Source organism: Paroedura picta, chromosome 3, assembly GCF_049243985.1.
Source record: "Paroedura picta isolate Pp20150507F chromosome 3, Ppicta_v3.0, whole genome shotgun sequence".
Taxonomy (NCBI): domain Eukaryota; kingdom Metazoa; phylum Chordata; class Lepidosauria; order Squamata; family Gekkonidae; genus Paroedura; species Paroedura picta.
The window spans coordinates 13,380,429-13,449,773 of record NC_135371.1 but is presented as its reverse complement, the minus strand read 5'-3'; the positions used below and the strand labels follow the sequence as shown (position 1 = coordinate 13,449,773).

Genomic DNA, 69,345 nt, shown 5'->3' with positions numbered 1-69,345 from the left:
TAATGATTTTTCTAGCGAGTTTGATCACATGACGTTTACAAAGTAAGTGAGCTTTAGCTGCAATATCTTGCTTTCTTAATGACATAGTTGGTTTGCTCCTCTCTAAAACTATCTTATTGGTAATTTTGGCTGCCCATGGTATTCGCTGGATTAGTCTCCAACATCATAATTCGAAAGCATCTATTCTCCTCCTGCCTTCCTTCTTCAGGGTCCAGCTTTCACATCCATAGGTTGTTATGGGGAAGACAATGGCGTTGACTAGCTGGCACTTTGAACTGAGGGGCATAAGACAGGCTTTAGGATGCCTAGGGCTGATCCTGCGTTGAGCAGGGGGTTGGACTAGATGGCCTGAAGGGCCCCTTCCAACTCTATGATTCTATGATTCTATGAAACCCTGTTTGACCTCCACACACAACCGTGACTGAAACAGAGTCCTGTCCTGTAACTGTGACAGCCAGAATGAGGTGTAGTAGTAGCGGACCTGGGTTCAAATCCCCACTCTGCCCTGGAAACTCACCTTGGGCCAATAATCTTCTCTCGGCCTCACCTATTCACAGCCTGCCTGTGTTGAGGAGAAAATGGAGGAAAGGAAGACACTGTTGTAACCCGCTTTGGTTCGCTGTTGGGGAGAAAAGCAGGGGTACAAAAAGCTAAACAAAGAACATACTTGATCTTGTTTATATCTCTCTGTTTATCTATACGCCTGGAGATCTATGAATCAGGATTCCTCGGTTTTGAAATCCCCAGGGCTGGGACGGCAATAAGACTAGATCAACAAGATGAGCTATGCCATTCAGTTTGCCCTTCCTTACTAGAACCCAGATTTACAGGCCACGAATGGGACACATTTCCTCCGCCCAGTCTGCCAATGTGGTCTCAACCGAACAGGTCCTATATTTGGAACCGGCCCTTCCCCACCAATCCTTCCGGGTCCAGCCCTCCAATTCCGATCCCAAACTCATCCGGCCAAGACCACGTGACCACCCCACTGCTCAGTCACTCAGTCGTAGCCTTCAGAACCACAATGGCCTTTTGTTACAAAAGTTGTTATGGCTGTCACAAGCTCTTACGTAATCGCTACAGCTTAATTCAAGGCCCTTCTGGTAGAACCAGAGTCGCTATGTTCTTGGGACACCCTTACATAATCACTGCTCCCTCGGAGAGGGCAAAACGGCTCCCTCCCTTCGCGGCCTACCTGAACCTGTTTGATCACACTGATACGGTGAGGCAACTGCGGCCCGTGCCTTGGGAACTGCACACCTGTGGTATGAAGGAACAATTAGCATGCTAATTAATAATGCTAATTCCCTGGGCAGCTTTGGCAGCCACTGCCTTCCCTTCTCCCTGCCTCCCAGAGATTTGCTGAGGCTCATTAAGAATCAATTGAGATCTGCCAGTGACAGTCCTGTGAGAGGCACATTTCTCTGGTGGAAGGAGCCCTAGGTTGTGTGGCCAGGTATTTTGGCTAGGTAAAGGTAAAGGTATCCCCTGTGCAAGCACCGGGTCATGTCTGACCCTTGGGGTGACGCCCTCTAGCGTTTTCATGGCAGACTCAATACGGGGTGGTTTGCCAGTGCCTTCCCCAGTCATTACCGTTTTACCCCCCAGCAAGCTGGGTACTCATTTTACCCACTTCGGGAGGATGGAAGGCTGAGTCAGCCTTGAGCCGGCTGCTGGGATTGAACTCCCAGCCTCATGGGCAGACAGCTTCAGACAGCATGTCACTGCCTTACCACTCTGCACCACAAGAGGCTCTGGTATTTTGGCTAAGGAGGCCAAATAACAAACCTCTCCTTTGTTTTTCTATGTAGGCTTTTTTCCCTCTCCCCCCCACCCCCGCATTTCCTTTGCTTTTGATGGTTGTGTTAAAGGCAGTAAGTAAACAATTGAAGTTTCCTGCAGCACAGCCAATTTACACGAGGAAGCATTTGTTGCATTTCAGCCCCACAAAGTATAATCCTATGCAGGGTTGCCAACCTCCAGGTGGGGCCTAGAGACCCCCCTGCAATTACAACCGACCTCCAAATTACTGTTCCCGTGGACAAAATGGCTGCTCCCTCATTTTCAGAAACCCTTCTCTCTCCTGACTGTAGAGCCAGTGCAGTGCAGGGATTAAGAGCAGCTGATTCTAATCCGGAGACCCCAGTTTGATTCCCCGCTCCTTTCTCTTCATGCAGCCAGCTGAGTGACCTTGGGCCAGCCGCAGTTCTCTCAGAACTCTCCCAGCCCCACCTTCCTCACTTGAGGTGCCAGTTGTGGGGAGAGGAAGGGAAGGGGACGATAAGTCATTTTGAGACTCCTTAAGGTAGAGAACAGCGGGATATAAAATCCTGCTCTTTGTCTTCTTCTAAATCTCCAGAAATGCCCCAGTCTAGAGTGGGTGACCCTTGCAGTTGCTGCAACCTAAACTCACTGAAACTAAGCTCATTGAAATCTAAGCTCATTAAAGGCACACCCCAAAGTGGTCTGGCTCATCCCAACATTATTGGCCTTGCAGTCTAGTGATGATCCTGAAGGGTTTTAATGACCAGTGCCCTCTGAAGGGTTTGATTCGACAAGGTAGAACAAAGGAGAAGGCCAGGTTCTTTTGTTTTCAACGCTCCAGTTTCCAGGGCAGAGTGGGGATTTGAATTCAGGTCTGCTACTACTACACTTCGTTCTGGCTGTCACAGTTACAGGGCAGGACCCTGATTCCGCTCACAGTTGTGTGGGGAGGCCAGACAGGGTTTCAGCCTCCCTTATGCACCTTAAATAAGCTTGGAGGCTCAATATCCCTGGCCTCAACCAGAGTCAGTGCTTTCTGAGCCCTGGTGCTGGCCTGGTGGGACGTGCTCTCAAGTGAGATCAGGGCCCTGCGGGACTTAAAACAGTTCTGCAGGTTCTCTAAGTCAGTGGTCCCCAACCTTTTTATCACCGGGGACCACTCAACACCGGGGACCACTCAACGCCTTTTACTGAGGCCTGGTGTGTGTGGGGGGGTAGTTTACTCCTCTACTCTCAACCACTGCCCTAACGCTCTCTGATCGCTATGGTAATGTTTAAACATCCCTTCAAAATAAGATACAGACACGCCACAACAATGAACATAAGGAACATTTTAGTTTCATGGACATTTTAACTCATGACAATGACAAATCAGTGGGAACCCTGAGCTTGTTTCTCTGCAACGAGATAGTCCCATCTGGGAGTGATGGGAGACAATGACACCCGAAGTGTGTTGTAAAGGGCAGGGGGGGGGATGAAGGGCTGGGGGGGGGGGAAGGCATCCTTCGGGGCCCACCTCCAATTAGTCGAAGGACCACATGTGCTCCGCGGCCCACAGGTTGGGGATCGCTACTCTAAGTCAGAGCAGTTCTATCAAGTCTATGTATAAAGGCCCTACCCACAACTACCCTCCCTCATTCATTCCAGATTGTTCCCCACTAAAACCAGATTCCAGCAGGGTCTTCTCTGTTCCCAAATACCTCGCCCAGTTAGCATCCTTTTCTTGTGCTGGAATCTTTTTCTTGCACTTTTCCCACTCCACAGACTTCCCTTCCAGTTCACCCCATCCTGCATACCAAGAGGGAATGAGAAATCAAGGGGGTTGCCATTTTACACAGAACTCACCAACCTCTGGCCATTTTATTTTCCCTTGTCAATCTGTATGAAGAATGTCTGAGGAAAAAAATGCTCGAAGGGAAATGTTCATCTCGAGGTGAGCTTTACAGAAACACGTGAATAACTCTGATTCAGCAGCTCAAGGACACGAATTGGAACCACCCAAAGTGGAAATCCGACACGGCTCTATTCTGGATCCTCAGCTTCCTCTGACGAGATGTCATGCAGGCCCAAACACTTTTTGGAAGCTTTTCTTTATCATGTTGCGGGCTTTCAGAAGTGCTTTCCAAAAGCAAACAAGAAATCCTGAGGCTACCAAACTGCAAACCTGCATGCTGTGAATTCACAAGGGAATGAAATGATCTCTCATCAGATAACCTGTGATACCGTATCATGGATCATGGCTTATTGTCAACAACTTGGAAGAAAGGGGACAAGGTCATTGCAGGTCACTCACTGGACAAAGGACACCTTAGTTACATGGGGGTGGGTGGGAAGAAAGACCATGAACTATCCGCAGAACTCTGGCCAATATTTGATGAAACACATGGAGCCTGCTGGTTGCCAGGATATTAGAAACGCAGACATAGATGGGACAGTACTAGAAAGGACCTGTGCAGGGCATGCAATGTGAACTCTTCTCAAAAATCCAAGGACAGGTCTTTTGCGTTGCTTTCTTTAACCTTCCAGTGTGTGCCGACACATTAGAGGACAAGCCTATTTCGAATAGGTCTTCTTCAGTACAGTTTCATTTGACATACAAGAGTCATTTTTTAAAAAAAAACAGCTCCCCTGTCTTCTTGGACTTCTCATGGCACCAGCTCTGAAAAAGCAGTTTCCTCAAAGGCATCCAATGGGGCCAGAAGTCCTAGGTCCGAGGAAAACACTCCCTCTGCTGGTCAATGGTAGCTAAACAGCATGGATACACTAAGTCAATATTTTGATTTGGTTGAGAGACGAAAAGCACTATCCATTTTGCTGGCAGTGGCATACCCAGTCTATTTGGCACCTGGGGCAGATGGGTTGGGCGGGTGAGGGGGGGGGGTGTGAAGAGGGTGCTGGTGAATGGCAACCAAATCCCTCTGACCCACTTCAACCATTTATGGGGTGCTTCATCAAGAACTTCAGGAACTCAGAATGATCCCCATACATCTGAGAGCCTAGGATGACCTCCCGGGCCTCTGGAGAAGTTGTGGCCAGGGTAGGTGGTGATCCCTGGAGGGTAGGTAACGGATGGAAGTGCCACTGTAAATCTCTTCTTTTTCTTCTCAGAACTTCTCAGTACAGACTAATGCTATTTTGGTGGCCCCTATGTAAGATATCAGCTGCAGTGCCTGGGTCTTAGGGTGAGTTAGAAATAAAAGAGACCGCCATGGAGGTGACAAAGATATAATCAACCCTTTGCAATTCCATAGGAAAGTCTTTGTCATCAGCCCCTGTCTCTGACTGCTTCTTTTAGTTGGTTCATGGTCATCCCTGTGTCGGCTTTGATCGTGTCGAGCCAGCAGATCCTTTGGCGACCACATTTCCTTTGGCCACTGACCATGCTGAGCATTAATGATTTTTCTAGCATGCTTGATCGCATGATGTGTCCAAAGTAAGTGAGCTTTAGCCGTAATATCTTCCCTTCTAATGACATAGCTGGTTTGCTCCTCTCTAAAACTGTCTTGTTGGTAACTTTGGCTGTCCATGGGAATCGCAGCAGGATCTCTACCACCAAGCTATTGAGCATAAAAGAACCAGGTGGAAGGGGCTGGTGCATGGTGCTGCATCATGTATTCAAGCCACCAGCAATCTTATTGTAGCTGTAAGACAAGAAAAGATAGACAGGTCCCTTCTGATGCCTGCACCGACTTCAAATAATGAGGGGCTTAGAATTCTTCACTAATGGAGGCCCGGTTCTGCCAAAATGTTTTTGAAATGTTGTAGGAACCTGCAAGCAACACATTTTTACCAACCCAGCCTGTTTGTGTGCATCCACTTTCATGTATTGTTGCTTTGGGAAAACTTTTGCTATAGATTTGCTTTCTCTGTATGCTACGCTTGCCCGTGCTGCTAGACAAGCTCCTGACTCAAACAATCAGCGATAAAAATGGGAAAGGAAGCCAGAAGATAAAAACAGAAGAGCGCCGTGCAATAAAAGCACAGCATCACCCACAGAGACACGAAGCAATAAAAATGAATATTTCAACACCGATGGCCAAGGAAATAAACAGGTTTTCTTCTAGGCTTGAAACTCAGCAAGCTTCACGCCAGGGGGAAAGAATTCTACAGCTGTGGTTGCACAAAAGCAGCCCTTTTCTCTGGTCACCTCTTGACCGTTTAGGTGTCTAATTACATAATCATCGGGATAAAGAGTCCACTGGTCTTTGCCCATAGCAGTGGGCTGCGTTCACATGACGGTTGACAAGGAGTGCTGCACGCTTTGCTGTGCAACAGATGGCAGGTGTTGTGTAGACAGGGGCACACACCACAAGCAGGTAGAATTAGGGTTGCCAGGTCCCGTCTGGCCACTGGTGGTGGATAGGGGAGTATGGCTGCCAGATCCATAATGGGAAACTTCTGGAGATTTGGGGTGACGCCTTGAGAGGACAGGGAGGGACCTCTGAAGCGGCCATTTTTCTCTCGATGAGATGACCTCTGTAATCTGGAGTCTGGCATCCCTAACGTTTAGGGTTCATGCTCAAACAGAAGGAGGCGGGGCATTTCTGTCAACGTTGTGGGATCTGTCAGTTTTTTGTAGCTGTCACTCTCCAGAGGAGCTGTTTGCCAGTAATGACCTAAGATCCCCCCAGGGCAGGGATTGCCCTTCTGTTTATTAACGGCTCTGTTTTAGAACTGAGGGCACCTGCACACATAAAACCACAAGATCTGACTCATAAGTAACTGCCCTCTTGGGAGGCCCAACTGTTGTGCGTTGGTAAACCATTTAGGGTCATAGGACGTTTAAGTGTGTGTGTGGGGGGGGGGGGCAGAAGATGAAAAGAGTTGGTTCTTATATGCCACTTTTCCCTACCCGAAGGAGACTCAAAGCGGCTTACAGTTGCCTTCCCTTTCCTCTCCCCACAACAGACCCCCTGTGAGGGAGGTGAGGCTGAGAGAGCCCTGATATTACTGAAAAAGAGTTGGTTCTTATATGCCGCTTTTCTCTACCTGAAGGAGTTTCAAAGCGGCTTACAGTTGCCTTCCCATTCCACTCCCCACAACAGAAACCCTGTGAGGTGGGTGAGGCTGAGAGAACCCTGATATTTCTGAAAAAGAGTTGGTTCTTATATGCCGCTTTTCTCTACCTGAAGGAGTCTCAAAGTGGCTTACAGTCGCCTTCCCTTTCCTCTCCCCACAACAGACACCCTGTGAGGTGGGTGAGGCTGAGAGAGCCCTGATATCCCTGCTCGGTCAGAACAGTTTTATCAGCGCTGTGACAAGCCCAAGGTCACCCAGCTGGTTGCATGTGGGGGAGAATCGAACCTGGCATGCCAGATTAGAAGTCCACACTCCTAACCACTACACCAAACTGGCTCTAATACAATTGATCCCCACACCGCAGAGATCAGTTTCCCTGCGGAGGGGGTGAAAATGGTTGTTTTGGAGAGCGAACTCTCTGGCATTATACCCACCTGAAGTCCCCCTCTTCCCAAATCCCAACCTCCCCTGTCCCTTTAAATCTCCAGGAATCTTGTAACCCAGAGTTGGCAACCCTGCATACGATGCACCCCTCCAGATGCACACAGGTTCTCCAACTCTGAAGCATTCTCCCCCGGAAACCAGCATTAAGGATTGAGGCTCTGAATCCAACACAACCCACCAGTGGACATTGTTGATGCTGTGAATCTCCCCTGCTTGACGCTTCCCACAGAAGTATGTCTATCTGATCCTGGGAAAGTCAGTGCCTTGGGAATGGAGACTCGTGGGGAGCAGTAGCTATGTGGATCGGGGACCACAGTGAGGAGGGAGAAGAGGAGAAAATCCAACCTCCCTATTTCTTTGACCAGTAGAGTTCCGCTTAGGAAAGAGGAAGGAAGGAACGGAATTGCCCCCTTCTCCCTCCCCTGTGCCAGGCAGCCTTTTGATCCCAGGCCAGCCCAGGTCCTGTTTGTTTCAGTTCTTGTTTTGTGGCATTATCATACTTTGGTGGAATGTTTTTTTTTTGGCAAGGTGCTTTGGGGAGAAAAGGGACACGTAAATGCATTAAATTAAACATTTTCTCAAAGAAGTATGGAACTGCCATTCAATGATCAAAGACTGTAACCCAGTGGTTCTCAACCTTCCTAATGCCGCGACCCTTTAATGCAGTTCCTCATGTTGTGGTGACCCCCAACCATAAAATTATGCAATGTTCTTTCACAGAAATTAAACTGAAACTGACCCATGGCGTGAAGATCCATGGTTCATGGTGGTATATAAATTGTTTTTTTTTTCTGGGATTTCTCAGTTCAGTTCTACCTCTTGTCCCACCATGCCGATCTCGCTCTTTTCCGCTGCTCCACAGACAAACGCTCTATCTCAATCTACCCTGCAAGGCTGTTGTGTAGATCAGGGGTCGTCAACCTGTGGTCCTCCAGATGTTCATGGACTACAATTCCCATGAGCCCCTGCCAGCAAATGCTGGCAGGGGTTCATGGGTATTGTAGTCCATGAACATCTGAAGGACCACAGGTTGACTACCCCTGGTGTAGATGGTGCCCCCCCTGGCCAAGCTGCTTGCCCTGCTGCGACCCCTGTGAAAGGGTTGTTCGACCCCCAGGTTGAGAACCACTGGTCTAATCCCTTCACACTCCCAAACTGGCAATGATGTGGCTTCCTAGATCCTCCTCATGTCTTCGCAGATGTGCCTCCTTTGGCCTCCTCAAACTCTCAAATATGTCTTGTGCATGAATGTAACCAGCAGCTTGCAAAAGAACTGGGTGCGATATGTACAAGCGATTGTGCCTGTTGGGTGCCTGTTTAATGGGAGGGAGGTTTGGGCAACTTTAGCTTCTTTGGCCCACCCAGTTGTATAATTGGCATTTAATAATCCACCCTGGAGGCAGAAAATAGTTGGCTCAACTCATGGGGGTGCGGGTAGAATAGAATAACCATAGTGTTCTAAGAAGTAGGGCTGAAAGAAATCATTTCAACAGGAAATGGAGTTCAATTGCAATTTTCTAAGCACACCTGGGTCTCCAGTCGAGCCAGCCTGCCCTGAAGGATGAAGGTCCCACATCCTGAGGTTAGAGCGACCCAGCCTGCACACCTGCCCACCTGCATTCAGAAACACAACAGCAGAGACAGTTTGTTTTCTCCAACAGGGTCAAAGCTGCTCATTGGGCGTCCTTACTTGCCTCTTTCCCAGCCGCAAGGCCAGCAGTTCAGCTCCCCACAATCACAATTTTTCTCAGTTCCTCAGCTTTGCCCAAGCTGTTCTTTGGGGTCTCCAGCAGACTGTTGTATTTTGGGTCTTCGATGCATCTCTCCAGGTGGTCTTGTGTAGCTAACACAAGACCGAGGCCCAGAAGCACTGAAAAGACGCAAAGCTGTCAACAACCTGTTCGAGGTGCTAATGGGGGCACAACCACACTGTGAAAATCTTAATGGCCCTTGTACCAGTTGAAGGTTCTTCATCCGAAGGCAAGCAGGGCAGAAGCGTGCTGAAAGAAGCAGGAAGTCTCCTATTGAGCCAATCAAGACACGGAAGGCAATTATTTGAAAAATACCAGGATGTAAATGCACATCTCTTCCAATTCCACTGTAGAGTTTTCTCCATATGTTGCTGAATCGTGCGCACTGCAGATCTTGCATATTTCAACAATAGGAATGTCCTTGCAGTAACAGATAGTATGAATTATACACAGGGGATCTGGGGGGGGGTAGTCCTAACCCAAATTAAGACCCCCCAAAGGCTTCATTTTTTAACACGACGACCACAACAACCACTCTTAGAACTCCATTTATGGATCTTGCTGGTTCACAAGTAGATGAGCCCTGAAATTAGCACAGAACAGCTTTGGCTGCATATGGGAGCATGGCCTGTTTGGTTGGATGAATGTCTTGGAGGCAAAAATATCCTTCGAGCCGGAGTCGAACCAGCGACCTAAGGATGACTCGGTAGCTTCCTACAGTCCTCCGCTCTACCAGCTGAGCTATCGAAGGGATGAAGCTGGGATGTTGTGTTGCTCTTTTTAAATGTGGGCTGTAATCCCTACAGGGCGTGGCCTTGGCTTCAAAAACAACCCATCCTCTTTGATATTCTTCCCACACCTCCTTGTTTCCTAGCCAGAAAATCTAGTGGTTCAGAGCGTCACCTTAACAAGGATGTAGATAAGGAAGATCTGGTTTAGGAGGACAATTAAAAACATATGTGCTACTGTTATAGTCGGTCGCCTCAGTTACTTTGGCCTGAGGTAACTGGGTAAAGGTAAGCACCAAGTCATGTCTGACCCTTGGGGTGACGCCCTCCAGCGTTTTTATGGCAAACCCAATACGGGGTGGTTTGCCATTCCCTTCCCCAGTCATTACCGTTTACCCCCCCCCCCAGCAAGCTGGGTCCTCATTTTACCGACCTTGGAAGGATGGAAGGCTGAGTCAACCTTGAGTCGGCTGCTGGGATTGAACTCCCAGCCTCATGGGCAGAGCTTCAGACAGCATGTCAACTGCCTTACCACCCTGCACCCCAAGAGGCTCTTAGGGGGTTAGACAAACTAGGCAACAAAACTTTTAACTATGGCTGAATTCTTTTCATCCCTTCTACTAATGTTGGTGGCATGCATGCGTGGGGAGAAAACAGGTAGTTCTGAGTGGATGTGTACCAGATTCCTGAATCAATCTGATACCCTGCAAGAGGGAGGACTCAACAGCTACAGTTCAACCTTCCCAGCAATGCATCTATGATTCCTCTCTCTTGTTCTTACCCGGTTTTCATTCATGTGAGGCATTGCATGGCGCGTGTGACGGAATGCAGCAAAGTGGTGCCAAGCTCTATTATAGCTGCTTATTGATCACAGAATTGCGAGAAACTATTTGGGGGATGACTGGACATATCTACATGAACAGCCTCCAGTGTGTTTTCCATAAAGTAGTCCCTGAGGGTAACTGGAAAGCATCTTGACAAACATGGTAACTGCTGGATGCCAGAGATGGAAAGAACTGTCAGCAACTCTCAGTTTGGCTGCTAAAGACCTGGGAAGTTGCAAAGGTGATGAGAGAGTTGACATTTTAGGAATGTGGAAAACAAAGACGGATTAGCTGAGGTGGGGGGAGTCATTAAAAGAAAATGTTCAGAATTTCGGTGTTATAACTGCCTGGTAAATCAATCAAGAGGTTGCGTTTGAAATAACTATGTTTAAAAAAAAAAACTATAAACCTAAATATTACATGCAACCCCAAAGAAAATTCGTTTGTATGACAAATGCATTTCTCACTTGCAGGCTAGAGGGGCCCACGGTTTGATTCCCTGCTCCCTTCTCTTCATGCAGCCAGCTGAGTGACCTCGGGCCAGCCACAGTTCTCTCAGAACTCTCCCAGCCCCACCTTCCTCACATGAGGTGCCTGTTGTGGGGAGAGGAAGGGGAGGGGGTTGTAAGTCACTTTGAGTCTCCTTAAGGTAGAGGGATATAAAAAGCCACCCAGGCCTTTGGGCAAAGGCTCTTCTTCAGAGCAGTACGCAGTTATGGGGAACTACATATTCTTTTTGGCAACAGTTTTGTCTGCTAGGGGCAAACAAAGACTCCAAACCAGAGACTTTTAGAGTCTCCTGGGCTTCTATAGCTTTTGTTTCCAAGAATAGCTGGGAGGAAGCTTATTTCTTCAGCCTTGTCATGTTGCAAGAAAGCCAAGTTGTCTCTTAAAACCTGTGTGGTTTCCCCCATTCCAATCAACCCCTGCATGACAATAACCACAACTTTACCTATCTATCTATCTATCTATCTATCTATCTATCTATCTATCTATCTATCTATCTATCTATCTATCTATCTATCTATCTATCTATCTATCTATCTTTAAATAGCCTCGCAGCGCGGCGCACCACGGACTGAATAAAAGAGTAAGGGCTGTGTGGGAGGAGTTAAGGCGGGCCCTATCCAGGATAAAAACTCGGAGGGGCCAATCAGGAGCCGCAAAGCGCAGCTCCCCATTGGCTGCTTTGCCCGGCCAGGAAATCACCGCATAGACTGGACTGCCAGCAGATGCGGTGAGTTCTCTGGGGGGCCGCGCCGCCTTCTCCCGACTGCTGGAGCAGACACTCCAGCGGCCAGGAGAAGGCTCACGAGAGACGCCGGTGGGGAGGGAGCTGCGCCGCCTTCTTCTGTCTTCGGGGAGGGTGGGGGGGGGGCAGCAGCAGGCCTTTTCTCGGCCACGGGTAGAGAAAAGCGGCATATAAGAACCAACTCTTCTTCTTCTTCTTCTTCTTCTTCTTCTTCTTCTTCTTCTTCTTCAGTGATATCAGGGCCCTCTCAGCCTCCCCTCCCTCACAGGGTGTCTGTTGTGGGAAGAGGAAAGGGAAGGCGAATGTAAGCCACTTTGAGCCTCCTTCGGGTAGAGAAAAGCAACATATAAGAACCAACTCTTCTTCTTCGTAGTCCTTTCAAAACCACAAGTAAGAATGTCTTCCTACAGCTAAAAGTCTTCAATCTGGAGATGTAAGTGGCTTAGATTTTTCTGTGGACAACAAAGCAGGTGTCCTCTCTAGATCTGCCTGCCCCTCAGTGTCCATCACCCTCTGCCTAGAAGCCTATTTCACCTGCTCATCCCCCATGTCCAGGAGCGGGTGAGGGGGAAAGCACAGCTTGGTCCTAACTGCCTTCAGCCACATAGATTGGTAGCTGTCTCAAAGGATGAAAGGAGTTAGACCTTGAAGACTGAAGTCGACCTTAAGCCGGATTTTAAAGGAGGCAAGACACACCCTGGCCTCAATTTTAACCGTACCTGTCTCCGAAAGCATATTTGCATGTAAAACACAGTAAGGTAATGGGAAGTCTGCTCTCAGACATTTCAACTGAACCTGTTCCAGTGATGCAAAGCAAGAGACAGTGGTTCAGTCATGGTCCCATCTAGGAATTGGGCCTGTGTTTTAGCCTGAGATAATTTCAGAGCAGCTGGAATACACTGACCACCCTCAGTGGGTAGAGATTTCAATAGGTTCGTTTAAATCCTTTTAAAAACTGTGTGCCTGTGTACTTTTTAAAATAAGATGGATGAATATTTCACCTCACAGTACTGCATGGGGTGCCTGAAAAAGGAATAAGAAGATGAACTGCCTACCTGGGGCACGGGAAAGCAGAGAATTTAGGATTGGATTCTGTCTGTAGATTTTGTTCCCTCCCTCTCTCTCTGCCATCCAAAATGCCCCTGAAATGCCAGACAGTTTTTCACTTGGGGGGGAAGAAGTCTTCCAGGAACAGCTCAAGCAAGACTGGGAGGCCTGTGGCAGGGAGGAGGGAAATTAATACATTTATTTATTTATTAGATTTTTATACCACTCTCCCATATGGCTCAGGGCGGTTCAGCTCATGTCATCCCCCTTCCATCCATGGGAATCTCCCGTGGGACCTAAACCAGTGTTTGAATTAGTGGCATGCACATCTGTCATTTGCATTGCAAAGGTGGGAAAACAATCCCAGCTCACCTCACAGGAGAGAGAGAGAAAAAAAGTGTGACAGCTCCGGTTTTTAATGTAATGATTCTAGGCAGCTTTTAACTCCTTGCCAGCTAGTCTAATGAGGGCCTGGGAATGCCACTACGTGTTTTGCCAAATAATAGAGATTCTCACCTGCAGACATCTGTGCAGCTAGCTAGGTAAAGAGCTTGGCTTTATGGCTTCTGATAGCTGCCCTCGGTAGATGTCCCTGGATCTTGAAATGCAGGTCACACATCCCGCCTGTCTGGAATATGGCTCTCTTGCAGTGGCTAATAGGTAGGAGCCTCAGATATCCCTTGGGCCAGTTTCTTCTTTTGCCCTCAATCGCTCCCAGCATCAGGCTCTTCTCCAGGGAGTCCTTCCTTTTCATGAGGTGGCCAAAGTATTTGAGTTTCATCTTCAGGATCTGGCCTTCTAAGGAGCAATCCGGGCTGATCTCCTCTAGGACTGACTGGTTTGTTTGCCTTGCAGTCCAAGGGACTCGCAAGAGACTTCTCCAGCACCAGAGTTCAAAAGCCTCAATTCTTTGATGCTCGGCCTTCCTTATGGTCCAACTTTCACAGCCATACATCGCAACTACATGGGAAGACCATAGACTTGACTAGACACACTTTAGTTGGCCTTCCCTTTATACCTCTGCAATGAAAGGGGATAGAGAGACGTATGCTTTTCTTATATGAACCAAGTTTTGAGTCATGGGGCACCTTTCAGCCCAATAATGTATCTGTCGAAGTGGGCATACACACAAAAACTGATACCTTGAATAAAACCTTGTTGCTTTGAAAGGTGCCGTTGGATTCAGACTCTGCTCTGCTGCTTTAGACCAATACGGCTACACACCTGAATCTATCTTTTAAAAATCTTATAGCTGGGAATTCAGAGGACCTGATATCCAGATATTCAGCTGCAGATTTTTTAAAAATAACAAATCCCTCCAATGGTGGGGGGAAGAAATAGTCACTGTGATGAAAAGGGAAATAGCTGTTGTGTGGGTGGGACTAGGACCGTTTACGCACTGGGAACTTCACTGCCCCAGCTCCCATTCAGGAGCACAAATTGAGGGCAGATGAGGCGCACCAGGCCAAATGCTCCCCCGTGGGGGTGCAGGAAGAGGTGGGGCAACGTGCTGTGTCTAAATCTCCAGCCTGCAGCTTGGCATGAAATCTCCAGTGCATAAATGGTCTAGGAAAAGACAGGACTAGGAGAATGCAAACTTTCGCACCTACATGGCACCATCCGGAATAAGAGTCACCCAGAACTGGAAGAGAACACAAAAGACCATCCAGTCTAGCCCACCACTTTCTTAGGCACTTTCAAAACACACACTACTAACAAGTATTGATCCAATCTCCTCCTAAAATCTTCCCACGAAGGAGACTCCAGCCTCCCCTGGCAGTATATTCCACCTACAAACAGCCCTCACCATCAGAAAAGGCATTCTAATATTTAAGTGGAACCGTCCTTCCCATAATTTGAACCCATTGCTCCTAGTCCTTGTGTCTAAACGGCAATTTCTTAAGGCTTTTATTGAGGGGGGGGGAGTTAGCCCCCTTAAAAAAAAATTCAGACTTTTCTGCCAACCTGTGGTTATTCTTAGATTTGCAGGGGGAAAAAACTATTTTATGTTAGCTCCCTTAAAAAAAAAAGATTTCATACTTTTCTGCCCACCTGTGGTTATTCTTAGATCTGCAGAAAAAATTATTTTGTCTTCCAGGGCCCCAGTCTGTGGAGTTAAGTACCCACAGATGGGACTACATAGTAAAACAGAGATCTATCTCCCCCTTTTCCTAGGGAGTTCTGGGTGGCAGACATGGCTCTCCTTTCCTTTGTTTCACTGTCTCCACAACCCTGTGAGGTATGAGAGGTTGAGACAGAGTGACTGACACAAGGCCACACAGCAAGGCTGATGGCAGAGCAGAGATCTGAACATACCTCTCTCCAATGCAAGATTCTAGCAACTATAGAAAATATTGGGCCCAAGCATCCTTGCTCAGAAAGTTACAGGCTCCATAAAAGCTGCCCTGTTATTTTTCTACTATTTGAAGAAGCAGGAAACAGGATGTCTGCTCTCACTGGCCTGTTAACTTCCAAACTGTATATTATCTTTTCTCTGAAGGCCTTCTGGAGACATACTGTACAATATAAATCCAGTTGTTGCTCATTTGTTGCACAGGATCTTGGTATCTTCCCTTAAAGAAGACGGTGCATTGGGTAACTTTGGTTTGGTTGGAGTAGATCAGTGGTTCTCAACCTTCCTAATGCTGCGACCCTTTAATACAGTTCCTCATGTTGTGGTGACCCCCAACCATTAAATGATGCAAGGGTTCTTTCACAGAAATTAAACCAAAACTGACCAATGGCGTGAAGATGCATTGTTCACGATTGTATATGAATTTTTTTTTCATGGTTTTTCAGTTTACTTCTGCCTCTTGTCCCACCATGCCGATCTTGCTCTTTTCTGCTGCTCCAGACAGATGAACACTCTATCTCAATCTACCCCACAAGGCTGTTATGTTGATGGCACAACCCCCCCCCCCCCAGCCAAGCTGCTTGCCCTGCCGCGACCCCTCTGAAAGGGTCAATCGACCCCCAGGTTGAGAACCACTGTACTAGATGAACCTGGAAGTCCTTTCCAACTCTATGATTCTATATATCGCTGCCAAGAAAGAGCAAGTTTTTCTCGCTTTTAACAGGAAGCTTGTGTTTGCGAGAAATGTCTAGATAGAACGTAGTTGTGCAAATGCTCAGGTGACCTACTGTCTAGTGCCAGCGAGATCATTGAAGATAAATCAAAATGCCTCCCATTCCATACGAATGTCAGCACTTAGTTCACATAGAGGCTGGTGAAATGGGAGGTTAATATTTAATCTCTTAGCCCAGTGCAGAGAATCTCCATGTTGGCAAACCTAAAGAAAATCTTGTCTTGAAGCACACAGAGGCTCAAGGGCTGCACTTGGTGCAGTATTGCACGGGTTCTAATCTTTATATTTTAATGCTGTTTTTAATCATCTTAATGTGCACTTAATAATAATATTTGTATTCCAATTTTAATATGTATTTTTGTACAACCTTCGGGTTCCCGACTTGTTTTCTCAGGTTGGCTTTTTGTTCCCTTTTTTTGTTTTGCATCTGGTCTCTTAGATTTAGAGGTGAAACAGGGAGGTTGCCAAATTCGGCCGCCTACGGTGAATTGCACCCTCGTCTCAAAGCTGTCACAAGTTTTTCATGTTTCCAGGTAATAATTTCACAATCCGGCTTTCCACAGAGCCAGAGCAGCCCAGCCACTGGTGCCTGCCGCATTCAGATTGCGCTAATTATATTAATGAAATGTTTGACCGAAAGATGCAAATGGATTTGCAGCTCCTCAGAAGATCCTGCACGTCTGACTTGGCTCCCAGTTAGTCTGATCATGGTGCTCAAGCAGAAGACAAGAATGCCCAAAGCTTCCTGGGAAAAAAAAAAGTAATCCTTATAATACGTTAATGCAACATTGGACTAAGCCAGTGAAGCAAAATGTCGCAAGGCTGCAGAACCCTAAAAAGAGCTCGCTATCGCCCCCCTGTGTCTTGGCTTGTGAAAGCAGGCAGCTGAACCACCTGTTATGATTTTCAATGCATAATGTTTGGGTCTCCCAGACCTGACTTTCATGAGTCGGCCACATGTCAGCTAGGAGGGTGTTGGCAGATAATGAACACAGCAACAGCACAAAGCCTGATTAAAGAGCAGATTTAGGAATGAACATACTCAGTAAGATCGTTTATGCACTGGAGGTTTCATGCCGGGCCGCAGGCTGGAGTTTTAGTCATGGCAGGTTGCCCCACCTCTTCCTGCACTTACATGGAAGAGCATTTGGCCTGGTGCACCTCTTCTGCTCCCAATTTGTGCCCCTGCACAGGAGCTGGGGCAGAGAAGTTCCCAGTGCATAAACGGTCTAAGGAAGGATAGATTCAAGAACCAGCATGGGGTAGTTAAGAGCGGTGAGCTCTAATCTGGAGAACTGGGTTTGATTCCCTGCTCCTCCACAGAAAGGGTCAGACTTAGTGTGGCATTTCTGAGAACAAGGGAGAAATTGCCCTGAGAGTAGCTATCTGAAGGCAGAGAAGGAATGAGGCTTAACTGGAAAGGAGGTGCTCACCTCACTGCTTCTTGCGGCCCCTTCTCCTCTTTGTACATTCGACATTGCCATTTCTAACAGAGGGATCTTGTTTTTCAGTCTTCGGAGGCCCTGATTCAGATTGGGACCATGGCATCAACAGAAGAAGAGGTATTTGCCTCCCCCTGTCCTGCCTCCCCAACTCTAAATGGCCCTGGGGTTCTATTTGCCCCTTAATATACTGATGGACCACAGGTGCAGCCCTCCGATGGTCAGGGGAACCCAGGTACTACAGGTACTAACAATAATGTGCAACTTAGCCCTTAAGAAAGCACATGTAATAAAAACCACACCAGCAGAAGAGAGGGCAAGAGAGACCCTCTTATTTTAATCATTTCTACCCAGTTACCTCAGGCCAAAGTAACTGAGGCGACCGACTACAACAGTAGCACATATGTTTTTAATTGTCCTCCTAAACCAGATCTTCCTTATCTACATCCTCGTTAAGGACACTCTCTGAACCCCTAGATTTTCTGGCTAGGAAACAAGGAGGTGTGGGAAGAACATCAAAGAGGATGGGTTGTTTTTGAAGCCAAAGCCACGCCCTGTAGGGATTACAGCCCACATTTAAAAAGAGCAACACAACATCCCAGCTTCATCCCTTCGATAGCTCAGCTGGTAGAGCGGAGGACTGTAGGAAGCTACCGAGTCATCCTTAGGTCGCTGGTTCGACTCCGGCTCGAAGGATATTTTTGCCTCCAAGACATTCATCCAACCAAACAGGCCATGCTCCTATATGCAGCCAAATTGTTCTGTGCTAATTTCAGGGCTCATCTACTTCTGAAGCAGCAAGATCCATAAATGGAGTTCTAAGAGTGGTTGTTGTGGTCGTTGTGTTAAAAAATGAAGCCTTTGGGGGGACTTAATTTGGGTTAGGACTATCCCCCCCCCCCCACCTAGACCTCTTGTGTAGAATTCATACTATCTGTTACTGCAAGGACATTTCTATTGTTGAAATATGCAAGATCTGCAGTGCCCACGATTCAGCAACTTTTGGAGAAAACTCTACAGTGGAATTGGAAGAGATGTGCATTTAGCATAGCTAGATCAGGAACATCCTGCTATTTTTCATATAATCTCCTCCTGTGTCTTGATTGGCTCAATAGGAGACTTCCTGCTTCTTTCAGCACGCTTCTGCCCTGTTTGCCTTCGGATGAAGAACAGTTAGTCAGTTAGTCTGTTAAGACTCTCTCTCTCTCTCTCTCTCTCTCTCTCTCTTTCCTCTCCTCTGCATCAGCTTGGTGTACTGGTTAAGAGCAGGAGCTTCTTAACTGGCGAGCCAGGTTAGATCCCCCGCTGCTCCACATGCAACCAGCTGGCTGACCTTGGGCTAGTGTCACAGTCCTGTTAGAGCGGTTCTCACAGAGCAATCCTGTCAGAGCTCTCTCAGCCCCACTTACCTCACGGGGCGTCTGTTGTAGGGAAAGGAAGAGAAGGTGATGGTAAATGGCTTTCAAACTCCTCTGGGAAGTGAAAAGCAGGGCATAAAAACCAGCTCTTCTTCTTTCTCTATTCAATCCTGAATAAAGCTATTAATTCTTTAAGCAGCTGGTGCCTCACCCTTCTTTTGAAAATTTAAACTCTGCCAACACCTACTGGGTCATTCTTGCATTTCATTTTAATGTATCTATTTTGCATTTCATTTAATACGCCATTTCATTTACTGTGTCCTGTTAATATTTAGGCTTTGCTTCCCCTATGGTTACATCCAGATTTCTACAAGCCAAATACTATGGAGCTATCTATTGGATGTTATACCCTGTTGCTTGCACTGGCTTATTTTGCAATTCAGTCACCCTTTCCTCTCCCCACTACAGACAACCTGTGAGAGAGGTGAGGCTGAGAGAGCCCTGATATTACTGAAGAAGAAGAGTTGGTTCTTATATGCCGCTTTTCTCTCCCCGAAGGAGTCTCAAAGTGGCTTACAGTTGCCTTCTCTTTCCTCTCCCCACAACGGATACCCTTTGGGGTAGGTGAGGCTGAGAGAGCCCTGATATTTCTGCTCGGTCAGAACAGTTTTCTCAGTGCCGTGGCGAGCCCAAGGTCACCCAGCTGGCTACATGTGGGGGAGTGCGGAATCAAACCCGACATGCCAGATTAGAAGTCCGCATTCCTAACCACTATACCGAAACAGATTAAGGTTGATGTAGCTGACCGTGTGGCTCATAAAAGCTCACGCCATAATGCATGTGCTAGTCTTGAAGATTCTGGCATGAGTTTTATAGCTTGTTTTCTTTGTTAAGGGGGGGGGAGCTGTGGATGAATGCATTCAACTTCTGCTTGGCATGCAGCTGTTAAAGTTATAGGAAAACTGCCAGAGAAAGTAATTGGGCAACCTGATTATGAGACACGCTGCAGGTTATGTGCCTCCCTTTCTTCCCATTGACCCACCCTGCCCTGCCTGGTATACAGACATCTTGGTTATCAGTCTGAGGGCTGGCCAACACCACAACAAAATTAGCATTTGTATAACTCCTGGGGATCCTGTCTCTAGGCAGCTGCTGCCTGCCTCTGTGGGCTGTTGGAATACCTGACAAAACTTAACTATTACTCTGTGCTGGTAACAGAGTGGCACAGCTCAAAATGGTCTTGCCAACTTTCTTGGGTATATGATTAAGGACTGTGGCCTATACTGCCGCGCTGAGTTTACTGTGAGCAAGATCCTGTTGACGTCATTTCCGAGCTGCTTAATTTGTCATGTGAATGCTCATGGCTACGCTTCAGTTCCAGACCATTTACTGTTTACTGAACAGCCTATTTGGGGGGGTTGCACTGGCTTGTTATGTATAATCTGCCTTGAGTCCTTGGAAGAAAGACATCCTTATCCATGGTTCCTCTATATATTTGTGAAACAGCCTGGGGGGTGGAACTTGTCCATCTGTCCAAGTTGGAATAGGGCCAATCAGGGTGCAGCAGCAGCTCCCGCCCTCTGTCCCTAGACTCTATGCTCTCAGACGCACCTCAGTGCCTGGAGCCAGCAGCAGGTAAGGGGAGAGGGCCCTGGGCAAAGGGTCATGGTGGAGGGCCTGCTAACAAGGGCCTGCTAACGGCCCAAAGCCACCTTAAGTTGCCTGGCCGGGGCCAGGGGAGGGGACCCTTTCAAGGTCCTTTGTCCTTTGTCTAAACAGCCAATCAATCCTCTAGACTGTAAGATATGGCATTGTCATGGAATTTCAAACTACTATAAAATAATGTAAATAAGTGAAGAATTTTCCTCCCTGAGGGCCGACTCTCAAGTGGGATGGTGTGAGCACCACCTAGCAGAAGAAGCCAAGAACTGAACCTACAATGTTCTATTTGCAAAGCAGGGATTCATTCATTCATTCATTCATTCGTATGTATGTATGTATGTATGTATGTATGTATGTATGTATGTATGTATGTATGTATGAATGAATGAATGAATGAATGAATGAATGAATGAATCCCTGCTTTGCAAATAGAATATATATATATATATATATATATATATATATATATATATATATAGCCACAGACCTTTTCTAAGCCAACAGTTGCCAGCTTTCAAACTGAAGAGGTTTGGCGGGTTAGGCCACCATGTTGACAATAGTACTACTGGTACAGAACCAGGATCTTGGTGGAGACTTTGGGGGTGGAGTTGGGAGTGGGCAGGGAGGGCCTCAGTGGAATCCAATGCTACTGAGCCCACCCTCCAAAGGGGCCATTTTCTCCAGGAGAATGGATCTCCAGAATGGTCTGGAGATGAGCTGTGATTAATTTAATTTTAAAGCATTCAAATAACTGTCTAGCGATGTAAAGTTAATTGCATGACTTGTTGTGCCCGCCCTGAGCCAACCAGGAAGGGCGGGGTATAAAAATAAAGTTAGTAATAATTAATATTATTTTATTTTTAATAGCCTGCCCTTCCCAGTTGGCTCAGGGTGGCTCAATAAAGTTACATTAAGGGGGTGTGGCTAAAGATGTCGTCCTGAGAGGGTGGCAGGGCATCTGCTCTGCTATCTCTGAAGCCTGACAGGGGTCAATTGTGCAAGCAATTGGCAGAAAAGAGGAGGGGTACGCAAACCTCACCTCACCTTTCTACCCAGGAAGTTCTTGGGGCCGTCTCCAATCCTTTAGGGAGTATATCTCCCTGGATTATAGGCTGTCAGCGTTCCAGGTCCAGAGGACGACTGCCATTTTCTACCTCGGACTTTCTTTTCTTTCTTTAATCTTAAAGTATCTGCTTCAACCCTACATGATGATTTACCACAAATGAACGCTTTGAACTGAGGGGAGGACTTCGGCTGAGTTCCAAAACATCATTTACTGCAAGTATCTCTCGCTTTTTTTTTCTCCGTCTCTCTTCCTGCATCAAAGCCCTTTGTTTCCCCCCTCCTCTTACTCTGCTCTGCCTGAAGCCACCTCGTTAAGAGGCAGGCTAATTCTCCTAACTAAGCAGAAGAAGGATTCAAATCAACTCGAATTAATTGGCAAAACCTCTTATTGTAATTGTTTTGGTTTTCGGAGATAGAGATAAGAGCAGTGAATGTGAAAATCTCACGAGAACTTTGTGCCAGTACGAGAATCCCTGCCTTAACCGGCTTCAATACGTCACATGCCTGTGCCGGAACATTAGAGGATAAAACAGAGGACCTCTACTGGCCACTTGTAAAATTGTTTGGGGACGGGTTTTTTTTAAGTCAAAATCATGTCTATGTTAAAAAGATTGGCTCATCTAATAGAGATACAAACCCAAGATTACAAAGTATTCTTAGATGGATTGATCAAAAATATCTCCAAGGAGATCCAAGATGGCAAGGAAGAAGTCTTCAATAGGAATGATGGATCAATAACAGTGACTGATGACAGTTTTAAACAAGGTGGAAAACCAACAGCAGAAGAGAAATCTGAAATTCATATCTTCAAGGAGATCCAAGATGCCAAGGAAGACGTCTTTAACAGGAATAATGGATCAATAACAGTGGCTGATGACAGCTCTAAACAAGGTGGAAAACCAACAGTAGAAGAGAAATCTGAAATTCTGGAGACGGAAAATGGGATGCCGGAGTTCTGCAGCCCAGATAAGGACACCCTTTTTAAAAAGACATACAGCCATCTCAAAGCAAGAGTGTACAAAAATCAATCAAAAGAAATATGGATCTGCAGTGAAAGTAACCGATTTAAAGGATCTCTCTGGGGAAAAAATTGTATTGATACTGGAGTCCAGGAGGTGCAACGGCCTCAAGATTTATCGATGCATATTTTGCGGGAAAGAGTACAACTGCACTTCCTACGCCAAAGGCCAATGGGACAGAATATAATTTTACGGGAACGACAAGATGTAGCAAGCCTCGAGATGAGACCCCCTTAAGAAGACCGAAAGCTCATATTGTTTTATGTTTAATGTTATACCGTATTCTATATTTCCATTTTTATGAAAAAGGGGAAGCAGTGTCTCTTTCGCTCTTGTTTTTTTTTTTTTTGTCTCTTTTCTTTTATAGGCATATAGGTAATATAATCATTAGTGCTGAAAATGTAAAATGGGGTTCTCCCCCCTTATTTTTTCTTTCTTCTATTAGTGAATTGTCCTAGGACTAAAGCCTACACTGAGGATGGTTCTTAGAATGGGTCAAGCAAAAATTGTTTTGTAGATGTATTAGAACCAAGGATAAGGAGAAGCTATAGAAGACTGAAAGCTTATATTGTTCTATGTTTAATGTTAAGCATTTAATCTAAACCTGGAAATCTTATTATTCTCTGTATTAACAACATATACTGTATCCTATATTGCTATTTTTATGAAAAAGGGGAAGCAGTGCCTTTTTTCTCTCTTGTTTCTTTTTCTTAGTAGGCATATAGGTAATATAATCGTTAGCGTTGGAAATATAAAATGGGGCTTTCCCCTCTTATTATTTTTTTTATTGGTGTATTGTTATAGGGCCAAAGCTCATATTGATCTGTAGAAAATGCAAAGCTCTCAACTTATACCTGTCCGGATGGCTCTTAGAATGGGCCAAGTATAAATGGTTTGTAGATGTATCTGTATTAAGGATAAGGAGAAATTATGAAATCCTTTTGTAATTTTTTTTCTTTGTACATCTTTAAGGCAAAGCCCTACTTTCCTCTCCCTTTATCAGGGTATTGATACAGGGCCAAAACTAATACTGTGCTATAAGAAATGTTTAATGTTAAGCATCTAACTCAAACCTAGAAATATCTGCTAGGATAGCTCTCAGATTGTATCAAGCAGTTAATGTGAGGTCTACGATCTCTCAAGTAAGTTGATTAATAATAACTTTTCTTTTGTATATCTAAACAGGCTTTTTTTTTTTTTTAATGTAGTGGAAATGTGGATGGCTCTTAGACTCATGGCTCTTAGAGTTTTGGGCAAAAGTTTATATCACTGTGGAGTCAATGTGGGGTCGTATATTCTCAAATGATGACTATATTTCTATCTTTATGAAAATAAAAAAAATCATTATAAAAAAAAAAAAATAAAGTTACATTAACAGCGGCTGATAAAAATCACCTCTCCAAATTAAATTAAATCAAATCAAATTATATTAAATTGTTGTTGTTCTTATTATTATTGACATGAGGCTCATCACAGTGATCACTTGTTTCAAGTAGCCAGTCCGAAAACGTTCTCTCTCTCTCTTTCTCTCTCTCCTTCCTTCCTTCCTTCATTTCTCTTTCTTTGTTTTTTTCTCTCTCTTTCTTGCTCTTCCTCCCTTTCTTTCTTTCTTTCTTTCTTTCTTTCTTTCTTTCTTTCTTTCTTTCTTTCTTTCTTTCTTTCTTTCTTCCCCTCCCTCCCTCCCTCCCTCCCTCCCTCCCTCCCTCTTTCTTTCTTTCTTTCTTTCTTTCTTTCTTTCTTTCTTTCTTTCTTTCTTTCTTTCTTTCTTTCTTTCTTTCTTTCCTGTCTGTCTGTCTGTCTGTCTGTCTGTCTGTCTGTCTTGCTATCAAGCTCTTTCTCCCTCCTTCCCTTCCTTCTTTCTTTCCTTTTTAAGGAGGGGGCAGGTGCGAAGCGAGCCCCGGCGTCCCCAGCAGGGAGGGAGCTCCCGGTTGCAACCTGGCGCCCACCTGCGCCCCCGCCCCGGCGAGGCGAGGCGGTCTCGGCGGCGGAGGCCCGGTGGTGCGCGGCCGCCAGAGGGCTCCGGGTAGCGGTCGGGGAAGCGCGGGCGGCCTTGGGGCTGGGCTCGGCGCGGGGCTTCCTGCGCTCGGGGCGGCGGCGGGCGTTGCGCTTCCTGGGTGACGCGGATGCCGGCCCAGCTGCAGGGAGCCCGAGCGCGCTCGCCCGCTGCCCGCCCCGCTGGGATCCATGCCAGCCTGGGCGGACTTTCCCGGCAGCAGACGCGGCCCGTCCTCGCTGGGGCTCGCCCAGGTGGGAAGCGGCCCGGCCGGCGGGAGACACCTTTCCCGGGAGGGCGGAGGAGGCGCGGAGGCGCGCCCCGGGGGCCTCGCCGGGAGATGGGGCGGGGAAGGAGGGCGCGGCGGCCATCCATCCATCCGATCACTCTCCGCCAGGCGATCCCTCGGGCGATCCCTGCCCGCCTTAGATCCTGGGGCGACAAGGACGCAGGCTCTCCAGGGCACGAGGGATGGATCGCCAGGGAGTGGCCCCGCAGTCGCCTTCCGCTCGGGACGGGAAAGTGATGCGTCGTCCGTGACCCCCTCCCTTTCTTATTTTCCAGTGCGCGTTTATGAATGAAAACTGGATTCAGATCTGCCTCCGCGGTTGCGATCACAGCCCCAGGGAGTGGCGTTTACTCTGGATGAAATGGCGGGGGACCATCAGGGAAGGATCTTCTGAGGTTATAGCTTGATCTCTTCTCACTTACCTGGATAAGAATGTCTCGGGCTCACCCACACTTTTCATACCAAAGATCCACTAGCCCCGCATGCATTGCACAGCTATTAATATTATTTTATTTATCTGTGGAGGCAATCTCTCAGATGCCTCTTCAGAGTGGTGCTAGAGGCAACTTACAGCTAAAAATGGCATAACAGTATATATATATTTAAAAACAAGCCATTGGAAAAACCACCATAATAAACACTATTTATAAAACAAAAAAGGTGGTAAGATAAACACTCTCATTAAACACCTGGGTTAAAAGGTGTGTTTGGGCTTGGCACCTGGTATAGTGGTTAAGAGCGGTGGTTTCTAATCTGGTGAGTCAGGATTTATTCCCTGCTCCTCCTCCTCCAGGGTGACCTTGGGACCCTTGGTCCTTCAAAATCAGTATTGCCCACTCAGACTGACAGCAGTTCTCCAGGGTCTCATCAGGCAAAGGTCTTTCAGGTGTCCTACCTGGTCCTTTTAACTGAAGGTGCCGGGGATTGAACCGGGGACCTTCTGCATGCCAAGCAGATGCCCTGCCAGTGAGCCTCAGCTCCACCACCTAAAGCAGGAGTAGTCAACCTGTGGTCCTCCAGATGTTCATGGACTACAATTCCCAGGAGCCCCGGCAATGCTGGCAGGGGCTCTTGGGAATTGTAGTCCATGAACATCTGGAGGACCACAGGTTGACTACCCCTGACCTAAAGGAAATGAAAGTCAGCATCAGGGAGCCAAGGTGCCCGGACTCACCTCTGAAGGTTTACGAGTGAAAACTGAACTTGTATCAGCATGCATGGTTGTGACAACAACCCCAAAGAGTGGCATTTGCTCAGGATGGCATGGCACAGACCAATGATCCAGTTTTCATTCATAAACATGCAGAGAGCCTGCCTTGAAAGGCAGATTTTAACTGGCAGGTTAGACAGTTCAAATACAATGGTTCCAGGCTACTGGGGCCTTAGAGGAAATTACAGACCAGTTAGCCTAACATCTGTTCGGGGTGAATTACTAGAAACTGTTCCTGAAGAGAGAATTATTAAGCTCATCCAGGAGCAAAATCTGCTGAGGGGGAAATGGGTTTAGCAAAGGGGGAGTTTTGCCTCACCAGCATCTTGTAGTTGTTTGAGCATGTTTTAATGAGAATGTGGATAAAGGCAATCCAGTAGACACTGGATGCTTGGACTTCCAAAAAGTGCCTCACCATAGGGAGCTTTGCTGTTGATTTTAATAGAGATGGATTGCGTGTATTTAGTTATTTGCAAAAAAAACATATTTTCAGCTTTTGATTGCCAGAAGTTTAGGAACAACTGAACAGGTGAATCACTTCTTGTTTCAGATGCCAGAGACCTCCAAGGAAGCTGTTGTGCTTCAGCCAAGAGTAGGACCTCCTGCCTGAGGCCTTCACTGCAACACCATGCAGGAGAATTATGAGACGCTCATCTCTCTGGGTAAGCATACAGCTCTTCGGTGAAGAACTATAGGCCGTAAGAATGTCTCCAATGGGTCATACTGAAGGTCCATCTAGTCCAACAATGACCAGTAAGAGACCTCAAGCAGGGCAAGAATGCTATAGCCTTTCCAAGTTTTCTGTCCCCAGTATTCTAAGATATGCTGCCTCTGAGCATGAAGGTTCCATATAGCATTCAAGGCCTGTAGTTTTGATCAGTCGATTTGCCATTAATTTGTCTCTATTGGTTCCTGGGAGATCTGTGAAACAGATTACACCCTGGTGCTGTCTCTACGTGAATGTAGGCCACAGTTAAAAAGGTAAAGGTATCCCCTGTGCAAGCACCGGATCATGTCTGACCCTTGGGGTGACACCCTCTAGCGTTTTCTAGGCCACTATTAGGCCAGTGATAAATTTATCCTAATGTTCACACAACTGCTCATTAAGTGGTATTAACCTCCCGAAGAATGAGAAGAATCGTATCCTTGAGAGGCCAAAACAAACAATTCTATGCAGATTGTTGTGGTATAATCACCACTGTCACCCTAACTCTAGTTGTTTTCTTTTTTTTTTACAATATAACAATCGTGAGGAAAAACCAATTGATGTTTCATTGTTGACTTGCAGTCTGTTGGGTAAAGGCACCCAGGAAACTCTGAGTAGCACTGCAGTGCCACCCATCGCAGACGATGGGACTGCACCTTACACCTCTGAGATTCCAAGCACAGCTCCCCAGTTCATGACCCCAGGTGCTGTCTTACCTGCAGGCCTCAGCATAACAGTGGAACTCAGCATAACACAGTTGTCCTCCAAAGCGGGGAAATGTCAGCCATTCTAGGAGAAAATGAGCCGGGGAGTAATATGTCCTCCAAGCCACAAAGAACCAATCGGCACAGTCACCCAACTGCTCTGATCTCCTGATGGGATTCTCTCCTCTTTCTCGTTAGCAGAAGAGATGGCGATTAGCCTGCCTCGGATCACTGCGCTGGCTGAGTCCCACCGGAGGGGGCTGGCCTCAGGTAAAGGGAGCGGGCTTGGTGCAGGGGCTCAAAAGCATCGGCCTTCTTCATCACATCAACCCCCTTTGTGCAATAAAGCAACGGGTTTCTCCTGAACGTTGCCGGCTGAGCGTTCCAAAGAATGTACAAAGTTGCCTGAACCTGAGTCGGACCCAATCCGGCTGAGTTAATTCCGATTCAAGGCTGTTTTCAACAAGACCCGGGGACAGGTTGAACACCGGGAAGAAGGGTGTGGTTTGAATTTCAGCAGCCGCCCATCCCGTAGCTCCTAGGCTGTCATTGAGAAAGCTCTGTAAGGCAGGGGTAGTCAACCTGGCAGGGGCTCATGGGAATTGTAGTCCATGGACGCTGGCAGGGGCTCATGGGAATTGTAGTCCATGGACATCTGGAGGACCACAGGTTGACTACCCCTGCTGTAAGGGGTCATTGCGGTTGGAAGGGATGGCAAAGAGGAATTAACAGAATGAATGGAACAGGTACCCAGCCTCGTACAGGGAGGTGAACCTCAGGTATACAGGCCCGGTCTCTGTAAGGCTTCCAGCGTTAAAATCAGCACTTTAAATCGAACCCCTGAAACACAGTAGCCAATATAGATGTTCAGTGTTGTGTAGTGAAAACAACATTTCTTAGGAAGCTGCCTGCCAAACCAATGGGGATTTTCCAAGCTGTCTCTGAGGGCAGCCCCATGCAAAGTGCATTGCAGTAATCTAGCCGCAGGGTTACTGTACCATAGATCAACATGGCTAGGTTGGCTGAAACTAAAGAATGGGGAAGAATAGGGAGTGAAGCCCTTCTCTTTAATCTCATCCGCAGGATTTCCACTTTCTAAACCTGACCTGCTCTCTTGGATGGACCGAGGGGAGGATCTGTGGGTTCCCGACCTGCAGGAGTCTGAGGGCAGGGAGATACTGAAGGAGGCCAGCCCAGGTGAGGAACAGAGCTGAGCATCAGGACTGGGAAGTGGCTTTCTTGGAGCGGGAAGACTGTAGATGCTGTCTGGGAAGGGCTGAATGGAGAGGCCATTCGGGAGTGGGGGAAACAGCTCACTTGAGTATCCAGAAGTCCCGAGGCTGGTTGGCCTCCCTGTGTCCACCACCAAAATGGCTGCCTCAACCACAAAATGACCGCAACAGGTCCATTTCAGTAAGAGTGTAAAATACCCTTGCGGTGTGCTGGCAGCTGCTGCCAAAGTAACATTTATTAAAATCTCCACAGCCGATCAAGTCTCCCACAGTCATCAGAAGCCTTGCTGGGGAAAACCCCTCCCTGCCCCAGCAAGCCCTAAAAAAGGTGTCAATGGGCATTGTATTGGTGACCCTTGAACTAGGCCGTTTTTATCCCACCTTTGTTTGAAGGAGCTTAAGCCGCGAATGTGTTTCTCCTTTCCCTGGTTGATCCTTACAACAGCCCTGTGGTAGAGGCTGGGCGGAGTGTGGCTGTTCCAGTGTCAACCAGCAAGGTTTCTGTCAGAGTGGGGATTTGAATCCAGGTCTCCCAGAACCTAGTCCAACGCTCTGGCCACCACTACACCACACTGGTATTCTCTGGCCCTGGGATTCAGAAGTATATTGCCCCTTCATCTGGATAGCTAACATGGCTACATGAATAGTGGTTCGGAGTGCCGACTTCGAATCTGGTGAGCCGGGTTTGATTGACCCCTCCTTCACGTGCAGCCAGCTGGGTGACCTTGGGCTTGTCACAGCACTGATAGAGCTGCTCTGACTGAGCAGTAATCTCAGGGCTCTCTCAGCCTCACCTCCCTCATAGGGTGTCTGTTGTGGGGAGAGGAAAGGGAAGGTAATTGTAAGCCGCTTTGAGCCTCCTTCGGGTAGAGAAAAGCGGCATATAAGAACAAACTGTTCTTCTTCAGTAATATCAGGGCTCTGTCAGCCTCACCTCCCTCACAGGGTGTCTGTTGTGGGGAGAGGAAAGGGAAGGTAATTGTAAGCCGCTTTGAGCCTCCTTCGGGTAGAGAAAAGCGGCATATAAGAACAAACTGTTCTTCTTCAGTAATATCAGGGCTCTGTCAGCCTCACCTCCCTCACAGGGTGTCTGTTGTGGGGAGAGGAAAGGGAAGGTGATTGGAAGCCGCTTTGAGCCTCCTTTGGGTAGAGAGAAGCGGCATATAGGAACAAACTGTCAGCCTTGTGGGGAGAGGACAGGGAAGGCAATTGGAAGCCGCTTTGGGACTCCCTCTGGTAGAGAAAAGTGGCATATAAGACCCAATTCTTCTTCTATTCACTACTGACTAGGGATGCCAGATCTGGGTTGCGAAGTACCTGGGGGTATTATATAAGAGTGGGCGGGATTTGGAGTGGGGAGGGATCTCAGTGGACTATAATGCTGTAAAGTCCCCCCTCCAGAGCAGCCATGTTCTCCAGGGGAACGGATCTCTTTCATCTGGAGATGAGCTGTAATTCCAGTGGATCCCCAAACTCCACCTGGGGACTGGCATCCCTACTACCGACTGATGGGCTTGTCAGTTAATTTGTCTCACCCCCTTTTATGGATTTAATCTCCTCAGGTGATGATCTGAGGAGGAAGAATGAGGGGGGCCTCCCTCATCCAGAGGCTCCCGGCAAGACAGAGCAAAGAGCAAAAAGCTCCCTAGAAGGGAATCCAGTGGACGGAGAGAGCCAGCCGGCCGACAGACTAGGAAGCTCAGCACCTGAAGGGAAAGAGCCGCCAATTAAGCCACACCCTCTGACCCCAGGCCTCCCCACGCCCCTGTTGTCCCGTGGGAAACCACCAGGGGGCGAGAAAGGACACCGGTGTCCCGACTGCGGCAAAAGCTTCAGCCAGAAGTCCAACCTGCTGAGGCATCAGGGCCTGCACCTGGCCGAGAGGCCCCACAAGTGCGACGGGTGCGAGAAGAGCTTCTCGGAGGGCGAGGCCCTCGCCAAACACCGCAAAAGCCACGCGGGCGACAAGCCCTACAAGTGCGAGGACTGCGGGAAGAGCTTCAGCTGGACCTCCCACCTGGAGAGGCACCGGCGGATCCACACGGGCGAGAAGCCCTACGAGTGCAAGGAGTGTGGGAAAGCCTTCAGCGTCGGGTCGCACCTGGAGAGGCACCGGCGGATCCACACGGGGGAGAAGCCCTACGAGTGCAAGGAGTGTGGGAAGAGCTTCACCGTCAGCTCCACCCTGGTCCAGCACCAGAGGACCCACGCCAACGACAAGCCCTACCAGTGCAAGGAGTGCGGGAAGGGCTTCAACGTCAGCGCGAACCTGGTGGCCCACCAGAGGAAACATCAGGGGCAGAAGCCGTACGAGTGCCCGGACTGCGGGAAGAGCTTCAGCTTCACGTCCCACCTGGAGAGGCACCAGAGGATCCACACGGGAGAGAGGCCCTACCAGTGCACGGACTGCGGGAAGAGCTTCAGCCGCAGCTCCCACCTCTACAGGCACCAGAGGATCCACACGGGGGAGAAGCCGCGCCAGTGCGCCGACTGCGGGAAGAACTTCTACCTCAGCGTGGCGACCCTCCACCACCTCCAGACGTCCCCGAACGGGGGCCGGGACCCCACGAAATGCGGAGAATGTCGCCGTAAACGGGCCGTCCCCGAGCCCGCGCCTCCCCCCTCGCCCCCGGTTTGCCACGAGAAACCTTACAAGTGCCCTGACTGCGGGAAAGGTTTCGGTCAGAGTTCGTCCCTGGTGAAACACCAGAGGATCCATACCGGGGAAAGACCTTATCAGTGCCCGGAGTGCGGGAAGAAGTTCAGCTGGTGCTCCGCCCTCATCAAGCACAAGAGAATCCACACGGGAGAGAAGCCGTACCGGTGCGGAGAGTGCGGCAAAGCCTTCAGCGTCAGCTCCCACCTGGAGAGGCACCAGCGCGTGCACGCCCCGGACAGGCCGCACAAGTGCGCCGAGTGCGGGAAAACCTACGGAGAGCTGGCGTCGTTGGTGAAGCACCAGAAGTCCCACGCGGCCGAGAGCAAGCGCTACCGGTGTCCCGACTGCGGGAAAAGCTTCAGCTGGACCTCCCACTTGGAGAGGCACCGGAGGATCCACACGGGGGAGAAGCCCTACGAGTGCGGAGACTGCGGGAAAAGCTTCAGCGTCAGCTCCCACCTGGACCGGCACCGGAGGATCCACACCGGGGAGAAGCCGTACCGCTGCAACGAGTGCGGGAAAAGCTTCAGCGTCAGCTCCACCCTCCTCCAGCACCAGCGGACCCACTCCAGTGGGAAGCCCCACAAGTGCAAGGAGTGCGGGAAGCGGTTCGTGGCCAGCGCCCAGCTGCTCACCCACCAGCGGACCCACCGGGGCGAGAAGCCCTACGACTGCGCCGTCTGCGGCAAGAGCTTCGGCTTCGTCTCTCACCTCGAGAGGCACCGGCGGGTCCATACGGGCGAGAAGCCTTACCAGTGCCCCGAGTGCGGGAAGTGCTTCAGCCGCAGCTCCCACCGGAATCGCCACCAGCGCACTCACTCGGCTGACCGGCCCTTGAAGGGAGGGGCATGGGGCGGAACCGAGGCGGGGAAGGGGTCCTCCTCTTCCTCCTCTGTTGCTAAGCTCCCCAGGGAGCCGCCGCCCACTCTTCCGGAACCCCCGCTGTCACTCATGCCGCCCTGGTGGAGCGAGGGGGACAGGAACAGCAACACCCCCGTGGCCGCTGCGTGGCCCGAGGTCCCGGCTCCCTTCCAAGGCCCCTTCTCCAATACCGCCCCGGGTGGGGGGCTGCGGGGGTGGGGCATGAAGGGGTTCTTGCCTCCCGATCCGTGGAGGCTGGGGGAAAGCAGCTCCGGCTGGGCGTCAACCCTAACCCAGGAGGGCTGGGCACAGCCTCCCTCCACCTCTTGAGTTGGGGTCCGACCCTTGACTTCCAGAGACATTTCTCGGGGGGAAGCCGTAATGGTCCTTTGGCTCTCTTTATTGCGTCCAGAACGGTCCAGCCCTGACGGAATCCAGAACGATGCAGCTCTTAAGAAAACCATGCGGAATAGTCCTGCTGAGAGGGTGGGACCACTTCAGGACTGGGGGGGGGGGTCGGTGGGGCAGGTGTTATCCTATCGAAACGCTCCTTCCCATCAAACACCTCTTCCCCGCCAGCACACCTCTCACATTGAGAAGAAGGCTGTGTTGTTCCTTCCAAGGGGCTGGATTTCGGTGGAAGGGAGGCATTCAGAGAATTATAATTCCTGGGCCCCGCGATGGCCCCTGACAATCCCCCTGTGTTCTGAGCTGGTACAGTCCCAGGTGGGTTGTACCATGTGTTTCCTCAGAAATGTCGAACTTGGTTCCTACCTTGGAAACTGGCTGAGAGGGAGTGCGTTCGGCTGAACAGCTGGGAAGTGAAGCCATAGGAGAGGTGAATTTGAATCCTAAATCCAACTTCAGATCACTAGATCTGTTAGTCATTTCAGGCCTTAGTAAAAAAGCTTCGGCCTACCTGTCAAATCCCCTTTGACATTGGAACGAGCCCTCTTCCATCCCATCCTGCCTCACAACATATCCCCTAAGGCCCCAGTGTAGTAGAGGTCTGGTACTGCTTTTCAACCAAATAAAAGTGTGTGGTAAAGGGGGGAAGCTCTCAGTTTTAGAAGGGGTCAGTCCCCTCTCTTCTGTCCCTGGTTTTCGTAACTTTGCCAACCAAGCAGGGTAAGTCCCGGCCTGCCCTTGGGCTCTGAACAGCTGCTGGGTCGAAAGAAGTCAGGGGGCGATGCTTTTTCACGGCATGACAAGAATTATTATTACTCAGAAGCTTCTTCACATAAAGCTGCTCTTAGAGGCGCCACTATTTTGGCAAGCTAAAATTGGGCATTCTCCCACTGGCTCATTTGTGCTCCTCGATTTGCCCCCAGTGGGACTCGTTGCCTGTGTAGCCATAACTCAGTTGAGGGCTTCCCAGGGCTCAGCTTCCTGAGACTCCCCCCCCCCCCAAAAAAAAAAAAATCTCCAGGTTTTTCCCAACCCAGAGCTGGCAACACAACTCAGCCTTTCAGTCCCAATGTGGGGCTGACACAGCAAGATTCCCAGACTTGTTGGGCTCAAGAAGCTGCCTTGTACCATTGCTCTGTGAAGGTCAGTATTTCCTCCCACTGAATAGTAGCAGCTCTGTTGTGTTTTCAGTAGAGGTCTTTCATATCCTTTAGTATCTGGTCTTTTTTAACTGGACGTGCCAGGGATTGAACCTGGGACCTTTTGTATGCACACCAGAGGTTCTACCCCTGAGCCACAGGCCCACCCACTTGCTGGCTTCTTAATAGTTCTAACATATAGGGAGCACAACCTGTGACTTTCCTAAGTGGTTTAAGGACACATTGGTTAGTGCATTACTGACATTCCAGGCCATCCTACAACTCTCTCGACATCCCCTTTGTTAGGCGTGTCCTTTTTGTTTTGTTCTTTTGATCCCATCTCTCACTGGGTTGTCAACAGGCCTGGAGAAAAATCTCCTGTTCTTTTAGCTGAGGCAAAACACTTGGGAATAGGCAGCCGAGGCTGTTATCTACCTCCTGGCACAGAGGTAAACACCATCACCTGGTTAAAGAGAGAACTATTAGGCCTGTGCACAAGTGAGAGAATGTTTTTCTGGAAGCTGGTTGGCACGGCTACCTCAGAAATGAGAATGGGGTGATGCTTTTTTCAAGAACAGGAAACAAAAATGAAAGCTTTCTGAAATATTGACTTAAGCTTTCTCCGTCCAATGCAGTTAAACAAGTGTAAGAGGTTGCTAGTGCTGTTTGTAGAAGAAGAGGAGACGTTGGTTCTTATAGGCTGCTTTTCTCTACTAGGAGTCTCAAAGTGGCTTACATTCGCCTTCCCTTCCTCTCCCCACAACAGACACCCTGTGAGGTGGGTGAGGCTGAGGGAGCCCTGAGATTACTGAAGAAGAAGAATTGGTTCTCATATGCTGCTTTTCTCTACCCAAAGGAGCCTCAAAGTGACTTACAATTGCCTTCCCTTTCCTCTCCCCATAAGAGACATCCTGTGAGGGAGGTGAGGCTGAGAGACCGTTTGTTCTTATTTGCCGCTTTTCTCTACCAGGAGTCTCAAAGCATCTTACATTTGCCCCCCTTTGACTGTTTACGCACTGGAGGTTTCATGCCAGGCTACAGGCTGGAGTTTTAGTCATGGCAGGTTGCCCCGCCTCTTTCTGGACTCACACAGGGGAGCATTTGGACTGGTGCACCTCATCCGCCCCCAATTTGTGCTCCTGCACGGGAGCTGGGTCAGTGAAGTTCCCAGTTCTTCCTCTCCCCACAACAGACACCCTGTGAGTTGGGAAAGGCTGAGAGAGCCCTGATATTACTGCTCGGTCAGAACAGCTTTATCAGTGCCGTGGAGAGCCCAAGGTCACCCAGCTGGCTGCATGTGGGGAGTGCAGAATCAAACCCGGCTCACCAGATTAGAAGTCCACACACCTAACCACTATAACAAACACCAAATCCCCATGTACTTTCTCCATTTAGAAGTTAGTTCCCCTGGAGAAAATGGTTGCTTTGTGGGGGGACAGACTCCATAGCATTATATGCCATTGAGGTACCTTCCCCCACACACACATCTTGCCCCCTCCTGGCTCCACCCCCAAAGTCCCTAGGTATTTCCCAGCCAAGAGTTGGCAACTCCAATAGTAGCCCATTCACTGTGGGCTTGCCCTCCCAAGTGTAAACCATAGCAAGGTGACCCTGCTTAGCTTCCACACTCTTAGGCTGGGGCAAGAGTTTGGGTCAACTCAGTAAGAATGAAACAGAAAACAGAGACCAGAAACACAAAAGGGAGGATAGACTCAAATGGGTAGCTGTGTTGGTCTGAAGTAGCACAACAAAACCAGAATCCAGTATCACCTTTAAGACCAACAAAGATTTATTCAAGGAGCATGCATAGATACTTCTATGTTTTTGTGAACGACAACTGAATTCCAGGGGACTGATTGGCTGTTTAGGTAAAGAATTATCATATGGCTGAATTGGGATGTGTGACACAGTTTACTAATGTAACAGAATTAATTTTTGCTTTTTATTCCTATAGTCATGATGGTAGTTCATAGTCTGAGGAAGAATACTTGCACTCGAAAGCTCATGCCTGGAATAAATCTTTGTTGGTCTTAAAGGTGCTATTGGACTCTGATTTTGTTGTAGAAAAGGAAAGAGTGATAGACCTCAGGATGCAAATTTCACGTGCGGTGAATATTCCATCCTTTCCAAGTTTTTGAAGTACATCCTTTCGAAGCAGAATACCTAGAAATCCACACAGACTGTCCCAAACAACAGATTTTTGCATGCGGATGGTACAGTCACAATCTATATTCATTTACTTGGTTGGAAGTAAGGCCACTGTAGTCCTTCGGGATTTCCTCTTAAGTAAGTATGCTTTGGATAAGGATGACAGCCTTGCTTTTATGGATAGAGTTCTTTCTGCAGGAACTGGTGATGCTCGTTGGATAAAAACAGAATTCAAACTTTGGAAACTGGAATCCACCTTTGGGCCCCTGAGACTTGGATTCAAATTCTACCAGAGTAGCCGATGGACTGGGGGTGGGAGTAGTGCCATATCTTTGCTGTCTGTTTCCCATCTGTCAAACGAAAAGCTGTGAAGTAAACAAATCTTTAAAGGGTCACGGTTCACTTTGCACATTAAAACATTGTACACGATGTGGGAATCATTGTCTCTGTCAGGACTGGGCCTCCCTTCCCTTTCTGCTGTTGGAGGCACCGTGAAGAGCGGCTGCCAGCAGAGGAGGAATTTGGGGCAGGAGTTCATGAGGGTTCCATCAAGAGTCTTCATGTCCTGACTGGCATTTCTGTGCGTGTCGGCTTTCCTGCTCTTTGTTTCCCTTGGGAGACCAAGGCCATTGGTGCAGTGGTCTGAAAGGAACTCCCCACATCTCAAACGTGGCCTGTGTGTGTTTTTAAAGTGATGATTACTGTTATAATATGATACTTTATAGTATTGTGGTTCGTGTACGATTAACCGTTGCCGAGGTGGGCTTGCCTCAATAAAAGGAGACGCTGCCATTGGGACTCAACCTGTCTCCCTGGTTCTACTTTCCTGTGGGAATGGAAACTCGTGGAGAAGGCTGTGGAAACAAGTGTTGGGGAGGGGGTTTTGCAATAACGAAGGGTCCAAATAGTCCAGGCAAGGGGCGGGATTGAAGGAGGAGGGGGTATGACCTCCCTCCTTTCCCTGCTTTTAATACTTCGGCAGCTGGGGGAAGAAGAAGAGTTGGTTCTTATATGCCACTTTTCCCTACCCAAAGGAGGCTCAAAAACTGCTCGGTCAGAACAGTTTTATCAGTGCCGTGGCGAGCCCAAGGTCACCCAGCTGGTTGCATGTGGGGGAGTGCAGAATCAAACCTGGCATGCCAGATTAGAAGTCCTAACCATTACACTAAACTGGTTCTCCCAAAAGGGCCACTCCCTTCCCCCATCATGCCTGGATCCAGCTCTACGGAACGTTTTGTAATAGATTTACATTGTCGTTTTAATCCAGGCTGGTTTGCGCAATTTCAGTTTTTCGCTGACAATCAGGCTTTAAAATGAAAGCCACACACACTTGGAGGCAGATTCCCCCCCCCCCCCCAATTTGGCACAGAAAGGGGGTGTGTCATCATACATCAATGATGTTTCCTACCTATGCTTTTTATTTGGGGGGGGGGGGAACACGACACTTTACCAGTTGAACTTCAGCTGCAGGCAATCAACGTCTCTTGCCTTGCAGATTCCCCCGGTCGCCATAAACCAGATGTGAACCGACGGCAAAATAGCACTCATAGGGGTACCTCGAAGACGGACTCCGCTCTTTAAAGAGGGCGAGGCAAGGAGAAGACCCAAACAAGCCCCTCCCACCTCTCCAGCCCCTTCCTTTCCAGGCTAACCCACCAATAGAGGGAAGGCCTGGGTCGGACCGAAGTGAGACCCGCGGCAGGAGAGCGGAGGCGCGCGAGCCCATTGGCCGCCTGGAGGGTATCTAGGCGTTGGGAGCGGTTGGCCGCCTTCCCGAGGTTCCTGCGGGGGCCGGGATGGCCGGGCTGAGGGCGAGGTCGGAGGAGGCGGAGGAGAGGCGCAAGGGCGCCCTAGCCGGGAAAGAAGACCCGCGAGTTGAATTGGGTGAGGCCCAGCCCGGGTTCCCAGAGGTGCCGATGGGCGTGCTAAGCTTCTTGCAGAAGGAGAGTGGAAAGTGTTCGGAAAATGTCTGCTCACCGGTGGTTCTGAAGCGACGCACCTCCCGTGGTCCTTCTCCAAAGTGTTTGAGCTGAGGCGCCTCTAGATGAAACGTCCTAGGGAGCTCAAGAGCAGGGGTAGTCAAACTGCGGCCCTCCAGATGTCCATGGACTACAATTCCCAGGAGCCCCCTGCCAGCAAACGCTGGCAGGGGCTCATGGGAATTGTAGTCCATGGACATCTGGAGGGCCGCAGTTTGACTACCCCTGCTCAAGAGCCACTCAAAGCTGGAGGATAGGGAGTTGAACTCAGTCTTAGAGTGAGGTGGGTACTAGCCAACTGTCTACTGCAAGGCTTCTCAACCAGGGTTTCCTGAAACCCTGGGGTTCCTTGACCCTGGCAGGGTTTCCCGAATGGGTAGGAGTTGATCAATTGTTTAATCATGTATATATTTTTTAATTTTAGTAGACAGGTATCGGGTGATATGTGGTCAAGTTGACCTGCCCCACCTCCCTCATATGGCCAATGATGGGCCTGGGATGGGTGGGTGTTTACACAACTATAATCCCCAAGCATATTCTGCAGGATCCTACCACTTCTGGGGTTTCTGGAAGCCTGAAGGATGTTTCAGGTGTTTCTCAATGGTAAAAAATGTCAAGAAAGGCTGGTCTATAGCAATAGTAAAGAGAAAGACTCCAGGGGCATAGAATCATAGAGTTAATAATTACTTTTTAATATTTTAAACCTAATATTTTATTGAAAGTTATTTTGATGTTATAGTCTGCATAATGTTTCATGTAAGTTATAATGTTCTGTGTAAACCGCCCAGAGCTGCAAAGAAATGGGTGGTATAGAAATTTAAATAAATAAATAAATAAAAATAATATTTAATGTCTTGTTTATGTATTTTAACCCTTTGTAAGACACTCTGAGCCTCTGGGGATGGACGTGGTACAAATGTAATAAATAATTAATAAAAAATGCCAAATTCCTTCCAGCTCAGGGAAAGGCCCAAAGAGTTCCAGTCAAAAAGCTGGCAATGCCTCCTTTCCAGTTGTTCAGCAATGCTAAGAATCTGCACTCTCTAATTAGTTTATTTTGTTATCAGATGTCTAGTCGAATTGGGGGCGAGGAAGAAAGGGAAACTCTGATCAAGTATAACTTGAGGCTTGCTCCTGTGTGGCTGTTGCTTCAAGGAGTGATGTTCAGATGCTGGTAAAAGGTGGATCCAAGGCCAATAAGTACAACCCAGTAGGATGTTCTGCAGGAAATCAATTAAAGTGTGTAGGGCATGTGTCAGTGCAGGACCGCATGCACTCTGCCCCACGCTGCGCTACTTGGCATACTAAGGCACTTTGCTAACTTTCTGGATATTAAGACCTTACCAATGCTTAATATCCTTCAGGTTATGGGCCCAGGTTTTGGGCCCCTGGCTCATCCTTTTATGATTTATGATTTTTTGCTAAAAGGCAGATGTGTTTATTTGGAGCGGCAGAGAAACTTTTGAGTAACTTATGAATCCCATCCAGCTCCAGAAGCTTGGTTGGCAGGTTAGCACAAGGCTGAAAGAGAGATCGGTGTACCTTCCTGTTCCTTTAAGAGCACAGCCTGATCTCTATTATTTTAATGAGTCCAGGAAATCTGAAATGAAAATAGGGCTTGTTCGCTTAAGAAAGGACAATTACCATGACTGGCACGGACACCTGATGATTGTCCTTAGAGGGGAAGGTCTGCGAGAGATCATTCGGATTCCCCCGCCTGCTGTTCCAGCCGCTGGAGCCACGGAAGCAGTGAAGAAAGAATTCTTACAATGGGAACAGAACGGTGGAAAAGCGTCTGTAAGTACAATAGAATGGAATCACGTCTATGCAAAAAGGGCTGGACATATTCCACTGGGTTCATTAAGCAATTACATGGGATGAGAGTTAAAGAAGGAGAGTCATTTGATGCATAGGATGCTTAGGGCTGATCCAGCGTTGAGCAGAGGGGTTGACTAGATGGCCTGTATGGCCCCTTCCAACTCTATGATTCTATATGTGTTAACTATGAAAGGTCTGTTTCAAGAACTTGAGAGCTCAGGTGAGACCCATGCAAATGCTTCCAAACTGACTATTTTGTTATCCTCAATGGCTTATTCATTTCATCCCACGATTAGTCATATTCGAGAGAAACAGGATATAACTTTTGATCATCATTTGCATGGCAAGGTCGCTGACCTACACTAACCAGAGATCAAATGTCAATAGAGGTGGCTATTCCGGCCACAAAGGGCAGCAAAGAGCAACTTCAGACCAGTTGGCAAGCATCGGGCAAGACACAACTTCTGAAAGGCAGAGATGCAGAGAGAGCAGACAGCAAACAGAGAGAGAGAGATCAAATGCTACTTTTGTGACCAACTTGGACCTAAGGCTTTTCAATGTAATCAGAAAATTGAACGATGGATGCTAACCATGAGGAAGAGTCTCACAAAGCTTACTGTGTCAGTTTGAATAAGACAAATAGAAAATATATTATTGACTCTAGATGTTCAGACCATATCTCCAATACTGCAGAATTCTTTTATGAACGGTTTAATATCCCTGAGGGACCTGTGTTTATTCGAAATGGGCTTTCTTTTTAAGCAACCGAGAAAGGACATGTAATCTTTTATGGCAATGGCATCATAAGCTGGGCCAGCACCAAACAAGAGACTATAGCAACATCCACATCAGATGCAGAATACATGTCTGCCGCCTATGGCTGTCAAGAGCTACAATGGATCTGTCAACTTCTAAAGGGCTTGGGCACAGAAGTACCCCTGCCCATACCACTGTATGAAGACAACAAGAGCTGTATTCATATGTCTAAGTGAGAAGAGGCACACAAACGCACCAAACACGTTGATGTGAAGTACCATCTACTACGCCACATGGAGAAAGCTGGAACCATCGAAGTGGTTTACTGCGCATCAAAAGAAATGTTAGCAGACCTGATGACAAAGCCACTTCCTGAACCCAGCTTCAGACGACTTAGAAGTCAAATGAACCTTGTATACTAAGTCAAGGAGTCACCGAGAGGGGGTGTTGGAAACAGCTCTCTGTGTGATGTCTCCTGACTTGTGAGGCTGCAAACAGGAACTCTCCTCACCATAGAGTTAGTGAGATAGACAGGGACACTGACCGCTCACCTTTGATCTCACTGACCTGTCCCTTGAGGGCAATTTCCTGTTTCCCCAGTCTCCCCCCCCCTCTTCTCCTCCATCTCTCAAGCCTGCAGCATGATGGAAGGGAGATGCCCCAAGCATCTCTCTCCATCCAGCTATTTAGACTAGAATAGGAAACTTATCTTTACCTCTAAGAATGTAGAATTATGTTCTTTAATAAATAGTTCTAATATTAGTTAAGTACCACGTTGGGGAACGTGTCTTTTTTGTTTACTGTTTTCTGACTGATTGCACTCTGCCCCACGCTGGGCTACTTGCCACACTCAGGCACTCTGCTAACTTTCTCGATATTAAGACCTTACCAATGCTTAACATCCTTCATTCAAGCACTGGATTGTGTAGGGTAACTTTCTGGTGTGTTGTACTTATATCCTGCTTAGATTTCCTGTATCAGAGGCTAGAATCACTTGGCCAAGTCCCATTGGCCCTTTCAGACCAGTTTCCTTCCAGCCCACTGTTTGCACCCATTTGCTTAGAAACCATGAGGACTAGAAACTTACTTGAAAGGTAACGGACAAATGTGTATGCCTGTGGAGGCTAGAGAAGTTCAGCCTCCTGCACCATTCTTAACCCGGAACAGCTAGGCAGTTACTCCATATCAAACATGTGATTTCTGTCCTGGTTCTATTTTTCAGCAGCATGTGAATCTCCTAAAGCTGACGAAGATGAAGGAAGCCTGCGAGGGGTCTCTGCCTTGGCATCTAATGAAGCCTCACAGCCTCACCGTGAGCTGCCTCTTTCACCCCATCAACCACCGGCAGCATCTTCAGGGGCTGCTGAGGCAGCCCATCTGGGTGGCAACAGAGATCATTACCTGCCTATGCTTGGTAAGTAGGCCACAGCAATGAGGTCACTGAGTCACTCATCGCAGGCCCCGAGTTCTCTGCTTGCTTTAATATCTCCCCTGTGTCTGTAACTAGCAAGCACAAGATCTTATGCTTGACACGTCCGTGCAATAGATGCATTTAGTGAGTGGTTTGCAGAGGACGCCTTCTGCTCTTACTCTTTGCTGAAGGAGTAGATTAGTGTTGCTGGAGCCAAAATTTGAATCCAGAGCCTTCTCTATGGGAACAGCTCAGGAAGTAAGGCAGAGATGCTGCTTCACAAGGGCCAGAGGCGCATCCTAGGAAGTGTCAGTGTAAATGCAGCCCGTGGATTTTTGCATGAGCCGCACCTGTGATTTTAGACCTTTTCCGCACTCTAGGGTTACTCTTTTCTTGGGATTTGATCTGGAAATGTAGGAATTGTTTTGAAAAAGAGCCAACCTGTGCCAGCTTTGCACGTGACTTGAAGGCAGAAAAATGCCCAGAGCAGGCTCATTGTAAGTCCCCGTGAGGGGATCCTGTTGGGAGCAGAGGGTATTTATTTATTGCATGGCTTGTGTTGTGTAGCCAGGAGACCCAAGGATTGTCTGGCAGCCAGGCAAGGGGCATTTGGAGGTGGTCGGCCATTGCCTGCCTCTGCGTCATGACCCCTCATGTCCTTTGGAGGCACTCCATCCAAATCTCTGGAGGTCTCCCATCCAAATGCTTGCCAGGATTGGCCCTGCTTAGCTTCTAGAGGATTGGGCTTGCCTGGACTGTCCAGGTCAGGGCAACGTGGAGTAACATTATGCCAACATGCACTTTTAGTATCAGATCTAAACCTCTGAAATGAAACAGCAAGCGACTATCTGTGTATCTTAAAATCTCTCCTCTCCCCATAGAAGTTAAATGTTTGTTTATTTATTTTATTTTTTATTTCTATACTGCTGCATTCCATTCGGACTCACGGTGGTTCACAATAAAATGATAAAATGATAAAATCCAGCATGACCCCTTTAAAATTGACATTTAACACTAAGCATTAAAAGGTGGCATACAGAGTTTTAACCCCCCACCCTCTCCCTCTGTCCAGCTATAGAGGGCCAAGAGCTCTTCCTCATTGGGCACAAGGGTCCAGATGGACCAATGTGGAGGGATCCACTGATGGAAACTCCTGGACTCACCATGGCCTCAACCATACGCCTGGTGCAAGAGTTCCGTCTTACAGGCCCTGCGGAAAGCTGACAATTTCAACAGGTCACGTAGCTCTTCCGGGAGCTCCTTCTACCAGATCTTTACAAAACTATAGAGTCAGTTTCTTGGAATAACTTCCACAGAGGACAAAGTCCGCCTCACTGTTCAAGTACAAATGGAATACCAGGATGTTTTAAAAGTTGGACTGAAGCACCACTTTTATGAACTAGAATCTATGTTCCTGTGGGTTGGGATTTGCTAAAAGCTGCCTCGCACGTATTTGTATGGAGAAGGAGGGTATTGTTCTTTTCAGATCAGGTATTATAGTCCAGTTGGCAGCTACACATATAAATGCAGCAAACCAGAGCCAACCGGAAAGGGTGAGCTATTAAAGTAGTTATTGTTATTATTACGTAAAGGGGAGAGCTGTAAATATGAGACCAGGCAAGTCAGGAACAACGTTAGATCTTTCCCATTCCCTTTTAAACTATGTGTCTTGTTCTGGGCAGAAGGCATCTTGAGGAACCAAGAAGCTCTCCGGAAAATCTTGATGAACCAAGACACACTGAAGGGTCTTCTGGATGGGCTGCTGAAGGCCATGACCAACATCGAGGCAAGAGTCCAGGCTATTGAACAGGAGATGGGCCTCCTCAGTCGATTTACAGAAGAGCTCAACGCTGTGGACACCGAGAGCAACTGGGGTTGACCATGGGGCTTTCCATGCAAACCTCCCCAAAGGTCTTTGGCTCGTTGCCTGATGTTGCAACAACATTCTTGGTCTCTACTGAGAGGAAAAAGGAACTGCACAGGGTGAAACAGAAAGGGGGAAACCAACGAGCCTCAACAAGTTGCTTTGAAACCCTTCGGGCTTCCTCAGATAAAACGCTGCTACCTGTGGAAACAGTGGATTTGCCATCTCACTCTCCATCCAGCCCACATACCAGTCTTCCCCTGGATGATGTGATTTTTAAAATTCTTCATGAACTGTCTTGATATCCTCTAGGCCAGGGGTAGTCAACCTGTGGTCCTCCAGATGTCCATGGACTACAATTCCCATGAGCCCCTGCCAGCGTTTGCTGGCAGGGGCTCATAGGAATTGTAGTCCATGGACATCTGGAGGACCACAGGTTGACTACCCCTGCTCTAGGCCAATCCCATCAAGTCAAAGGGCTCAGGAAACATGTGAGTAAGCGGCATTTAAGATATGGGAGTTTTCTTAACCACTTGCAAAAGCGTTAAATTTGGCCCCAGCTTCTTTTCGAAATGCCAGCCTTCCTAGTTAATGTCTTGCCTCCCAAACCCTAAAACTTAACCCATGACATTATTCCCATGCACACTCTTTGAACGGTTTCAGTTAGTGATTTCTTCTTGTGCTTGAGGAAAAACAGCGCCTCTCTTACATTGTTTCCTTTCAGGGCTGATTCTGCACTGAGACGGGATCTTGTGTGGGAAACACACTGCCTCTCTCAAAGTCTGTGTTGGCAGAATGTCACTATGTGGGGTGCCGGATGTGTAGGAATGTTTAAATGGCCTTTGTGACACCATGTTGGCACTCACCTAAAGAGGCTGGGCTCCTTCCCTGGGTTGACATTTCAGTTCAAGTGTTTTGGGATAAGCAAATGCATCATTCATTATGATGTGTAATATTGTCCTGACCATAGCGGCGATGGTATCCCTGCTAGCTGGAATTTGCCAAATGTCCAGCTTTATCTGGGGTCTGATTCAAGTAGATTGAATCCAGAGCCTTCAGGATTGGAATGATCATAAAGGGACCTTGATCTTGCAAGAAAGAAGGTAACACACTTCACTCTAAGTCTCTTGGGGACATGCAAGGGAAACACCTGATTTTGCCAGAATTCCATTAATTTGCACAACAAATGAATGGTTTGTACTCAAGGTGAGTGTCTTCTCTCGCCAGCTCAGCATAGCATCCTACTGCATGCTTCATCCTGCATCCAAGCAGCTCTCCCTTTCCTAAGGACATCTGAGCATTTTTAGGACATTCTGCCAGTGTGGGAAATGATGTGTCCTTTTCTTAAAAAAAAAAAATCTGAATGTATTTATTTGCTCTCAAGAAGTGTGCAGTTTACAGCTGGTGGTCTTCCCTAAAGCATTATCGTACTTCTGGTATGTGCAATAGACGTCCCAATAAAAGTCATGCAAATAGAGTCTCTGCTTCTGTTTTCCTTGTAGACCCAGCGAAAAGCAGCTTTCTAGGTTCACCCAAAGTTTTGCTTGCAGAAGATGTATTAGGTAAAATTGGCCTGCTTGGGGGGGGGGGAGGGGGTTGAGCAATTGGCAGAGAGATGCTAGAGACTTAGCTGGCTTCCATCTCATGTCCCCTTTCCTACTTTCTCCCCTGCAAACTGAGAGCTTTCCAGCCTTCCGCAACTTGAACAGCAACAGAAGTATGGACTGAGTTCTCCCCCTTAGGCCACACAAACCAATGGAAGGGAGTGTCTGAAGGGTTCTGCTGTAAGGAAGCCCTAGTTTGGGTCCTACCTGAGAGGGTGGAAGTCAAGGCATTGCTGCTTCAACTTCCCCCCCCTTGCCTTCCACGGAAGGCACTAAAATGTGCTGGTAGGAGCCTGAATATGCAGAAAGAGAGGAGTACCAGGTTGCTTAAATAATAACATTGTTTTTATTCAGAAGAGAAACAACTATGGAGAGGAAGAGAAGGGGGGAGACACTGACTGGCCGAGCCAGCTAGCTGCAGTCATTCCGTTCAACTGCTGCTCTGGAGGTAAGCTGGGAGGAAGTGGGCTCAAAAAAGCAGGAAGTCTCTCATTGAGCCAATCAGAACACTAGAGCAATTCAGCAGGAAGATTCTATGCTAAATATAATTCTCTGATGCCCCCTGCAGAACATCCTTTATATTCCGCTCAGGAATGCGCACTGCAGATTCCAACAAAATGTGAGCAGATCTCGCCTGCTTTCTGCTCTGTGGATGAAGCCCCGGCTTCCTCCCGCTGCATCAAGACAGCTGGGGAATGAAATTTGTCTTGGAACAGGTGGTTTGCTTAATGAACATGGCCACCTATCGAAGCTGACCTAGGAAATGCAACTGGGTGCCTAGTCTGAGAAAGCCAAGAGGAAATATGAAGCAATTTAAGAACACCAACCTCCACCAACCTGGTGATCTGGATTTACAGCTCATCTCCAGAGGACACAGATCAGTTCCTGGTTAAAAGGGATACTTTGGAGCAGGGGTAGTCAAACTGTGGCCCTCCAGATGTCCATGGACTACAATTCCCATGAGCCCCTGCCAGCGTTTGCTCCAAAGTATCTCTTTTGCTGGCAGGGGCTCATGGGAATTGTAGTCCATATACATCTGGAGGGCCGCAGTTTGACTACCCCTGCTTTGGAAGGGTGAACTCTACAGCAGGGGTAGTCAGCCTGTGGTCCTCCAGATGTTCATGTACTACAATACTGATGATCCCCTGCCAGCAAATGCAAATGGGAATTGACTACCCCTGCCTTGGATAATGCACTTCAGGAGTAGATTTAGGTTATCCTGCTCGGCATCGGAAAATCCAGCGGCAGAAGCACCCTGAAAGCTAGCTCTGGGTGCCGCCACGGGGCTCCGCGGTTCCTTCGGCTCCTTCGTGCGCCGCAGACGCGCGACCCCCCTCTCCCAACCCCCGGTCCCTCTGCGGTGCGGACTCGGAGGCGTCGCCCTAGACCGGAATCCGGAGCTGAGACCCGGAAGCGCCTCCGGCCCCGTGCTTGGCTCCGAAATATGGACAGGAGCTGACCGCTCAGCCACCAAGGCCAGAAGTCCCGGGTAGGTCAAAAACATCCCCCAAGGCGGGGTGGGGGAATGCTGGGGGAGCCTTTCGAGAGGAGCTGCTAAGGGTGCCAACCTCCAGGTGGGGGCTGGAGCCCTCCCAGCATTTCTGCCGATCTCCGGATCAGCCCCCCCCTGGAGGAAAGGGAAAGGGGGGTTCCGTGGCATCCCGTGCCTGCTGAGCCCTCTCGTCTCGCCAAACTCTCCCCAGTTCTCCAGGGATTCCCCGCCGGATGGTTTCAATCTAAAACCTTAATCCGGGTCTGTAGAGGACCGGGTTCATAAGGTGGGGCTGCCACATTCGGAGAAGGATCGCGTCCACATGAGATCCGCCTCGCTCTTAGGATCAAGGCGACCAGCCGTCGTCCCGCTGAAGCGTAGATCGAATCCCCGCAGGGCACGAGGGAGGCGAGGGCGATACACGCTAGGCCAGGGGTAGTCAAACTGCGGCCCTCCAGATGTCCATGGACTACAATTCCCAGGAGCCCCTGCCAGCATTCGCTGGCAGGGGCTCCTGGGAATTGTAGTCCATGGACATCTGGAGGGCCGCAGTTTGACTACCCCTGAACTAGGCGTCCCTTTTGTTCCCGTGGAGCGTGCGCGGGGGGCGCCTTGAGTGGCGGAGTGACCTGCCAGTTAGCATCTCAACCAATCGGTTTTCACATTGCTGATTATTAGGGCTCGGGTATCGCCCCACGATTCTGGCTTGGGAAACCCCCGGAGATTTAGAAAGGGTACATTGGGGTACAGCGTTGGGGTACAGCGTTGCCACCCCGCAGGTGGCCCATGGAGATCCCTGGCTATTGCAGACTGATCTCCAGATGGCAGAAAACAGGCCTCGCCAAAATTTAAAACAAGCAGTCCATAAATGTATCTGTATTCATACTGGGGGTGGGTGGGGAGATGTCTTTGCCATTACATCCCATGCTAAAACAAGACATTCAAAGTCTGTTATGCAAATAGGCGGGCCTTTGTTTATTTTACTTGCTTTGTGTGAGTTGTCGGACTGGTAAGGTGATGGTGTGTAAATATGGCATGCTTGTTTATTTATTTATTTATTTATTTATATATTTTTTTTTTATATATATATCGCCCTCCCCAGAGGCTCAGGGCGGTTTACATAAAAGGTATAAACAATACAAGAAACAAACCATAACATATAAATAACCGTAACATTAATACTACACTGTAACAGTGCAAACATTGTTATTGTTGTTGTTAGTAGTAGTAGTAATAGTAGTAGTAGTAGTAGTAGTAGTAGTAGTAGTAGTAGTAGTAGTAGTACCACCCTGTCCCTGTTTGTTCCCAGAAGTTGGTACTTAAAGGCAGACTCCCTGGGAACATGGAGGTTCTGTTTAAGTGTCACAGTGAATGGTCACTGGAGGCGTGTTCTGTTCTCTCTTTATATTGGCCTACGCACCGACCCATTTTTTTTTTCTTTGAAAACCAGTGGCCATCGCCATACTGGGGCGCTGAATCCCAAAGGTCACAATAGTGAAAGATGATTATGTTGAGGTAGAACATCTTGTCCTGGACCACTGTAAATAGCTTTCAGCAGAGATTTGACCCTCTGTTTCCCATGCAGTGGCATTTGCTTGTGCGCCAACTTGATCGTAGAGGTTGGATCCGATTACTCTTTTCTATGAAGCCTACCTTTGAAAGACTTTTTCTGAAAGATAATGTCTTTCTCCGATGTGTGGGGGGGAAATATACTTTTTCTGCTGGAGGAAGACTCAGGAGAATGGAATAAAAAAAATCAGCTTAGTGGCAGAGAGTCATAGCATCCAACCCACTATGATTAGAGTCCTCCATGCCAGGGAATGAAATCACTTTCTGCAGATGCGGGGTTATAGATCATCACCAATGTCATGGCTCTGTTTATTCCAGCAGATACTGGGAGAATAAGCAAAAAGGAGGCGACCGCCCAGAAAACAGACATTCTGAAAGAATGAATCGGTGCCGTTGGAAATAAGTTAGATCTGAATGCAACATCTCCCAAAAATCATGATCATAGAGGGCCTTGTGATATTTGGAACAAATTAAAACAGGCGGAAGCCACTTTTTCAAAGAAGAGGGGGAGGAGGAAGATGTTGTGGTGCTTGAAGAAAACTCTGTTCAAGTAGCGGGAAATCCAGGCTTCCAACAGAACTTGGATGATAGCTGCTGCACAGGCTCTTTAGATGTGGTGAGTGTTGGAAGACTTCTGGTGACAGCTCCCACCTGATCAGGCACCAGAGAATTCATGCGGGGGATAAACCTTACGATTGCGCAGACTGCTGGAAGAAATTTGTCAGCAGAACTGCCCTGGATCTCCATCAGCAACTCAACATGGGAGAAGAACCCTTTAAGTGCCCTGACGGTGGAAAAAGTTCCAATCATAGCTCCCCCCTCCTCCTCCACAGGTTGGTCCACCCAGGGGAGAAGCCTTGCCCTTGTGTGGAGTGCGGGAAGAGCTTCATGACCACCTCAGCCCTTGTCAAGCACCAGAGGACCCACGTGGGAGACAAGCCCTTCAGGTGCACGCAGTGCGGGAAGAGCTTCCGCCAGAACTCACACTTGGAAATCCACAAGAGGATCCACTCGGGAGAGAAACCCTGCCCTTGCCCCGAATGCGGGAAAGGCTTTGGGGACACGTCTGCCCTCATCAAACATCGGAGGACCCACTCGGGCGAGAAGCCCTACACCTGTCCGCATTGCGACCGAGGTTTCAGCCAGAACACCCACCTCCTGCAGCACCTGAAGACACACACAGGGGAGAAGAGCTACCGGTGTGCCGAATGCGAGAAGAGCTTCAGCCAGAAGGCTCAGCTGATTGTCCACCAGAGAACCCACTCGGGGGAGAAACCGTACAGGTGCTCCGACTGCGGGAGATGTTTCAGCCGCAGCTCCAATCTGGCTGCGCACGAGAGAACCCACACGGGAGAAAAGCCTTACAAGTGTCCTGACTGCGGGAAGTGCTTCAGCAGGAGCTCAAATGTCCTTGCGCATCAGAGGATCCACAACGGGGAGAAACCCTTCAAGTGCCCATGCTGCGGGAAGAACTTCCGACGCAGTTCTCACCTGATGGTGCACCAGAGACTCCGCCACTGAGGCTGTCAAGAACAGGTTTCTTTCTAATACTGTCCCCTGCATGCATTGCATTCAGTTCTTAACTGCTTGCCGTGGAACAGCTCGGACTCCTCTGATGATGAACAGCTGGATTCAGGGCCTGTCTGCCACTATCCAGCTGCAGCTGAACAACCGGATGACGGATCACAGCTGGAAGGCAATGAAGTGCGTGTTTCATCCCCTGGCCCTGAGCTGACACTTCAGTCAGCCAGCTCTCCCATGTCCTCCAGGATCCCTGACCCACACAGGCAACTTCAGCATGGGTGGAGAGGAGATTTAAAGTCCCGATGCAGGTCAGCCCGCCTCAAAGCTCAGCATCGGCAAGCAGAGGGAGAAACATCATCAGAGGAGAGGCGAAACAGCTGTCACAGGCATGGCGCAGGGCTTAAGTGTGTGAAAGTGTGGGGGAGCTCTTGAGTGTGGTTTCAGCTAGTTTCCTTTAAGTGCCAACCTGCTGCAGCTGTTGTTTCTAACTTGCTTTTTGAAAAACTGACCGCTCCCTGTGACAGCCTTTCAGATCACAAGATGTCATAGTCCCATTGTATACGGCACTGGTCAGACCACACCTGGAGTACTGTGTGCAGTTCTGGAGGCCTCAGTTCAAGAAGGACGTAGATAAAATTGAAAGGATACAGAGGAGAGCGACGAAGATGATCTGGGGCCAAGGGATCAAGCCCTATGAAAATAGGTTGAGGGATTTGGGAATGTTCAGCCTGGAGAAAAGGAGGTTGAGAGGGGACATGATAGCCCTCTTTAAGTATTTGAAAGGTTGTCACTTGGAGGAGGGCAGGATGCTGTTTCTGTTGGCTGCAGAGGAGAGGACACGTAGTAATGGGTTTAAACTACAAGTACAATGATATAAGCTAGATATCAGGAAAAAAAATTTCACAGTCAGAGTAGTTCAGCAGTGGAATAGGCTGCCTAAGGAGGTGGTGAGCTCCCCCTCACTGGCAGTCTTCAAGCAAAGGTTGGATACACACTTTTCTTGGATGCTTTAGGATGCTCTGGGCTGATCCTGCGTTGAGCAGGGGGTTGGACTAGATGGCCTGTATGGCCCCTTCCAACTCTATGATTCTAGGATTCTAAAGAGAGCAATCCTGTCCCCTCTCCACCTCCTCTTCTCCAGGCTGAACATTCCTAAGTCATCCTTTCCTCCTAGGGCTTGGTCATCCTCATCACTCTCCTCTGCATTCTCCCTGGAACCTTGGCAGACTTGGGAAAGAGGAAGCTTTGTTATAAATAGGTAATGTAGAAGGAGCGAGGGAGGGGACTGAAAAGAAATGGGACGGTAGTGCTTATTTGGCTGAAAGCCTTAGTAATAAACATGCAATTGGTGGGGTGGAGAAGAAGAGGATTGTTTCGATCTGGTGGTGATGGATGTGGAAAGTGAGCTGGAACAGAAAAAAGCCCTGCATGTTCTGGGCTTGCTGAAGTCACACTTCTGCACTATTACCTTCGTGGACGAAGCAATATTTGCCCTGGTCCCTATGTTTCTTATTACTCCTTTTCAGTCTGTACATTATGCAGTTCAGTAATCTCCTGGCTTCTGCCAGTTGTCACCCTGGGCTTCTGGAGCATGCACTGGTATGCTCTGGGTGCAGCATAAGCAATTTATATTGTGGACAGTGTTCCTAAACAGATCTAATTGGAAGTAAGTCCTGTTTATTCAATGGGGCTTGCTCATGGGAAAGTGTTCCTAAGATTGCAGCCCTGGTGTTTGGATCAGATCTGTATATATATTTTTAAAATCTTTTTTGTGAAATAACAAATGTTGACCAAAGAACAAAGTTTGCATCTAGTGACACCTTTAAGACCAGAAAATTTAAATTGGTTATAAACTTTCACGTGCAGATGCACTTCTTCAGGTACCCAGAATTAAACTTGTTGGTCTTAAAGGTACTCATGAACTCAAGACTGTTTTGTTGCTTCGGACCAACTTGGCTACCCACCTGAATCTAACGTTAACCAAAGGAATTGTATGTTTTAAATGTTCAACTGTGTGCAAATACACTACACAGTACAGAATACAATATAGAAGATTAACAGAATCCAGGAATCCAGTAGTCTTCAGGTTTTGAAGGAGGGGGGTGTGTGTGTCTTTTTCCTGGAATTTCAGGGCTATTATCTTCACTGGCTTTGCTGCTGAAAATTCCAAAGTTTTAGAACCTCTTAGCTAGATTAAAAAGATTTGTCCTAGGGGCATAAAGTTCAAAATTCCAGAGAGAGATTAGAAAGAGAAAATTGTAGATGGAACATGCTGCCGTGGAGGGGGATGGAGTCTCCATCACTGGAAGTTTTTAGGAGAAGTTTGGATAAGCATCTGTCAAGACAGTGTGTGTTTTTAAGACACTGAGAATGTGGGGACTGGATGCCCCTCAACCGATAATGAAGCTCAAGGCAGCATAGCCTCCTGGACTGAACTGAGACCTAGGTTTTCTGTCTCATTACCAATGCTGATTCCTCCATGCCTACTACCTTTTTGCATAACACAACTAATCCAATCATGCTTGCTGTTGTCACTCACCCTTCATTGTCATTCAGCTTCTGAAATCACTCTTCTCTCCAGTTTTAAGGATGGATGGATTCACATTCTAGCTGTATCTGAAGAAGTAAGCAGTATCACAAACGTTGTTAGTCTTTAGGGTGCTACTGGAATCTTGCTCCATTACGGACAGACTAATATGGCTACCCATCTTGATCTCCTTTCATAGTCCTGCTGTCCAAGCCCTCCATTGGCAGTTTATTACACCTGGCAGCTTGCTTGCAGGGAAATGGAGAGGGGCCTGTGACCCTCTGCCCTCAGTTCAGTTAGCATCTGTTGTTAATGATTAATAATGAACCTGCCATTCCTCTGCAGATCTCAAGTTTGCATCTAGAGCAGGGGTAGTCAACCTGTGGTCCTCCAGATGTCCATGGACTACAATTCCCATGAGTCCCTGACAGCATTTGGTGGCAGGGACTCATGGGAATCATAGTCCATGAACATCTGGAGGACCACAGGTTGACTACCCCTGATCTAGAGGACGCCCAACCTGTGAAAGATGGGATTGTAACCCATGGTGGGATTTGTCTACAGACAGAGAAAATAATCTTGGCACAACATGCAACTTTAATTTGAATAATCTCATCCACTGCCCTCTGCCTGTGTAGAAAAAATTGGCCTGAGGTATGTTGTTGTTATGTGCGAAGTCGTGTCCGACCCATCGCGACCCCATGGACAATGATCCTCCAGGCCCTCCTGTCCTCCACCATTCCCCGGAGTCCATTTAAGTTTGCACCTACTGTTTCAGTGACTCCATCCATCCACCTAATTCTCTGTCGTCCCCTTCTTCTTTTGGCCTGAGGTATAGCTGGCCACAATTGGTGATGCAGGCTCAAAATGTTGTGGAGGAAGGGCACTGCCAGGCATCCACGTTACATGAACACATGAAGCTGCCTTATCCTGAATCAGACCTGCAGTCATTGAAGTCAGACTGGTAGCATCCCTCCAGGGTCCCAGGCAGAGAAAAGTCTTTCGTAACACCTATTCCTGGACCTTTTTGCCTGGAAATTGAGCCTTGGCTTGCCTGCATGCCAAGCAGATGGTTTACCATGACCCACAGCCTCTCCATTATTGATTTGGAGATTTGGAGACATAAGCAGGCATGTTTTGAATTGCCGCTTGCCTGGAATGGCCCATGAGATGACCATGTTTCAATAAGTTACTGGAAGCAACTCATGTAGTCCAGTCTAATGTTTCATAATATACTTTTGCTGAAAATACCTGCTGTTCAGTTAAGGTTGCCAACTCCAGGTCGGGGGGGGAGCAAATACCTGGAGATTCTTGGGGTGGAGCCTAAAGAGGGAAGAGACTGCCATAAGGTTCTTCAAACTTTCTGATTTGGGTTGGAGTTAATAAAAAGCTGGTTATTTTTATTATACTTATAAATAAACAAACCAATCTGCTTTTTATTAACTCCGACAGGAACCAGAACACCAAACAGCAAGCATGCAACTCAATGCTCTTATATACAGTTCAGTGCTTCTCGCTGAGGAATCTGATTGGTTCTGAGAGGAGGGCCCTGTGATTGGACAACAGTACAGGCATATGATTGGTTGGAATGCATACATTACAGGCCTCTTATTGGTCAAGTCCCAGTCCCAGTGCTTTGACCACTTGCCCGCATTGCCTGTTGTATATATAGATAGCAATCAGTATGGCTTGTTAGTATTAGGGCCTGCCCTTTCCTTGAAAATGTGCACTGGCTGATTCAAGGTGGTGCCCAAGGCTTATTTGCAGGCTCCTATTAGAGCCTCTAATGGTAAGGCAGCAGACATGCAGTCTGAAAGCTCTGCCCATGAGGCTGGGAGTTCAACCCCAGCAGCCGGCTCAAGGTTGACTCAGCCTTCCATCCTTCCGAGGTCGGTAAAATGAGTACCCAGATTGCTGGGGGGTAAACGGTAATGACTGAGGAAGGCACTGGCAAACCACCCCGTATTGAGTCTGCCACGAAAACGCTGGAGGGCGTCACCCCAAGGGTCAGACGTGACCCGGTGCTTGCACAGGGGACACCTTTACCTTTATTCGCAAAAAACATGGAACTGCACCCAAGGGACCGGGAAAGAACTTCCAACTCCCCGCCCTGGTCCTAATGCTGGACGGGAGTCACCCCCAGACGGTAGCACGCCTTCCCGCTTTGCACCCGCACAAAAGTCCACCAAGCACCCGGGCCGGCCCGCTCCGGACACCGACGGGAGAGGCAGGCTTTCCGGGAGGATTTTACAAGCGCTCAATGTCCTGCGAAGGGCTTAACTTCTGGAATAGCCGCTCCCCTCGAAGCAGGAGCGGTCCCTTTCAGCGCGGAGACTTTCAGAGCCCGCCCGCCCGCGTCCCCCGCCTGCCTCCCCCTTTGCTCCGGGCCGGTTGGACGGTAATCTGATCGCTCCCGGCCCCGACAAGAAGGGGGCTGGGCCGCAGGGCGGATCCTCGAGCTGGAGGCTGCCGAGGCGAAAAGGAGGCTGAGCGCCGGAGGAGCCGCGCCTGACGCAAGCCCCTTCCCCGACGTCTGCGGGGGGCCGTGGTCAAGGCCGCCTCTCTCCCGAAACTTCGGTGTCCGGCTGGGCCAGGTCTGCTTCGCCCCCGCGCCTCGCTTTCCCCCAGCAGGCGCTTTTTCTAGGAAGGAAGGGCGCCTGTGAGGGTCCCCCCTCCCCTTTCCTTGCTGCGGGGGCTTACTGAGCTGCGGCGGGTGGCCCCGGAGTAGAGGGTGCGGGTGGGAGGAAAGAGGTGGGGTAAAAAACAAAAAAACCCCTAAACCCCCCGAGCAAAAGGCTGGTGAGGGGTGGGGGTAGGGGTGGGGGGTCGCCGGTGCCTTCCTGCTGTTCCGGAGAGGCTCCTTGTGGGCTTTGGGCTCTGCTTTGGCCGGCAAAAATGCTTTGTGGTGGGGATGGGATGAAGCTGGAAAAAATATCTGGGCTTCTCCAGTTTCCCTCTGACCGCGGCCTGACAGGCAAAATTCAACAGGGGAAGCTTTTCTTCTGGCTTAACCCCCGCGGCTGCTATTTCTGCAAAGCACTGGAAGGGAGGAGGGATGGAGGGGTTCCTTAACTGAGTCCCACACTGGAAGGGAGGGGGGGATGGAGGGGGTTCCTTAACTGAGTCCCACACCGGAAGGGAGGGGGGGATGGAGGGGGTTCCTTAACTGAGTCCCACACCAGAAGGGAGGGGGGATGGAGGGGGTTCCTTAACTGAGTCCCACACCAGAAGGGAGGGGGGATGGAGGGGGTTCCTTAACTGAGTCCCACACCAGAAGGGAGGGGGGATGGAGGGGGTTCCTTAACTGAGTCCCACACCAGAAGGGAGGGGGGATGGAGGGGGTTCCTTAACTGAGTCCCACACCAGAAGGGGGGGGGTTGGAGGGGTTCCTTAACTGAGTCCCACCCTGGAAGGGAGGGGGGGATGGAGGGGTTCCTTAACTGAGTCCCACCCTGGAAGGGAGGGGGGATGGAGGGGTTCCTTAACTGAGTCCCACCCTGGAAGGGAGGGGGGGATGGAGGGGTTCCTTAACTGAGTCCCACCCTGGAAGGGAGGGGGGGATGGAGGGGTTCCTTAACTGAGTCCCACACTGGAAGGGAGGGGGGATGGAGGGGGTTCCTTAACTGAGTCCCACACTGGAAGGGAGGGGGGTTGGAGGGGTTCCTTAACTGAGTCCCACATGCCCCCACACCCCCCGGACCCCTCTGGGTTGCAGCCTTTCCCTTTAGCTCCCTCTTTCTGATGGAGGTTGTACGAATAATTCTTGCAAGAATGCCTTCCCGGGGGAGAAGGAAAGTAGGCCGGCCTGCACCTACAGCAGTGACTCGCTTTTGGCATCCCTTTTTTTTTAAAGAGGGGGTGGGGGCAAAAGGGAACACCCCCTCCCCCCGTGTTGGGCTTGCTTAATAGAGATGCCAAGGAAGGGTACCTGCCTAGGACAAGGGGGATGCCTAGTGGATTGCCCTTTACATTCCTTAACAAAAGGGTCTCTGGCCGCTGAAGTCTCTGCATGGATCTTTAAAAAGCAATAATATCCATGGGACCTCACTTTGCTCTGGGTTGGGAAAGGATCCTTCTGCCAAGGACCAAAATTCCTGCAGCGATCCCTCTCCTAACTCTGAATCACTTTATGACTTGCCTTTCTACATTCACCCAGCCCTCTGCAAAGCAGAAACCAGCTTTGCTCAGAGAGTGTGTGTGGCCATATGTGTACATGTACATACATACACACATACACCTCCGTCCCTGCTCTACATGGACCAGGTCCAGTTCTATGAAAATCCTGGCAGGCACTTGAGTTGTTCTCCCTTATATCCTGGACTTCAGGAACACCCACTGTTCCTTTGGGGGGTAAGCCAAAGTTTGCTTGGATTCGAAGAATATCCCAGTTACAGCTGCTAGATTCAGGGCCACATCAAATGTGTTTTGGGAGCTCCTAGAAATCTTTACAGTTTAACTTTCAGGGGCATGGAGGCCTGATTCATTTTGGGATTCTGCCGAGGGGGGGGGACAGCATGGGGAAGCCTTTTTCCAAGTGAATGTGGGGCAGACAGGCAGCCAGAAGAAGAGAAGTCTTACCTGGAACACAACGTGTGGGGGGCTGTGGGGACACACACACACACACTGAAACTGCAGAGCTGGAAACCAGAGTAGCCTCCATTGTCGGATGCCTTGTCTAAGTGGCAGGTGTGGTAGAGAGCTTAGGGCATTGAAGCCATGGAGCTGGGCACCAAATCTTGCCCTCTCCCAGAGCCTTTTAAAACATTGGTGGTGGGAGAAACTATAATTCAAACTGTGGACACACCCTGGAGCCCTTCCGGAAAAGCCAAAAAAATGGTGTGGGCCTGAGTTAGGTGAAACAACTCCATAATGTAAAACTACCCAAATCCGGGATGATTAGAGCAGAGGTGTGTTGCTGAGTTCACATAGGGCTGATTGGCCATACCAAGTACAATCCCAGCCAATTACAGGAACGTTTTTGTCACACTGAGTGTTGAGGCCCCACAATAGGGGTATTGTTTGAAGCATGCGTAACTAGGAGGGTGGAAATTCCTTTGAAATCGGTGGAACTGTTTGCTCAGTAAACATACCTTGCCTACACTGCGACTCCAAAACAGGTATAAAGTGTGCAGCGTGAACCGGACAAGAATGCAGCGTAGCCTAGCTTTGGCACAAGCATTGTTGTGTATCCAGATCTTTGCCGGCACCTGCAACAACAGTGCTCACTGCTTTCCGTGTTCAAACGTTCACATTCTTGTAATCTTTGCAACAACCCTGTAAAACTGGCCAATACGTTCACTCTTGTGTGGCAGACTGAGAGGCAGGGTGCTGAGAGAGAGTGAATCGTCTAGAACCAACTAGGTTACCAACCTCAAGATGTGGCCTGGAGTTATCCTGGAATTATGTGATCTGATTACAGAGATCTGTTCCCTGGGAAGGAATAGCAGTTTAGGGAGGCAGACTCTGTAGCATTGCATCCCTCCAGGGCATTCTGCCACTCTTCTTCCCAGGCATTGCCCCCCATAATCTCCAGAAATTTCCTGGGCTGGAGATGGCAATCGTAAAGAATGGCTGGTTTAAAACAGAGTTAGAATCATAGAGTTGGAAGAGATTTCCTGGGTCATCTAGTCCAACCCCCTGCACTGTGCAGGACACCCACATCCCAATCGCTCATCCACCGTAACCTGCCACCCCCTTGAGCCTCCACAAAATCAGCCTCTCCGTCAGCCTCTGTTTAAAAATCTCCAAAGATGGAGAACCCACCACCTCCCGAGGAAGCCTGTTGCACTGAGGAACCGCTTCGTCAGGAACCTCTTCCTGACTTGGCAGCAGTACTGATTCATAAAGAGTTCAAATATATGTTCTTGTATATGTGGCAGAGAGGAGTCCCTAATTCTAAGCCATCTTTTCCTCATCAGCTCTCCCCAGCATGAAAGACGATATCAGCAGTTGCGAGCCGCTCCTGGAGGACGGAGACCGCAGTAACCTTGTACCTTTACATAGAGCCTCTCACAGAGAGAGGCTCTGGGGAGTTCTCCCTCACCGTTCTGTGGTACCCTGTCTTAAGTTATGGAACCACTTCGATTATGGCCTGGCCTGTTTCTCCTACAAGTCTACAAAGGAGAAGGCCACTATGACAGAGGCTACTGGTCTTCCGGTCAAGAAAAGAATCTGGGCTTCGCTTCTGGTTCTCAGCTTCCTAGCCATCGTGCTAATTGTCCTCGGTGGCTTCTACCTCTTTTTCATTTGGTCATCATGGAGCCAACCAGCTCAGGTTGAAATTGACAGGATCAGAGTGTTTGAGAACACAACGGCGGCCATCTTGGCAGTGCCAGAAAAGCTCAGTGCTGCGACTCTTATGGAAGCCCAAAGCAAAGCACCGCCTCTGGGAGCCATGAGGAATTGCTTGGATGAAGCTATCGTGAAGTTCTTGGAAGAGCCAGATGTACTGAAGAAGAATGCCAGGATGGTCCTCCAGTGTAATGGAACAAGGCGGGAGTTCCTGTCTGGAGAAGGGGATAATGACATTGAAGTCGTCTGGATCAGCGGGAGGGTGAACTACTTTGTCCGTGAAGCCAGCCCCGAAGTCCGTGTGGCGAGGCTTGGCCGCCATCCTTTGCCGCTGAATCTCACCACTATTATTGGAGTCCGTGAAGATCTGGCCACCCAAGGTGCCTTGGAGGAGCTACAGGGATGCCTTGATAAGGCTGTGCAGGAATTTCCTCAGGAGCCTGTGGTGGTGCAGAACAATGCCCTGTTGATGGTATCATGTGGGCCAGACTTGAGCTTCGTATCTGGTGAAGGGGAGACCGAGATTCACGTGTACAGAGAAGACAACATAGTGGAGGAAATTCAGTATCAGGTGAAAGCTACTGGGTGGGCTTGGTGGGCTAGGCTTTTCAAGAGAGGCTCCACTTAGCTCAGGGACTGATGTTGACTGATGGCTGGGCAAACAGAGGAGGGAGTAGCATGGTGAATCTGCTCAGAGTAGACCAAGTTAATCATAAACTAACGGCTCAGATTTGAGGAAGTTGAATCAGTTCAGTCTTCATGCCTGTCCACTGCATGGTGGGCAATAATAAATTGTTCCAGTGTAGTTATTTAGCAACTCAGCAATTTTGTTCCAAGGTGGGTCTCCTGAAGGGACGATGCAGAAACAAGTGGGGGTTTGCCTGTAATAAATCAATCGACAGGAAGATAAATGACAGAAAACTAAAAATATACATATATATTGGTTCAGTGCTTCATAAAGAACCCATACTGAAAATCTTTTTCTTTTCTAGCCTGTCAAGTATGGTGCTTGTAAGGATGTTGTAGAATCAATACAGACAAAATGTACCCCTTTTGTAGAGAGGGAAAAAGGAAGAGCATGACATTCTTAGGCATTAATGGAACATACTTGCTGATCAAAAGGCTCGGGCAATTCGTAACCTGCATCTTGCTTGACAATCTTTTTCCTCCAGAGCCAGAATACTGCAGTTTCCATATTTTTGTTCTATATTTATCCGAGCAGAATTGTTAACACCTTTGCAGCAGAAGTCTCTGAATGTGATGGTTTCTTTTAAAATCCAATGAATGTATAGATTTGGGCAACATTTTCTTTATATAATTATCTTACAATATTTTTTCTCTCTTTCTCTACAAGTGGTCCAACCAAATAGACTAAAATCTATTTAAAGCTTTCAATAAAAATTTACATTATTACTTGTTTCTTTTGTACCATGCTAAATGCTTAGAAGTTGCCACCTTACGGTCCTGTAATTTATTGAACAGGTGATTAACCTTGGCTCTTTTTGTCCTCTCTGTTCTCTACTGTAGGAGCCTCTTGTGGCGCAGGGTGGTAAGGATGCACATTCTGCCCTCCTCTATTTTAGGCTCACAACATCCCTGTGAGTTAAGTGGGCCATGGGAGGCTGATTGACCTACAATCCTTCAAGGATTTGAATCAGGGTCTCTCGCACTACATTGATTGGCAGATGAACTACCTCATGTAGTACATCCTCATGTAGTAGGATTTGAGCCCACCCACCCCAGACACACACACACAAATCAGCCAACACAATCCTTCCAGGCAAGTCCTGCTGTAGAATAATGCGGTTGGTTGGACTATTCTGGGTGGATCAGAAATGTGGCTGGTGGGTGAGCAGACTGCCAGTTCTCTTAAGAGGGAGGCAAGGGGCTAAACTGGGTCTGAAAGCATGTATTTATTCACGTACAATTTTCAATTTTATTATTTTTTTTAAAAAAGAAATGAATCCATGTCCTCTCTCCACCTCTGATGGTGGCCTCCTGTTGGTCAAGCTGGAAAATGAAATAAGGCAGGTACAGGGGCATAGTTTGGTCTCTGGACAGCGTATGGCCTAAAGGTTAAAACCAGGACCTTGATGTGAACCCGGAACTCTACTGGGAGTCAATGCAGCTGCCTTATATGGCCCTCCAGAGTGCTCTAGTGAGGATCCACGCAGCAGCGTTTTGGATCAGTTGTTTTTTCCAGATTAGGGTCAAGGGTAGGCCCATGTACAGTGAGTTACAGTAGTCGAATCCTGAGGTGACCGTCGTATAGATCAGAGGTAGTCAACCTGTGGTCCTCCAGATGTTCATGGACTACAACTCCCATGAGCCCCTGCCAGCAAATTCTGGCAGGGGCTCATGGGAATTGTAGTCCATGAACATCTGGAGGACCACAGGTTGACTACCCCAGGTATAGATCACTGTGGCTAGTTGTTCAGGGGCCATATAGGGCTGGGGTAGTCAACCTGGTCCTCCAGGTGTCCTCCAGATGTCCATGGACCTCCAGATGTCCTCCAGATGGTCCATGGACTACAATTCCCATGAGCCCCTGCCAGTGTTTGCTGGCAGGGGCTCATGGGAATTGTAGTCCATGGACATCTGGAGGACCACGGGTTGACTACCCCTGAGATAGGGCACTAATAGCATGACCTGGTGGAGGTGGAAGAAGCCTGCCTTGCTGCTTTTGTGGCTTGGGCCTCCATTGATAAGGAGGCATCAAACATCATGCCCAAATTCCTGGCCATCTTTGAGGGGTTCAGCTTCAAGTGAACTATTCTTGAGCCATTCTACCACTTCCTCAAAGCTCCCAGCCAATGAGTTCAGAGGGGCATCTGTCTGACCGTCCATCAGGAGATAGAACTGGGTGTCATCTGCATATTGATGATGGGGCTGGGCCCTCATCAGTCCTGCTCTGCAAAATGAAAACTGAATGAATTACGTAGCATGCGACTGGGACGAAAACGGAAGGAACAGTGCATATCTGTAATTTGGATAATAAAAAAATGACCATTTAGAATTTTTACAAGGCTTTAATGTGGTAGTGGTTGGGAGGGGGGGGGGGTTGGTGTGTTTTTTTTTCCCCACACGGTATTCGTGATGGCATTGTTATGTTTTTTTATGTCTAAAATAAAAAAACTGGGGAAAAACAAAATAAAAAACCAAGATTTTTTTGGTTTGGGATTTTGTCCCCTGGTGACAATTTTAATCACATGCTCCTTCAATATGGGTTCAATAAATTAGAATAATTGATTTGAGCAGGTAGATTGTAATGCCACTATGACTAGTATAATGCAATGTAGTTTAGAATAGTATGTATATGTATATATGCTTTTCTCTGGTCTGTGAACAGAGACAGCCAAATGCTCTACTTCAAAGAAGATGATGCCCCAGGATGCTTCCATGCTCGAGTAGACAGGCAGGGGGCAGAAGGGCAAGGTCTCAGCTAACTGCTGTCAGCAATTGATTATCTATTTGCCCCTTTATTCTCTCAACATGGGCATATTTATTGAACCCAAGATTTTTCCCATGAATTTCAATCTCAAGTGAATACAAACAAATCCAAATTGACCTTCCACATCTTAAGGTAATTATGGGGACGATGAATTCAAGATTATATTCAGTAGTTCTCCCTGACCCACATTGTGAGCAGTAGGCTGGAGGGGGGGGGGACAAGACCATGAGCTTATCAAAGACCACCCACTCACTGCCCCCCAAACCAGCCTGTAGCTTCATATTATAAATACACATTGCCTTAAGATGGTTCGGTTCAGTTTCCAGCATATTTCAGTTGCATTTAACTGGGGCAATACCAAGGGGGCCCTTGTGTAGAAGGGGCAGAGGACAGAAACCAAGAGCAGGATTGTCCCTAAAGTCTGTTCAAAGTCAAGGAATTGGGGGTGGGTTAATCAAACGGCTACCGACCTACAGCTGTCCTTGGGAAGCCTATTGGCCAATCAAATGCTGCCGCCTACTGGCTTCTTCACCCGTGCTGTGCTGACATTCCAAGGAAGAGGAATAATATTGACCAGCCTGCAGCGATTTATTTTGCTCCAAGTTTAAAAGCAACCAATGAACTGCTGTGGATGGGGTGGGGGTGGGGTGGGGATTTTACCTGTAGATTAAAAACACATCTGCTCCCAGCTTTAGGAATACTTGTCTTTGAAACGGAGACCACCTCTTCCCTGATTGCTCCCCCACGCCAGCATGGCTCATTGGAGGCTTCTGCAGGTACAGCGGCTGCCTGTACGTGCGGCTTCTCCATTGCGGTCCCTACCTAATGGCAGGGTCTGACTGTGGAAGTCAGGAAGACTCCCGCTCTCATGGCTTTCCGCCAACTATGCAAAACTGAGCTATTCAAGGACTTTTCTATGCAGGCGATACACTGCTAAATGATTCACCGACGTACACAGAAAAATGGCTAGGGGTGGTGATCTGTACTGCTGTGTCTAACTTTTTAGGATGCTACCCTGGAAGGTTTGCATCGTTCCTTGGGTCATGTTAATGCTTGCGCTGTGTTTCAGTTCTGTTTGCAGACTTCCTTTAAGCACCTTAATCAAAACGTCACGGCTAAGTTAGTTTGAGAAAAGATTGGTGAAAATGTGTTAGGATTACCAGATGTCCTCTTTTTTTAGTGGCTTAAAAAATAAACCTGCTGAAAATGCGGGGTATTGTTCTGAGCCCTTAAGGCAAAATGGCCTGACCATGACACTCTAGCTAATTGCACCGTCCCATCCCAAAGATCCCGTCCAGGGTATGGCCTGCTTGGTGTGCTGGGGCCACTCACAAATTGGGAGAGTCCCAGTGCTGCTATGGTGGACACTAGGTCCACGTTTTGTGAGGGACTGGTTTTCTCATGGCTGTTGAAGGCCCTCATGATTAACAATCTTGAGAACTGCAAGTCCCACCAAACCACCAGCTCCATGAAACTCCAGAAAACTCAGAAGGGTATCTGCTGTTGTATTAGGTGGTCGGTACACCAGACAGATGGCCAAACTCTCCACTGCGTCCCACACATGGCCCACAGATTCAGTTCCTGGGATCACTGGGATGGGAAGCTCCCGAAAGGAAAAAGATTCTCAGACCAGTATTGCAGCTCTCACCCCCAACCATTTGTCCTTTATTGGTGGAGGACTGAGGACCCCAAATAGGCATGTTGCAGCACCACAACAATCACGATAGGGATCTGCCATAGCATTTTCTTGGCACCTTTCCCCACACACACACACTTACACATGAACTGTTTATATTCTTCCCACATCAGTGTTGCGCTGCAAAATGAAAACCAAATGAATTACATAGCATGCAACTGGGGCAAAAACAAAGAACAAAGGAGGAGGAACAGTGCATATCTGCAATTAGGATCAATAAAGAATTAATGACAATTGAAAATGTTTAGAGGGCTTTAATGTGGTTTGGGATTTTGCCACCCGGCGACTATTTTTATCACTTGCTCCTTCCAATTCAATGAATAGGAATAATTGATTTGAACAAGTAGATGGTAATGCCACTGTGACTGGTATAAGGCAATGTAGTTTGGAACAGTATATATATGCATTTCTCTGGTCTGTAAATAGAGACAACCAAATGCTCTACTTCAAAGAAGATGATGCCCCCAGATGCTTTCATGCTTGAGAGGACAGGCAGGGGGCAGAAGGGCAAGGTCTCAGCTAACTGCTGTCAGCAATTATCTGTTTCCCCCTTTATTCTCTCAACGTGGGCATATTTATTGAACCCAAGATGTTTCCCATGCAATTCAATTTCAAGTGAATACAAATAAATTCAAATAGCTGTTCCTCATTATGCGGTATGTTAATTTAGTCTCACAGTCTACCTATAAGCTTGAACTGATTGCTTCTATTCCACGACATTGTTATCTGAGGAAGTATGCATGCACATGAAAGCTCGTACCTTGAATAAAACTTTGTTGGTCTTAAAGGTGCCACGGGAGTCTAAATTTGTCCTTCAGTAAGGGTCAGGCGTGGGGAGGATAATCCTAGCGATAGAATTAATTACATTTGTGGGGGGAGAATATTGTACTCCCTTATCTTGCTAATACCTATCTGCTGTAGAGTTTGTGAGAACAGGAGCCCCCGTCTCGGGTATTTGCCTTTCCTCCTGGTACATTAGGCAGTATACCCCTGCTCAGAGCAGAACTATATGGTATATCTTCCCTGAAGCAAACCCCTTCACATAAAGAGGAATTTGCTTCCGAACTGGCTATGATATTAGTCATGCACTCTTCTATTATGGACAGTTCAGAAGACATGGATGCTAAATTTCTTGCATTCCCGCATTGTGAATTTCCAGCATTCTGCAAGGGTTGGACTAGATGACCCTGGATGTCCCTTCCAACTTTATGATTCTATAATTCTTAACTGTTGCTTTCTAATGCTAATGTTGCCTTCCACTCTTTCATGTCCCTTTCTCCCCCCCTCCCACCCGTTCTGTGGTACCAGCCAGTCAGAGCAGCAGAAGAAAAAGAATTGTTTGAAACAGAATTGCCAAAGGCTTTCATGGCTGCTGTCAGCCGGCTGTTGTGAGTTTTCCAGGCAGCGTAGCAATAGTCTGGTAGTTTTAGTTCCTGATGTCTCACCAGTAACTATGGCTGGCATCTTCAGAGGTAGGACATGACAAGATGGCACAGAGAGATCCCCATCTCGCCCTCTCCTGACTCTTAAGATGTCAGCCACGGTTACTGATGTCAAACACTACATCTACCAGATCATGGCCACACAGTCTGGAAAACCCAACCGCCAGAGGTTCTAATAGCTTTCTTGTACTTTAAGAGTGTTTACAGTCACCTTCTTCCCCACTCCCCACAACAGGCACCTTGTGAGGTAGATAGGGCTGAGCGAGTTCTGAGAGAACCGTAACTGGTCCAAGGTCACCCAGCCGGCGTCATGTGGAGGAAGAGTGGGGGAATCAAACCTAGTTCTCCAGATTAGACTCCACCACTCTAAAGCACTACACCACACTGGCAGGTGTTCTTTAGTAGAGGAATTCAGGAGTGATAAACCATAAATTTTCCCTAGTTGACTTCACAAGATTGTATAGGTGGGGAAGCAAATCTTGCCAGAATAGGAGAAAGGAAACCTCAATGAGAGGAGTGGGTGGTACAGATTTCACAGAGAAAGAGTTGAGGATATTACAAATTCCGTTTGGTCCACAATCTCTAGCATTTTTCTAGAACTTTCTGTTGCAGAGTCGGCCCTCTTTACAACAATCAACCTTTATTAGCTGTGAATAGAATTCTTTTGTCATCCCACAGCGATGAGAATCAGGCGTGGAGCAACCATAGATACGATAGATCTTCTTATTATCTGTAAAGATATAAGAGAAGCTACAGTTTTATGTCCATCCCTTCACATTCTAGTCTAGGTAGTTCATATTTGAGTATGTTGGTGGCATCTGTGAGGAAGTGGAACCATGCTGCTTCATATTGGCCTCTAAAACCGGCATAGCCACTCTAAAACCGGCGTAGCCCCGCCCCTCCAATCCAACACAGCCCTGAAAGCTTCCTCACCACCCATAGAGACCATCCATGATCAAGCCACCATTTTGTTTTTGTACTTCCCCCTAAAACTGCCATCTTCCTTCTTTCATAAATCTCCCCTGTGCCCTTAGATGAGACAGCTTCTGATCTATTGTCAGCAAGCACTTTGTCAAATGGGAAAGAATACATATTGTTAACAAAGCTGGCTGGCAAATTCCAAAGGGAATACTGGCAAATTGTCCGTGGTTAGGCTAAGAGTCCCCAGGAGACAGCTGGTTCACTAGCTGTAGCTAAACATACTAGATCTCCAATACTCTGACTCATCCCTTTATTACTGTCTCTGGAATTTCTCAACACTTGGGAAAGTGGGGAGCCATGTGGTAATAAGATACAGCTATATATTGAACTGTATATTGAACCAAACCATTGGTCCCTTTAGCCCAGTATCATTTGACTGACTGGGGTTCTCCTAGATTTTCAGGCATGAGTGTGTTCCAGCCACGTTCCCCTTCAATTGGGCTGAATTTTTAGTATTCAATGAAGATCTCTCTGTTAACAGAGGTTTTCCTTTATCTTGCCTTTATGGTTATTAGGAAAGCGCAGGAAAAGCAGCAAACTTTATCAACTCAACGGGACAGTTTTGTTGTTGCCTGGTTTAGAGTTTAGGTCCCAGTACCTGAATTATCTGCGCTGTTTATCTAGTCAGAATTTTAAAAATCTTACAGCATTTCTAACCCACTCTTGGAGACCAATGCCACCAATTTGTAAAAGAGCTGGGATTTGTGACCTCTAAAACAGGGGTAGTCAACCTGTGGTCCTCCAGATGTCCATGGACTACAATTCCCATGAGCCCCTGCCAGTTCCCATGAGCCCCTGCCTAAAAGAACTACTCTGTGAGAACAGCTCTGAGACAAGTGGGACTGCTCCAAGGTCACCCAGCTGGCTGCATTTGAAGGAAGAACAGGGAATCAAACACGGTTCTCCATCCTTTAGCCACAACACCATGCAGAAGGATAGTTTTTAACCTATACCACACAGCAGTATCCGAAGAGGAATCATGCTTTTCTAAGCCCATTAAAGTCAACAGGTTGCTGAATCCTGGCATTTAGAGCTTATCTTGGCTTCCCTCAAGCCATCATTTGCCTGGATCTGGATGTGAACTGTTGCAAGAAACAATGAAGGAGAAGGAGAAGGAGAAGGAGAAGGAGAAGGAGAAGGAGAAGGAGAAGGAGAAGGAGAAGGAGAAGGAGAGTTGGTTCTAATATGCCACTTTTCTCTACCAGAAGGAGTCTTAAGGTGGCTTACAGTTGCCTTCCCTTTCCTCTCCCCACAACAGACACCCTGTGAGGGAGGTGAGGCTGAGAGAGCCCTGATATTACTGAAGAAGAGTTGGTTCTTATATGACGCTTTTTTCTACCCAAAGGAGTCTCAAAGCGGCTTACAGTCGCCTTCCCTTTCCTCTTCCCACAACAGACACCCTGTGAGGGAGGTGAGGCTGAGAGAGCCCTAATATTCCTGCTCGGTCAGAACAGCTTTCTCAGTGCTGTGGTGAGCCCAAGGTCACCCACCTGGCTGCATGTGAGGGAGGAGTGGGGAATCAAACCTGCCTCGCCAGATTAGAAGTCCACACTCCTAAACATTATACCAAGATGCCTCTCTATCACTTACCTTCATTGACAGTGATAGTCACGCATGATTCTCCTTCTTTGGCAGTACACCTGGTACCACCAGTAATACACCCAAGATGATGCATTGCAAAGAGACATTCCCTGCATTCCAGACTCTCTGTAAGAGGAAAATACACTGTGGGCTGAAGAATATTAAGAACGAATCTGTTGGCAAAGGATTTAGTTTCTGATACCACTCAACAGGGCTCCAGCCTTGGAAGTGTAGAGTGTAAGGAGAAGCAGAGGCCAAGGAGGGGGACTCAAGACATTGTTCAGCACCTGTAGAGTTTCATCATGCCCTTGCATCATGTAAGTGGTCATAAACTCTTTAGGTACTGTGGCTCAATAACTATTGATGAGATTTACTTTTTATGAATTGGGCCAGTCTTTCTCAAAAGAGAAAAAGAGGGAGGAACCTTTCAAAGAAACAGACAAAACAAAAACACAAAATTGCAGAATGGTGTTATCATATATAGGTGGAAAGGTTTGTGCAATAAGCCCCTTTGAGCCCACTAATACAGTGTTTCTCAACCTTCCTAATGCCGCGACCCTTTAATACAGTTCCTCATGTTGTGGTGACCCCAACTATAAAGTTATGCAAGGGTTCTTTCACAGAAATTAAACCGAAACTGACCAATGGTGTGAAGAATATATATATTCATATATAAATATAATAAATAAATAAATACATAAATAAAAATAAAGATCCATTGTTCATGATAGTATATAAATTGGTTTTTTTCTGGGGTTTCTCAGTTATGTTCTGCCTCCTGCCCCACCATGCCAATCTCGCTCTTTTCCGCTGCTCCAGACAGACGAATGCTCTATCTTGATCTACCTCGCAAGGCTGTTGTGTGGATGCCCCCACCCCGGCCAAGCTACTTGCCCTGCCGCGACCCTTGTGAAAGAGTCATTCGACCCCCAGGTTGAGAACCGCTGCACTAACGGAAAAGAATATATGAAAAGAATATATAACAGGTTTTCTTGTTAAGGAACCCTGGGCTTCCTTAACAGCCCGACTGCTGCTAAAACTTACGCCCCAGAGCCAGGCAAAGCAGAAGAGAGACAGCAAAGAAAGTCCAGGTCATGGTAGAGTCTCCGTTGTCTTCTCAAGGAGGGAACGATTCCCAGCTCTTTATAAAGTGCATAGTTCTGTTGATGCTCATTTATCTCCAGCGGTTGCTGTTGGGATTGGGTCACTATGAGTTTTATTTCTGTACAACGTTTTGGCCAGAGATGTAAATGAATGTGGGTGGCTTGACCTAAAATAGAAACACACAGGGACACATACAAAAAAACCCAGAATGGATGGTAGAATCAAAGGATATTTGTGTGGGAGTTATTTTCAAAAGGGTTGTTTTCATTTAGTATTACTAACCAGCTATCTTCATAAGTACTCATGCCCTGGAGCTTTTTATTTCTTGTAGCTGGACTGATTTTATTTATTTATTTCTTAAGTTTCTAGCCTGCCACTTTTCTGAGACTCATGGGAATTGTAGTCCATAGAGGCTTATGGGAATTGTAGTCCATGGAGAGCCACA

At 48.0% G+C, this 69,345-nt stretch overlaps 3 protein-coding genes, 2 long non-coding RNA genes and 2 other non-coding genes across 12 annotated transcripts; 5 read left to right on the top strand and 2 right to left on the bottom strand.

Moving 5' to 3' along the window:
• Positions 1–9,642: 9,642 nt before the first annotated feature.
• TRNAY-GUA (transfer RNA tyrosine (anticodon GUA)) lies at positions 9,643–9,729 on the bottom strand. The gene is given in 2 exon segments: positions 9,643–9,678; positions 9,693–9,729. It is a non-coding gene; the product is annotated as a tRNA-Tyr (tRNA).
• An 8,237-nt stretch (positions 9,730–17,966) lies between these two features.
• Positions 17,967–18,053, top strand: TRNAY-GUA (transfer RNA tyrosine (anticodon GUA)). Its single transcript is given in 2 exon segments — positions 17,967–18,003; positions 18,018–18,053. It is a non-coding gene; the product is annotated as a tRNA-Tyr (tRNA).
• Positions 18,054–24,336: 6,283 nt separating this feature from the next.
• LOC143831576 (uncharacterized) lies at positions 24,337–36,035 on the top strand. Of its 2 annotated transcripts, none has more exons than XM_077324660.1 (6): positions 24,337–24,708; positions 25,019–25,138; positions 26,504–26,615; positions 27,565–27,633; positions 28,447–28,560; positions 30,158–36,035. In XM_077324660.1, the coding sequence occupies exons 3-6, from the start codon at positions 26,582–26,584 to the stop codon at positions 32,443–32,445; spliced, it is 2,505 nt and encodes an 834-aa protein (XP_077180775.1). In that variant the 5' UTR covers positions 24,337–24,708; positions 25,019–25,138; positions 26,504–26,581; the 3' UTR covers positions 32,446–36,035. The 2 variants fall into 2 exon arrangements, with proteins under 2 accessions (XP_077180775.1, XP_077180774.1); XM_077324659.1 differs by having other exon boundaries at positions 27,562–27,633.
• Positions 36,036–37,542: 1,507 nt separating this feature from the next.
• On the top strand, positions 37,543–45,115 carry LOC143831610 (uncharacterized). Of its 4 annotated transcripts, none has more exons than XM_077324726.1 (3): positions 37,543–37,694; positions 41,589–41,777; positions 43,457–45,115. In XM_077324726.1, the coding sequence occupies exons 1-3, from the start codon at positions 37,607–37,609 to the stop codon at positions 43,651–43,653; spliced, it is 474 nt and encodes a 157-aa protein (XP_077180841.1). In that variant the 5' UTR covers positions 37,543–37,606; the 3' UTR covers positions 43,654–45,115. The 4 variants fall into 4 exon arrangements, with proteins under 4 accessions (XP_077180841.1, XP_077180842.1, XP_077180840.1 ...); XM_077324727.1 differs by having other exon boundaries at positions 37,544–37,694; positions 41,586–41,777; positions 43,460–45,115; XM_077324725.1 differs by having other exon boundaries at positions 37,544–37,694; positions 41,586–41,777.
• Positions 45,116–46,501: 1,386 nt separating this feature from the next.
• On the top strand, positions 46,502–51,741 carry LOC143831575 (uncharacterized). Of its 2 annotated transcripts, none has more exons than XM_077324657.1 (2): positions 46,502–46,731; positions 48,625–51,741. In XM_077324657.1, the coding sequence occupies exon 2, from the start codon at positions 49,063–49,065 to the stop codon at positions 49,822–49,824; it is 762 nt and encodes a 253-aa protein (XP_077180772.1). In that variant the 5' UTR covers positions 46,502–46,731; positions 48,625–49,062; the 3' UTR covers positions 49,825–51,741. The 2 variants fall into 2 exon arrangements, with proteins under 2 accessions (XP_077180772.1, XP_077180771.1); XM_077324656.1 differs by having other exon boundaries at positions 48,622–51,741.
• A 2,921-nt stretch (positions 51,742–54,662) lies between these two features.
• Positions 54,663–61,056, top strand: LOC143831574 (uncharacterized). Its single transcript, XR_013228925.1, has 3 exons — positions 54,663–54,948; positions 58,273–60,924; positions 61,042–61,056. It is a non-coding gene; the product is annotated as an uncharacterized LOC143831574 (long non-coding RNA).
• Positions 61,057–64,031: 2,975 nt separating this feature from the next.
• Positions 64,032–68,998, bottom strand: LOC143831573 (uncharacterized). The gene is made up of 3 exons (XR_013228924.1): positions 68,841–68,998; positions 67,806–67,922; positions 64,032–65,964 (listed from the first exon to the last, which is right to left on the bottom strand). It is a non-coding gene; the product is annotated as an uncharacterized LOC143831573 (long non-coding RNA).
• Between the last annotated feature and the right edge of the window lie 347 nt (positions 68,999–69,345).

Coding starts and splice junctions, on each gene's coding strand:
- LOC143831576 (XM_077324659.1), top strand. CDS start 26,582: ATGCAGGAGAATTATGAGACGCTCATCTCTCTGG. Junction 27,634..28,446: donor CCGGAGGGGGCTGGCCTCAG/GTAAAGGGAGCG, acceptor TCTCATCCGCAG/GATTTCCACTTTCTAAACCT. Junction 28,561..30,157: donor ACTGAAGGAGGCCAGCCCAG/GTGAGGAACAGA, acceptor TAATCTCCTCAG/GTGATGATCTGAGGAGGAAG.
- LOC143831610 (XM_077324725.1), top strand. CDS start 37,607: ATGGCCGGGCTGAGGGCGAGGTCGGAGGAGGCGGAGGAGAGGCGCAAG. Junction 37,695..41,585: donor AGACCCGCGAGTTGAATTGG/GTGAGGCCCAGC, acceptor TCTATTTTTCAG/CAGCATGTGAATCTCCTAAA. Junction 41,778..43,456: donor TCATTACCTGCCTATGCTTG/GTAAGTAGGCCA, acceptor TGTTCTGGGCAG/AAGGCATCTTGAGGAACCAA.
- LOC143831575 (XM_077324657.1), top strand. CDS start 49,063: ATGGGAGAAGAACCCTTTAAGTGCCCTGACGGTGGAAAAAGTTCCAAT.